The sequence below is a fragment of the Vanacampus margaritifer genome, chromosome 9 (genome assembly GCF_051991255.1).
Source record: "Vanacampus margaritifer isolate UIUO_Vmar chromosome 9, RoL_Vmar_1.0, whole genome shotgun sequence".
NCBI classification, from domain to species: Eukaryota; Metazoa; Chordata; class Actinopteri; order Syngnathiformes; family Syngnathidae; genus Vanacampus; species Vanacampus margaritifer.
Genome location: NC_135440.1, coordinates 6,333,628 through 6,405,716, shown reverse-complemented (window position 1 = coordinate 6,405,716; position 72,089 = coordinate 6,333,628). Strand labels below are relative to the sequence as shown.

At 41.2% G+C, this 72,089-nt stretch overlaps 2 protein-coding genes and 1 long non-coding RNA gene across 3 annotated transcripts; 2 read left to right on the top strand and 1 right to left on the bottom strand.

The window, feature by feature from the left end:
* Window positions 1-8,775: 8,775 nt before the first annotated feature.
* On the top strand, window positions 8,776-9,304 carry LOC144058069 (uncharacterized). Its single transcript, XR_013295377.1, has 3 exons — window positions 8,776-8,921; window positions 9,007-9,078; window positions 9,162-9,304. It is a non-coding gene; the product is annotated as an uncharacterized LOC144058069 (long non-coding RNA).
* Window positions 9,305-34,601: 25,297 nt separating this feature from the next.
* LOC144057863 (DEP domain-containing protein 1B-like) lies at window positions 34,602-47,290 on the top strand. Its single transcript, XM_077575831.1, has 11 exons — window positions 34,602-34,761; window positions 35,843-36,108; window positions 36,222-36,366; window positions 38,702-38,829; window positions 38,915-39,045; window positions 39,133-39,180; window positions 39,477-39,617; window positions 39,716-39,882; window positions 44,385-44,561; window positions 45,404-45,586; window positions 45,689-47,290. The coding sequence occupies exons 1-11, from the start codon at window positions 34,714-34,716 to the stop codon at window positions 45,851-45,853; spliced, it is 1,599 nt and encodes a 532-aa protein (XP_077431957.1). The 5' UTR covers window positions 34,602-34,713; the 3' UTR covers window positions 45,854-47,290.
* Window positions 47,291-58,486: 11,196 nt separating this feature from the next.
* galr1a (galanin receptor 1a) lies at window positions 58,487-66,323 on the bottom strand. The gene is made up of 3 exons (XM_077575929.1): window positions 65,411-66,323; window positions 65,251-65,316; window positions 58,487-60,976 (listed from the first exon to the last, which is right to left on the bottom strand). Exons 1-3 carry the CDS (start codon window positions 66,068-66,070, stop codon window positions 60,656-60,658), a joined length of 1,047 nt encoding a protein of 348 aa, XP_077432055.1. The 5' UTR covers window positions 66,071-66,323; the 3' UTR covers window positions 58,487-60,655.
* Between the last annotated feature and the right edge of the window lie 5,766 nt (window positions 66,324-72,089).

Below are 72,089 nucleotides of genomic sequence, written 5' to 3'. Positions count from 1 at the left end.
ATAATTGGATTGTGAAGGAAGGATCCAGTACTTAAAGGTGCCATGACATACCATGATAGGATGACTATATTGTTTTCAAGTGGAAATATTTTTTATTTGAGCAAAGTTCTATGCAGAGGTTTTCAAAGAATAAGAAGAATCCCTGTTTGTTTCCCTTCATTTATGTCTTTACTTTATTACAAATATCTCTGCTTGATCTACATCATTTTTCTCCCGTGTAGCTATCAAATGCCCCTACCCCCATGTGTATCGACCACCCTCCTCCTGGAGATCAATAGTGAGCCTTTGGAGGCTGGAACAAAAATTGTAATTACTCTCAATGCTACAAATTCCTTGACAATAACAACTTATTTCATTTACTACTGCAAGAATAAAGGTATAGACATGCACACAGAAGAAGAAAACTTGGATGTTTGCCGCAAAAACAAACAAACAATTTAATGATTTGAAGGTGTTATGCAAGTTTACTAAATGACTATAAAAACAGGCTCCATAGTATCTCAGCAGCAAAACAACTTTGTATGGTGTGTCCTTCATCTATATTTGTCCTTCTTATTTCACCTCACCTTCACCATCATTGCCGTCTATATGGAAAAATTAGACAAAGGGCACTCTGACAACTAAATCCAGTCTCAACCACAATTGGAAAAAATGAATTATTTTCTGGCATGAGACAAAAGGTGAGCAATAAAACCTCTCATGATACATAAGGGTGAGAAAGGATAACAAACAAGTGGGTGAGATTTGCTGCCTTTCAGCAACCCTCTTAAGTGGTAATGGGATAACCCTGGACACGTCAAGAGCCTATCAAACTGCCCCTCACATTCGACCCCTGGGTGAGACAGGAAGGGCCTGCTTTGTTTGTAGCAATTGGGTCCTGTGTGCAGGGCCGTAATGAAGTGACCTGAAATAATGGAAAGCCCTGGGCCCCACACAGATGATTTTTGCTGGGATAAGAGCAGGGATCCTGATTCAGAGTCACAGTTCATTTCATTTTTCCCCTCTGATGAGATCTCCTTTGTTATCTGATAAAATTGAACAGCCATTACCGGCAGGGGCTCAGGCCGGCCAAGCGGTAAGGCGCTGCCGACTTCTCCTAACAGAAATCCTATACACTCCACTTTGTCAGCAGTTTTGAATTTATTGGTGCTGGAGGTTGAGCCACAAGAAGGGAATAATCTTGGCCCAACCAAGATTGACACTTTATTTCAGAAATCAATATTTACAATTTACTTCTTTCAAAGTTCATTCTAGGAGAAGATTCCATATTATCCTTTCCAAATAAGCTGATCATATCGCTCGCTACTCCTGGAATGGCCTTTCCAAAATGCGAATTTTTTGGTTTGGGGAAAAAAAAAATCAATGTCACTATTGTTGGCTTTAATCTACCCTTTGATGACAGTAAATCTTTATCTTTTTATAGGCAAACGGCTGTGGGCCACTGACACCATTTCCTCCCAGAACAAAGCCCCTCGCCCCAAGTGAACGCTGGTAGATACATGGAGTCCTAATGTGGCTGGACACGCCACAGACGGGTCATTAATCAGACACTGTGACAGCCACCTCTTCCCCAATCCAACCCCAACTTCAGACCCCAGACAAGCCCACTCAACTCCTTCCCCACAGAGGCCACGCAGCGAGCAGCAGAGAGACAGGGGTAGAAGAGGATTGAATGGGCATTGGGAAGACAGGGTCGAAAGCGATGAGGAGGGACACTTCAAAGCTAGGGTGTCGAAGGAATCAGGAAGTATGGATGAGTAGGACTTAGTGGAGAGATATTAACGAATCAGTGATGCTGTAGAAGATACACTGTGGTGGCCTAAATCTTAGCAGGTCAGTTTGATGTCTACCAGATTATCATAAATTTAACATGGATGACATAGTCCAAACCATTGGTCCAACGAAGTTCATTTAGTTAGCAAAAGAGGCTCCAAAGGTAAATTAGTAAACATCTAGTAAAAACTCTTCAAACACCTGCTTTTTGCTTTACATTCAAACAGTGAAAAGAAAATACACTACTTTGGTGCATTAAAGCCTACAGTTACATAATTTACTACTTTCTAACAGTCACATGATTAAACATTTTAATTTTAGTGTCATAAATTTCATCATACTCAACATCTTCATTATTCATCCATTATCTGAACTGCTTTTACAGTACAGACCAAAAGTTTGGACAAACACACATCTCATTCAATGTGTTGGCTTATTCTCATTACTATTTACATTGTAAAGTCTCACTAACGCATCAAAACTAAGAATGAACACAAGGTGAAATAACTGAAAATATGTTTTAGATTCTAGTTTCTTCAAAATAGCCACCCTTTGCGCTGATTACTGCTTTGCACACTCTTGACATTCTCACCTCTGGGAACTCCTTCAATATTGTTGGAAAACCATTTCAGGTGACTATTCTTGAAGCTCATCGAGAGACTGCCAAGAGTGTGCAAAAAAGCATCAGAGCAAAGAGTGATTATTTTGAGGAAACTAGAATATAAAACATGTTTTCAATTATTTCACCTTTTAAAGTACATAACTCCACATGTTTTCATTCATAGATTTGATGCCTTCTGCGAGAATCTACATGAAAATAAAGAAAATGCATTGCATGAGGTGTGTCCAAACTTTTGGCCTGTACTGTATAGCATTCAATGTGAAAGGAACATTACTTTTCAACAATAATTGTGAAATTTAAATTTTGCCCAGATGACAACACTTAGGACACAATGAGGAGCTGATCTGGGCTCCATTTCACAAAGCAGGTTCTAGAGACTAATCTTGAACAGCGAGCTGACCTACCCTGAGATAGGAAACTCTGAGTTTTCAGTTCCAGGACTGCTGAGTTTGATCAACGCGGAGTAGTTTCACCTGGAGTTACCACCACACTAAAAAGACTGCATCAATGGAGCCCCGATCCGGATCTGGAAATGATCTGCCCTGATTTGGTGAAGATTCTCTCAGTAGGGACAGACATTGCTATAATGCACAAAAGTTTCCAGATTTTAGTCCTGTTCCTGCTGTACATATTTTCTTAACTACAATATTCCTTACCAGCATTCATGTTGTATCCTCCTTGCTCTTTTTCACCTTTTTTCCTGTACAGTATGTACTGTGTGATGTGTAATTGCTGGTCTGCCCTGTGCAATTAACAGCTGTTTGCTGCTTGTAGAAAGAGGCTGCAGGGGATGTGGGGAGAGCGGCAGTCGCGTGCAAAGCACAGTAGATGGCTAGGATGAACGGCCAGTTACGATGCCCGTTTGGGGGTTAGGGTCATCCATCTGCCGGACATACCCTAAAATAGTTTTGAGTTTTGAGGGTGTGGGGAAACAGACCTTTCTTAAAGTGGAATTTCTGCAGCTTCTATCCCAGAAGGACCCTTCAACATCCACATTAGCCGCATTTCCACCGCAGGAACTTTGGGTTAAATTTGTGGGGCCATACCCGTATGTGCAGGTCTCCACTGCAGGAGCCTTCCCAACCGGGCCACGTTTACAGGAACTTACGGAGACGAGCGGAGGTCCTACTCGAGGGTAGGTACTCCGCCGGCCCGATAAACTCCCGATCGAGCTTTCGTGCTGATTGGCTAAAAATTATTTAGTATAAAAAATGATCTTACCTTCATGCAGGATGATGATGCATTCTCCACTTAAGTCTCTTCCAAATAAAAAAACAATCATTTTCTAGCCTTTTCAAATTCTTCATCTAGACGCGGTCTCCTCTCACTCAAACCATTCATCCACGGCAAGTACATGATAAAAACAGCAACCGCCACAAGTTTTTCTCTTTCCTCGTTCTGATTTTTGCGGCGCCATGTTTGGATGACGTCACAGAAACCGTCGCAAGGCGATTACGTGTCGATCGAAACTCGTGACTTGCAAGTCAGCCTTTTCAAATTCTTCATCTAAACGCCATCTCCTCTAACTCAAATCATCCATCCACGCCAAGTACCTAAAATGAAAAGCAGAGAAAAACAGCAACCACCTAAAGTTTTTCTCTTTCCTTGTGATTTTCGTCACACGGTGTTTGGGTGACGTCACAAGAAAAACCGTCGCACGGCGTTTTTATTTGTGAGGAAGTGACTTGTGAAAATATAATTTAATAAACTTAACTGAATTGATTTGAACACACTAACCTGTCACATCAAACTGCTACTGCTAAACTTGTGTCTCAAATCAAGATACCAAACAAAGCATTCTGGACCATTTGATTGCAATTTACTCCCATATTGTGAAATGTTGGTTTTCTTGTCACTGTTTTATTGAGCCAGAGAAAAGCGATAAGAAGATACATTAACATTGATCATCACATGTGAACCCTCAGAGGTACAACCAGATGCAGTTAAAGGAGAAATAACCAATCACAACTTGGGCTTCACTGAAAACCTTAACATGATTTGCAGCTAAGTTAGAGCCCAGTGTGCATGTGTGTTATCCAATTTTCAGTGTTCTTTGGGATTGAAGTGATGTTCCAAATCATCTTATGGGCACAACTAATGCAGTTTCAATTGATCACAGGTTTGAAGAAGGACCATTTTCTCATTGTATGCTAGGTGCCTGAGGACAGCTTGGACTAAATGTAGAAATGTAGTATACATTTTATAGAATATGAGCATAAGAATGTTTTTTTGTAAATGCACATAGGAGATTGTACGTGTCTCTCCATTTACAGATAGCCCGTCTTCCGAGTATATAAACCCCGCTCCCCCATAAACCCCGGCGGATCAAATAAAATACTGCACTCTTCTGTATTGACTGAGTGAAATGAAATAATCTATGATGCATGAACAAGCTCTAAATGAAATAATAATGTCCTTTGCGGTGAAAAACGAATTGCCGGTACAGTAATTGAGCAGATTTATTTCCACCCTCTAGAAAATAGGAGGAGAATGGGGCAGCAGTAGACTGCTGAAAATTGCCCCGCTATTTTATTTAATCTCATATTGGAGGAATTATTGGCTGGTAATCTATTGTTAAACACCATTTAGAGTGATAGATTGAGCCAGTCCAGCTCCCCTCCGCACGTAATCAATTCATATCTCATTAGCACGTATTATTTATGATTCTCATAATATCCCAGCGGGGACAAGGCTCGGGAAAGCTGGCCCAACTGGAGGCCTCAGCTGTTGCTCAAATGAAATGTGGCCTACTGTAGCATATGACTCAACATATAATATATATCATTGGGATTCCGCTATTGGTTTATTTCTGGTCATTCCAAAAACTAATAGCAATGATTGAGGATCATTGTGTCCCTGTGCCCCTTTGGTCCTGAAAGAAAAGGAAAATAAACACAATCAGTGAGGCAAACACACAAAGAAATAGAAATCATTATATACAATAATGTGACATTTTCAGAGTCTGATATTATATGGATGTCGATACTAAGTGCAGTGTGTGCACTGTACGTGTTTCAGATGAAGAAAAAAAACATTCATCAGATGCCTATTAAGTAAAATGGTCATGATATGCTGACCCTTCAACCAAAAGTAACTCGTTGCATCAGTAAGACCTGTGTTGCACAATAGTGAGATTTCGTCACCCTCGTGGCCTCAGTCATATTTTGACAAAAAAAATTGCCTTAAACATAACCTCAGGATGTCGGGCCCTGCCGCTAAAATCGGCATCCTTAGTTAAATAGATAATTTGATTAAACGCCTGAAATGAAATTAGTAAGTAATATAATCAGCATTTGGGTATTTTTTTTCATTTTCGGAAAAAATGACTTAGGCCATAATTTTAGGAAGGGGATGATTTGTCACAAACATGTAAATTACAGTTACAAAAGCAACATAATTTTACAAGCATTAAATTGTAATATTGCTGTAAAAGCATACACATATAGGCGACAGGCACCTGCATTAAGATGAAGATGGCTTGGTCAAATTATGTTTTTATATCAAGTTCATAAACAATGAAATAATGGTTGGCCTGTTTCACATGCGGTAATTGGTCAAGCATCATGTCACCATTAACACAGTACAACTAACACTTTCTAGATGTTGACCTAGACCTACCATTAGGCAAACCTAAGCAGTTGCCTAGGGCTTCATGTTACTAGAGAGCCCCATAAAATTCCTCATACACTAATGGCCAATACAGTTTTTACTTATTTGCGCACAATAATGGGGTGGATGCCACGGACTTCCGACTTCCGGGTTTTACACATCAGTGCAGTTTCCGGCATTCCAACACTAGCACCCCCACCCCTGCGCCCCCCAACCACGCACTCCCGCTCATTGGTGGGAGGGCGTCTCGGCTATCTGAAATGCTTCGGACACTGAGACAGACACTACACACTCGACGGAATTGCGCAACCAAGGGGCACAAAGGAGGAAGCGCAAGTACTGGGACGTGGCCCACACGTCGCAAATCGGAAACGGAAACAAAGTTGATGGGTGAAAACCCTGAAATCTGAAGTCCCGCCGCCTCCGTGGCATATAGTCCATTATGTTTTTGTTTTAAATCATTTCGCTTAAGTGCCAGCAGAATGCTTTTTGTATCGTATGTTTTTTGAGACCCCCCCCATTTCAAGTCTGCAACTCTGTGCCAAGAGTGAAAAGGCACAAAGTGACTGCAGCTAGCGAGACTGAGAAGAAAGGAGAATGCAAAGATGAAAAGAAGTTATCCCAGCGTGGCCGGAAAGGAGAAGAAGGAGGAAAGCAAAACGTTTATTGCCAAGTTACCAAAAATGACAAATATTGTCATTGTTTCTTTGCCGACTAAGCCTGCAACAGCAACGTCGACGCCGGTTAGGGATGCAAAACTAGTGAGTAATTGTCCAGCTGGTGACATTTCGATTTCCCCTGTATTAAGTATTTCTTCATCTCATTGAACTTGGGAGCGCACCTTATCGTTCCAGCGTACCACCTGCATGACGGTTGCTATTTTTAGAACAAGCCGAGACAAGTACGTCACTACCCTGGCTACGTGACATTTTAGGCAGTTTAAGCAATTTTCATATATTTGTAGCATCACTAGTCTCTCCTGTGAGTTGCAGCCATCCTGTTTTGAGGATGGTCATGATGCATTTTTCAAATTGAAAAAAATGAGGTATTGAACATCCAGCCATCCATCCATTTTCTTAACCGCTTGTCCTCACAAGGGTCGCTGGAGCCTATCCCAGCTGGCTACGGGCAGTCGGCGGGGTACACCCTGAACTGGTTGCCAGCCAATCGCAGGGTATTAAATATTTCTATTTTAAATATATGTTTCTGTCTTCTCATTCCAAAGGCTTCCATGCCTACCTTTGCCTGGGGCCCCAAATTTCCTAAATCTGCCCCTGCAGCCACTTTCTAAACACATGCTTTACTTCCATCCATATGCTCTGAAATGTAGGCTTCTTTTTAGCTTTTCTTAAAATTTATGTTGATTTTTTTTTTCTTGGGAGAGTTCATTGTAATCATACCATTTCAACATGTCATCATCATTGCTCTCTTTTTGTGTGTGTGTGCGTGTGTGCGTGTGTGTGCATATGTGCGTGCGTGAGTTTGTGTGCATTAATTCACCTCAAACCTTTTAAAAATTTGAGTGTTGAGTTAAAAGTGCAATACTAGCTAACGTTGCATTAAAAGATATAACCTTCGCCTAATGTTGAAATAAGAAAAACAATAACCTTAGGTGAAAAAGGCTGGAAGAAATATATTACATATGTTGGTCATGGCTGCATTCTGACATTATGATAGCTCACACCACGAACAAAGTAGACATTGCGTACACATTGTGATATGTACTGCCTGTTAGCGAGAGCCACCACATCACGATAACTTACATTGATGTTTCTGTATTTGGCAATTTGTAACTAATGGTTGTGTTTTTATAGTCAGGAAACCAGTTGCTGCCAACAGGATCGAGCAGATTCACCTTATGTTTTGCACAATACACTTTTATAGACATATAGGGCACATAACACACTCTGGGGGGGGGGGGGGGTATGGTGGAAACACCGTCTTCGCCCTACAACTCCCCTCCAATTTTAACTCTTTCACTGCCACTGACGTTTAAAGACGTCAAGTAAAAACCTACGCTTCACTGCCAATGACGTCAAAAGACGTCATCCAATGATTTTTTTTTTTTTTTTGAAACGGGTAGAGGAAACCCTCCCGCATGTCTGGTCAAAGTTTCAAGTCTGTCTGTTGTGCCTAAGGACTATTTTTGGCCCCTAGAGGGCAGCGATGACTCTCTTTTGACAAGATCGGGTGGGGCGTCAGTAGTATAAAAGGCCAGGCAGGGCTAGAGCGTCGAGGAGTAGGCGAGAGTTGAGAAGAGACGAAAAATGGCGACCGACGGTAAGAAGCAGACCACGCTTGATCGATTTTTTGGAAAAGGAGAAGCATCAACCAGTGCTAAAGTGCACCATTATGATGACCGCGATGATGATGGTGATAAGGAGGTTGACGCCGAAGCTGCAGCGTTGACGCGGCGGCAGCTTCGTTCACGTCCTCAGGCCTCAGAGGCTAGCGGTGCTAGCGCCGGAAAACGTCATGTACGACCGAGCACTTCTGCACGCGAGGACGTTCAATCCGACGAAGGTGATGATGATGGCGACAATGAGGTTGATGCCGAAGTTGCAGCGTTGACGCGGCGGCAGCTTCGACCGCGTGTTAAGGCCTCGGAGGCTAGCGGTGCTAGCGCCGGAAAACGTGGTGCACGACCGAGCACTTCTCCGCACGAGGACGTTCAATCGGACGACGACGAAGAGTATCCTGAGTCCGATGGATATTCTTCGGAGGAGTGGGTACAGTCTGACCACGGAGAAAGTGATTCGGGCAGTATTTCATCCGCAGAAGACGTCGAAGGTAAGCACAAACTTGCTATGAGATACTTTTCTAGCACGCTGCTAGCACCTCGTGTAACGTGAATGTGCATTCATAGATCGTGGATCGTGCTCACAGCGACGTCCCACTGCAAAGACGACAAAGAGAGGTATAAAAAAAGTGTTTTCAATACACCGCAACAACAAAAGAAAACGCTCTTTCGATATTATTGTAATTGTATATATTTCTTTCAGCTGCAGCTCAGAGTGACGCTCCTCGGAGTGAGCAGAATAAAGGTCCATCAACCAGTGGATCCAAGAAAAAACGTAAATATATATATTTATATATATATATTGCATCACACTGATCTAAAATGAATATTATATGATATTGAAATGTATATTTGCAGATCCCCAAAAATCTGGCTGGCATGAAGCAGGCTGGCAGCCAAACTCCTTCCCCTTCACTGTGGAGCCAGGACCAAGAGGTGCCGCAGCAGAGCTGAATTCAACCCGGCCAGTTGACTTCCTGCAGCTCTTCATCACAGACGAACAGCACATTGCTGATCAGACAAACTTATTTGCACGTCAGTCAATGCAAAAACGGGCTGAAAGTCTGCCACACTGCAGGAGTCGTGCTTGGAAGCCGGTGTCTGTGTCTGAGCTCAAAACGTTTTTTGCACTCCAATTCCTTACTGGGTATATAAACAAGCCCAGTATCGAAATGTATTGGACTCAGGACGAAATAGAGACGACACCATTCTTCAGTCGCGCAATGCCTCGAAACCGCTTCCAGCTCATCTGGAGTTTCCTGCACTTCAACGACAACGAGACGGCACACAGTTCAGACGACAAACTATTTAAAATTCGTCCTGTGTTCAATCACGTTGTAAACAAGTTCAAGGAACTGTTTCAACCGGGCAAGAATATTTGTATTGATGAGGGAATGATGAGTTTCCAGGGACGTCTTTCGTTCAAAGTGTACAACCCCCAAAAGCCGGTCAAATATGGGATCAAATCATATATTTTGTGTGACTCCCAAACCGGCTATTGTTTCAATATGCAACCCTATGTTGGCATTAGTTGTTCTCTCCCCGATACAGTGTTCAACTTACTGGATCGTCTGCCAGGAAATGGGTACACACTATTCATGGACAATTTTTATAACTCTATTGCTTTGTGTGAACGTCTCCTGGCAGCGCGCACCAATGTTTGTGGAACGCTGAGGAAGAACAGGGGTGAACCCAGTGAGATAACGTGCCTAATGAAGACATTTAACATTTTCAATTTGATGTTTTACTGTTTTTGAATTTACTTATAGGCATATCAATGTGATATAATCATGAGTGTTTAAAAGAATACAGTGGGATGGTGATTTTGTGAACTTTATTTGATCTTTGTACCCTCAAATGCTGTTCGAGGGGCAATGTGCATGATGTGTCAGAGTCTCTTGTCATTTAGGGACTGAAGGTCTGGGGTCAGATTTTGATTACTTCTGTTCCCCCAATCAAGAAGGGGAACTGTATAAAGATGTCTGTTTACCATCAACCTTACACCTTTGTTCAATCTAGGAGATGACATGTCTGCCCTTTGTTCAATCAAGAGCCGGGGGGAGGAACCTTTTATCTTTTTTGTATAAATGAGTCGATGTTCTGTAAATTGTCACACACTTGGGATCATATCGTTGCATTCTGATGTGATGTCCTGACTGTGTCTTTAGAGGCCTCTAAATAAATTCTTGCAGGAAAACTTCTTCATCAGATCCTGAATACAATTATTTTGGACACGCAAAGATTACACTTAATATAGTAATTTAATATTCCTTCAAAATGGTGACGCCGACGTGGACTTATTGGGACGTTTTTCAACAGCTGTGATTGATCCTGAACACCGGATTTCTAAAGCGCAAAAATATTAACAAGGTGAGTGGACATTTTATCCACGTAGAGAAATTCTGGTTGTTTAGGATCAATACGGTTGCATTTCGTCTGTGCTAAGTTGTATTTGGGATCTGTGAACAAGTTAGGGGGGTTGTAGTACGGTGGGACGGAAAGTCCTCGATTTTGAAAATTACTACGACATTGAACCATGCATGGGAGTTTTTTCCGCGGTGGAATAGGTTGTGTTTTTATTTTTTCGTATGAATAAGCCGTCAGTATATAAGATACTGGGAGTGCGGAGTGGATTAGCCGCCTGTGTGTTAACAAGGTGTGTGCTGTGTGGAATTACTGAACCGAGGGACATAATTCCTCGGTGTGTGTATGTTGTGTTAAATAAGAAGCCGGGAAAATATTAAGTCGCGCATAGAAATGCCCCGTGTTTACGGAAGTGACGTCAAGTCGAAGCGCTTCGCCGTTTAAAACGGCATGAGACATTGAGTACCACGGAGGAATAGGCTGATTCTGTTGTTGTGGTGTTATAAGCAGCTAGTGGTGATCGCACTATGTGTTGCGGATGTGTGTTGTGAAATAAGCAGCTCGCGTTGATCACGCGTAGTGTTTGCTGAGCTAAACGCCCGTATGTCGCGTAGTTCGCTACGGTGCGTGGATTGATATATAAGGAAGCCTGCCGTTTTTTCGGTTCAGAGCTGTGTGATATAGCCGCCCGTGAAGATCCGGATATATTTGTTGAAGTCGCGCAAAAGGTATTTAATATCTGTTTCGTTTTCGTCTTGTTTGTGTTTGTCTGAAAAAATATATATATATATATATATTTTTTTTTTTTTTTGGGGGGGATTAATGAGAATATTTTTGATCTGTTATATCGTAGTATCATAAGTGAGACGTCACTGACTTTATAAATATTAAAAACGACTAATTACTACATATTATGGACGAAAAAATTGACCGTAACTAAGGAGGTTTGCATAGACTTCCGGTCGAGAGTCAGAATTGGTCGCTAAGCGAACAGTGAGTTCATGATGCTGGACGCATTTCCACCACGGCGTCAACGTAAGTATGAAACTCTTTTAAATGTATGAATGCGCACGAATTGTGATAGTGGTTGGTTCTCACCGTTGTAAAGTGTGGTGTGTTTGTGGAACTTGATTGTGTAAACAGCGCCAGACGCTGATTACCTCCGTGAAAAACACTTCTATAAGTTTCTTCGAATGGAAGAAAAGATAGACGGTGTGGGGTCGTGAGCCAAATGTTGGTTTGTGCTAGAATGTTAGCGTTGGATAGCTTTGTGAAAGTTGCGCGGAGGACGATGTTAAGTGATTTTGAGAATGAGGAAACTGATGCTAAGCTAGCGGCTCTGCCAGCGTACGAGTTTTGCGCAGGAGATGAGTTTTTGGTAAGATGCTACCGTGCGAATCTGTTTTTAAGGCTAAGGATGAGTTAGCTGCGGGCAGCCGCATCTGTTAAGAAATTGGAACATAAATTGGATGAAGTGTTGACTGTGAAAGATGACCCGCGGGGAAAATTTGAACCAAGCGAGAGCTCTTGGCTTAGAAATGAATTGTTGAGTGAACGCGTTTGTTTGTTTGTTAAGCTCCATGGTGTGTTGTGGCCACGCGGTTTTTCGTTGTTTGTCTTACAATGTGCGCGACGTGTCTGTGTCGCAGCCGTAACGTTGCGATGGATTGTGCGCGAATAAGTCGACATTTGAGCTATAAGTACGTGGTGAAGTTATTATTAGATGAATAAACGGTGTATTTTACAAATGAGTGCGCACTTCGGAGAGGTTTGTGTTCGTCTGTGGTTCAACAACTGAGACGCCACTGAATTAAATTTGAGGGAGAGGAAACTGAAGTTACAGTAAGTGAAAGAAGGACTGAGTTTGTTGGAAGGCAGGTATTTTGTGTCTCCAAAAATGAGCGAGATAAGATAGGATGTATATGAATGGCGTTTTGTAGGAAGAGGAAAAGAGTAGATTTCAATGGAAAAGAGGTGGAAAAAAAATTTTCCTCTCTCTCCAGTTTCTTTGTCCTCAAAAAAGGGTGAAAAAGAATGGTAGCAGGAAATCTGCATATTTTGAAAGGATGGGGGCCGTGAGCTGCTGTTTTAAGAAGGTGGTGATTTGTACTGTTGTCTGTTAAAATTAAATTAAACTAGATAAAAAAGGACAGGGGGGTGTGATAAGTTTAGTCCTCTCTTCCATTGTCTCCATTTGGGAGACTTGTAGTCTGTTGTGTGTGTGAATAGCAGGGGTCTTCTAATACTAATCTGGTAAAATCAAATTGTTAAAATCAGATCTGTGTTTTTTATAGTTGAATGAGTAATAAAACCAACTTTTAATATAGTTGAATAAGTAATAAAACCAAATTTTAATTGAAATAGACTTTTCATTTTTGATTTTTATATTTCCCCTGCATCTCTGATAACTTATTCATAGGTGTGAAAATGATTTAACCTTTGTCTTTATCTGAGTCCCATTCTAGAAGTCTGGAAAGGACTTCCATCCAAGTGGCCAGGGTGACTGACAGCTGTCACATTTTCTTAAATTTGAGGTAACACGTAATGAAGATGTCTATGGTAGACATATGCGTAAATATAGTACTACTACTTGCTATAGTGTAGTGATCAAATTCAAATAAAACCACAAAATAAATAAATGAATAAATTAAAAATAGTTTGAAAACCAAAAGATTTTGGGGGAATTTTTTATTTATTTTTATTGGAAATTGTATGACAACAAGCAGTGTTCTCTTGCTATGATCTCATCTCCCTCTGTCTGTTCCGAGTGTATAAAAGTTTCAGGCAGGTTCAATCTTTGACTGAAAGGTGTTTCACTTGGGTGACTCAACCAAAAAGTGCTGGAAATGGGATGAACAGCATTCTCCTGCTATGCTTGATGTTCAGAGTGGACGGCGAACTGAACAATGGTCACTTTCGGGGGGGAAGTGACCACACGGACTGCGAAAAGGATGGTACACTGTAAATCCGCTCGTCCTGTGACTGTTCAATGACTCTTATGCATTGTTTGAGCATAATGTCCAGCAACTTTTTGAGCAGACAGGATTATCATCGATTCTGCCATGATGAACTTTTCCTGAGAACTCCAGTACACAAAGCCCAGTGCCCGCTTTGAACTTTGCCCTGCATAAACTGCTATCGACAAGGACAGGAAGGAATATGAACTACAGTTGTGGACTCAAAGTTCTGGAATCATCTGAGTTTGGTGCCTGAGGTCGTATGTTGTATTCTGTTTGTAGACATTTGCACTCTGTACTATGTCAGAAAGGAGATGTGATCTATAGCAACGCAGTTTCGGAAATTGAGAACAGCTTATGTGAATTAGGGTAGTACAAAATTCATTCTAATCCTTAAATACTATATTTTCCGTTGTTCGATGCTTGTTGAATTTGGCCTTCTATTTTTTTCCCCATTTCTCTTTTATAACTTTGGCTTCTCAGAGTGGACTCAGATATGGAACACTTACGGTGAATTTGCTGGTTAAATTTTTAATTTTGATTAAGCTCAACAGCACTGATCTTTGGATTCCACGGGGAATGCACAAAGGCAAAGTTCCCTGCTGTGTTTTTACAAAGCCCCCACTACTCTGTAGAAGAGGTGAGGTTAGTTAGCATTTTAAGAATACTTTTTGGTTGGTGTAAAGTAGGGATTTTGTTTTGTTTTTCTGATTATAACTCATTTCTTTTATTAGTTGAGATGGCAGATATTTGGAAGATTCGTGACCTGCAATAGATTAATGGGGTTATTTTAAATCTTTTTCTCATCTCTTCCTGACCCTAAAAGTCCTCCGCTGCAGTATCTTAATTTACATCTGCTTAAGTTGGTTGTTTTTCTAATCTACAGGATTCAAATTTACATTACAAACTCTTGCCTCAAAGGCTTTTGTTTTATGGCTCATGGCTAGCTCAGCTGGAGATCTTTTTATAGTTCTGGTGTTGGCCAAATTGTCACAATTTGGTTGTTTTTCTAATCTACAGGACACAAGGTGTCTGTTTTTCCTCTTTGAAGCAGCAATTTGGAAGCGGCTGCAGTTTTCACATTCAGGTCTGAAATGATCAAAATTGATCTTTATCAGATGGGGGAATGATTGGTCTGTCTGAGTTTGTTGAAAAGGAAGTCTGATGTGAGAATGATTGGTCTGTCTGATGTGAGAATGACTGGTCTGTCTGTGTATCAAAAGGAAGTCTGATGTGAGAATGAAGTTTGGTGTGAGGAATTTACAGGCAGCGAATGGGGAGGATTTAACTTGGAGGAAAAGTAAGTTCCACAAAGATGACAAAAGACAACCCTTATAGCAGAAATACGGTAAGTATATTCAATTTCAGAAACAATTGAAAAGTATAATTTCTAGAGCCCATGGAATATGCCATTTAGGTGTGGAAGGAACATTGACACACCTGGGTGACATTTTTTCATGAGACAAGTTGTTAAAAATGAACTGCAGTGTTTATTTAAGGTATAAGTATAAATCTCTTCTCAGACTGTTCATGGCCCGGCCGGACATGAATAGTTCTGAGTTAAGATGATGTTGTTTTTAAATGATTTACACTGCTATAATAAGAAACCAGCATTAAAAATACAGAAATTTGATGTACGACAAAGAGCACATTTATGCTAAAATCTACAACAGTAAATATCATGGTAAAATATTTGATTAATCATTATCTACCATTATAAGGGTTTCCTAGGAAGATTGGATCAGACAAACCCACTTGAAAAAACAAAACTTCATAAGATATAGAAAAGGCATTGAGATTAAAACATATTTGATTTAGTATATTATCTCTGATCTCAAGGACATTAAAGAAAAATAGAAATATTAAACAATTGGCCTCATAAAGTTTCAATGGCAACAAGACTTTCATTATTATGCCATTGAATGTACAAATGTCATTAAACGGATTCTGTTTGAATGCCACAAATAACTTTTTCCGTGTCCAACAGCATGTTTCAGGACCTACAGAACTTAAACAATTAACATTTGCTAAAATTACCAGGTGCTCTTTTCAAAGTAAAGAATGAAGACTATGTATGTTATGAGTGACTAAATGAAAATGATTTTGCACACAGATTGGTTTGCTGATCATAATGGTGGGGGCCACATCCACCACATGTGAGCCAAGAGGTCCCAGGCTCATCAAATCACATCAATTGAAACCGACTGAGGGGGATGACTAAGCTGCTGATCTGCGTCCACACCAATTGGAGCCATCTAACGGATCCCACCACACCCGGTTCCAGTGTCTACCTGACAAGCTGCCCAAGGACACGGAGGAGGTCGCTGAAAGAAGATTCATTGGAGTGCCTTTTCCCTGGGCACGGATTGACACAGTTGGAAAAGCTGATCAAGTGTCAATCTGCTGTTTGAAAGGGGGAAATCACTCAAATCCCCTTTTCATCAATTCACAAGGAAAGAGTCACACTGGGAATGAAGTCCCGTGACCTTTCCTGCGATCTCTGGCAGTGAGCCAGGGTTCGGAAAAAGGCTGACAAACGCCTCTTTTTAAAAAAAATTTTGACCAACTGTCGAACGCACTTTTCATTCAACAAGACCTTCATCAGGAGATGGCTTCGAGGGACGGACACATCTGCTATTGCGTCGTGACACTTAACCACATCACATAGTGTTATGCCTCACATTTATTATGCCCCTTCCACTGATTTTTTTAATGAATCAAACTGAATTTTGACTGCTAAGCCCCTCTATCTATTTCTCTATCTTTCTCTCTCTCTCTCTCTCTCTCTCTCACCTGCTATTCTTATTTCTAAACTCCACACATAAACATTGCTTCATTTTTGCGACGATCAAGATTCGCGCTGGACTTTCTCTCTAGACTATTGTGGGATTAAATGTCCGGTTTTTGAACTTATAGAAGTTCAATGGTAGGACTGAAGACATTTAACATTTTCAATTTGATGTTTTACTGTTTTTGAATTTACTTATAGGCATATCAATGTGATATAATCATGAGTGTTTAAAAGAATACAGTGGGATGGTGATTTTGTGAACTTTATTTGATCTTTGTACCCTCAAATGCTGTTAGAGGGGCATGGTGCATGATGTGTCAGAGTCTCTTGTCATTTAGGGACTGAAGGTCTGGGGTCAGATTTTGATTACTTCTGTTCCCCCAATCAAGAAGGGGAACTGTATAAAGATGTCTGTTTACCATCAACCTTACACCTTTGTTCAATCTAGGAGATGACATGTCTGCCCTTTGTTCAATCAAGAGCCGGGGGGGGGGAACCTTTTATCTTTTTTGTATAAATGAGTCGATGTTCTGTAAATTGTCACACACTTGGGATCATATCGTTGCATTCTGATGTGATGTCCTGACTGTGTCTTTAGAGGCCTCTAAATAAATTCTTGCAGGAAAACTTCTTCATCAGATCCTGAATACAATTATTTTGGACACGCAAAGATTACACTTAATATAGTAATTTAATATTCCTTCACTAACCAACACTGGCCTTGGGGTGGGGGGGAAACTGGTAAGGCACAACACAAATGTTTTAATTGTGGCATGGCAGGACAAACGTTTGTTGAGGATGGTGACAACGTTTCACAAAGATGAAATGCGGACAGTGGAGGTGTGGCGGAAGGCACAAAAAAAAAAAGTGCCTTTCGAAAAACCAATTTGTGTTGTGGACTACAATCCCAAGATGAATGGAGTGGACAAGATGGATCAAAACATCTCGTACCACCCATTCACACGGAAAACGTTGAAGTGGCACAAAAAGTTTGTTGCGTATCTTTTCCAAATATGCATGTTCAATGCTTACATATTGTACAAAAAAAAAAATGGGACGAGTCAACCTTTTTTGGAGTTCATCCAGCAGGTGGTGAGAGGGTGGCTGTTGCCACAAGACCAGGAGGAAGTTGGGATGGAAGAGCATGAGGAAGCCAGACAAAGTACCAGGTCACCGTATTTTGATCCTGAAAGCCGACTTGATGGTAACATGGCCAAACACACGCTGGAACACATGCCTGCTACTTCCCGGAAAAAAAAGCCAGCAAGAAGGTGTCGGGTCTGCATGCGAAGGGGCATTCGCAGTGAGACAAGGCTGTGGTGCAAATCTTGCAGTGTCCCCTTGCACGCAGGCGAGTGTTACACTGTTTACCACACAAAAGTAAAATTTATGTAGTTCAAACATCCACACAATTGTAAATAATCACACATGCACTGTTGTACACCTTTGTAAATATTTTGTCAAATTGTTAGTTTTCTATGTAAATAAACTGTTTTTTTTGTTATAAAAAAATACTTTTTCATTGTTGGTGGTACTGTTTTATAGAAGTAAAGCACTATTTAGGTGTTTGTGGCATCATTCATGGACAAAAAGAAGTGTACAATTCACTGAAGTGCATGAAATAACATCGTTTCACAAAAAGCCGTTTTTCTCCACTTTTTGTTTCAAAACAGAGAATTTCGGTGAAAGTTACCATTTTCTATTGTTGATTACTGAAGAACGGAATAAGCTAGAAACAACACTTTTTTTTTCTGATGAAAGATGAGAGTCCAATCTTTCATTTGGTAGTATGTGTGTTTCCATAGTCCAAACACAACATTTTCTGTGGACCTTGAAAGATCACTCAAAATGCTTAAATCGGCTGGCAGTGGGGACAACCCGTTTCGGAAAACGTCTGGCAGTGAAAGAGTTAATGCACCATACAACTGTGTGTGTGTGGGGGGGGGGGGGGGGGGGGCGCCATCGGTTGGGGCGTACCGCAGTATATAGCAGTGCTGCGGTCCATATCCCCGCCGCGCCACGCATTTTTTAATGCACCACATACACTCACTGACATGCCTGGGAGGCGGGTGGATCGGACCAGGGGTGGATGGGGGGTCAGGGGGGTCGTGGGGGGAGTGGGGGCTGTGGACCGGTGGGGTTCCTGGCGTGCCTGCGGTGCCCCGTCCTGCTGCGTTGGGTTGGGGGCGCGGGCCGCGTCGGGGTGTGGGGCGCTCCTGCTCCTGGGTTTGCTCTCCGGCCAGTGGCCCCTGCGGGGCCCGGGGGTCGTCCTTTGGCGCTGCCGTGGCCTGGGGGGCCCTGAAGTGTTGCGCTTGCTCTGTCCTGGCGGGGGTCGACGGCTCCCCTCATTGGTGGAGATTTTCATGCACGCCAGATCCACCACACCAGCATCTATCGAAACTCAGACACAATCTTCCTCAGGTCATTGAATCGGTGGAGGCTGGTGTCTGTGGATCTCACTCTGCTTTGTCTGTCCTTCCTACCTTTCCTCAGTCTCTCCTTTGGTCTCTTGAGGTCTCCCTGATTTGTTGAAATTTAGATGTCTCTGGGGTTGGTGAAGGACTCTGGTTGGTGGCCTGGTGGGTGGTGTCTGGTCGGTGCTGGATTTCACTTTCCTTTCTTTTCTTTGGTCCTTCCTCGGGTTTCCTGACGGCCTCACGACTCTGGCTGGAAGTGTTCGGTTTAGGTGAACGGTATGGAATTTTCTTTTTTTTAATAGGTTTTAGGTGAACTAATGAATACACACACACTCACACGCACGCACATACCAAAAAAAAAACACACACAAAAAAAAAAAAGGAGAGCAATGATGACATGTCAAATCGGTAAAATTACCGAATGAAAAATACTGAGCTCTCCCAAAAAAAAAATACATTGTGATATGTATTTCCCAGAGGTGGATATTTTACAAAGATTTTCTGGTCTGTCATTTGTCAGCGCACTGGGCACCCTCCCGTCATCATCAGTCTGTCTTTTTTTTTTTAAACCATGCTTCCGTCATCACTTCATCACCACTATGTTAGGACCGACAAACAGAGATGGGCATTCAGGCAGCCCACCATTTGTCAACCGTCAGCGAGGGACTGAGAGGTCTGTCGGTACTTGACCCGGTTAGTGACGATTACACTGACAGATAAAAACGCACTTCTGTCACAACAGTACTCAGTACGTCTTTTTTTTTTTAAATGTATTTTAGTTTTACTGACGGAATGCCCTCCTCTGGTATTTCCTAACGTGGTCCGTCCTCAAGCTTGGCAGAAAACCCCTATCATTATACTTGTCAAAACACTGATTGAGATCCACAACATTTTCTTTTACCAGCTTCCATTGCATCAACTTACCACTGACAATTGACTATAGAACAGAATATGAAGGATTTGCAGTACAGTATATAAAAATTTAATTAATGGCTTCAGGGCTTTAAAAACACATGTGTACAAGGGTTGTGTTTTTATTTGTGTGATAACAGTTTTAAGGCCAAGGCTTAAAATGAGTCTTACAAGTAACATTAATGCAATCAAAAGCAAAAAGGGCTGCTAGAAAATGTGCTGATGATCTGCAAAAGCGTGATTGCACTGGATGTTCAGATGGCTGTGCATTGTCAATAAAGTATAACAGGAATTGAAAGAAAAAAACACAAAATATCAGATTAAATAGGAGGTCTATATAAATGTTGACATGTGCACCCACTAAAGTATGCATGAGTAACGCTGTGACGTTTTAAAAATGAAAAAAGGCGCAATAGATTTTTTCTTCTAACACACTTGAGAGGTCTTAGGACTGAGATCTGTGATCAATATCCTGGACAGGAGCATGCTGAGCTGCATGAGCTTTTCCTCTGTTCACTGAGCCAGCACTGAAAAGGAAAAGTGTCATATTGTGATCTTTATCCAGTAATCGTCCTGACACGGAGTCAAGTGATATATATGTCTGCTCGTTTGCTCCGAGGCTCGATGGCTGTCCACAGAGTGTGGCGCAGCTAACATCTCAGCTGCTGGGCCCTGGCAATGGCTGGCAAAAGAGAAAGCTCAGAGCAAGAGGAATAATGAGAAAAGCCAATTATAGACGAGTTGTGTTCAATTGTAACAAAGCAGTCAAGAAATGGATGGATAGTGATAATACATTTCAGGATCAGTCAATGTTTATTTCCTGCATCTAAACAAAACAAGCTGTTCAGATAAGTAGACACATGGCCTGTTTGAAAGAAGAAGAAAAAACAAGCCTTGCCCATTTACTGTATGGAAATGATTTAAAGTCAGGTCTTTATTTTTGATGTTATTAGCATGTATTCATTGGCTTGACTTCTTCAGCTTCGTCAGTCTTCATATGTAGCCACAATATTATGTCTATTTATATAATGATCAGTGAGTGGCAGAAGTGAAAAGCATTTCAAATGCAGGGTGAGGTTGAGCGCAAGCTAATTGTGTAAATCCCAATTCACTTCTTTGCAATCCAACTCCCCTTTCTCCCTTTGTGTGAGTATGTATGACCTTATAAAACGCACAGCCTGATGACGCAGTTGAGGGCCAACATCCACCAAAAGTGGTTTAAAGGGTAACATGAAACTAGCCTCAGTTTGCACAAGGGATTGCAACTACCTCAAGGAAAGTGAAAGTATTCTGTATTTAAAAAATAATATATATATATATATATATATATATATATATATATATATATATATATATGTATATATACAGTATATATATATATATATATGTATATATATATATATATATTTGTGTATATATATGTATATATATATATATATACAGTATATATATATTTATTTGTATATATATATATATATATATATATATATATACAGTATATATATATATATATATATATATATATATATATATATATATATATACACAGTATATATTTGCTTTGCCGTCAATGTATTACTGTATTTGGTGTATTTTGTGAAGTTAGGCTTAGCGTGTATACTCAGTTTAATATGTTTCAGCTTTGTTGACATCAGAATGGACTGTGAATGCCCACTTTGTTTTTGTTTTGTTTTTTCCCCTCCACCAACCATGATGATCCATTGCACCACTAAAAAAAAAAAATAAATATATATATATATATATATATATATATATATATATATATATATATATATATATATATATGTATATATATACGCGTTAATATCTCGTTAACTTAAAGTGCCTTTATTTTTTTAATGCTCGATTAATGACCGCCCCTTATTTCGAAAGCCTCAACTAAGGTAATTCCAGTCATGACGCCACAGAAAGTCCACGTCAAACCTAGCCAAGAGAAATGCTAAAACACACAATGTTAAAGGGGCAGAAAGCGTGGAGGAGCCATTTGGACTGTGTAGCACTTCCACCCGTTCCCTGTTTTGAAAGAACCCACTCGGTTAGCCGTTAGCAACGAGCTAATCTCTGCTCCAGGTCTCTCTCCAAGAGGTGTCCATGGACTCTCACCCCTGTGAGAGCCAAAAGCCGAATGGATGCCGTCTTGTCACTTGGAGTGACCCTAAACTACTTGATCTTTATATGTGAAGCATGTTTTACCCAGCAACTCCACAAAAGAGCTCGTAGGGTTAAAGTGAAAGTGTCTACAACAAAATAAAAGCATTCAACGTCATGAAAAGGAGTCACTATAACACAATTTAGCAGTAATAAATTAAATTATACAGCATATATTTGTGGGGACTGGCGTCAAGTTGTATTTTACAATTGTAAAATGTGGAGAAGTTCACTAGTTACTTAAAAATTTGATTGCTCTTAATATGGAAAGAACACGTCGATTGTTTCTGGTTCCTCATAGTAAAGTTGTGTCATTTATTTACAATGTGCATACATATTGAACTTAACAATATAAAAGCTTTCAACTTGGTGCAAAGGAGTATACTGTAACACAATTAAGCAGTAATAAATTTAATAACAATACATACAGCTGTGGAGACTGGGGTCAAGTTGTATTTTACAGTTTTAAAACTGTGTATAATTTTACATGTTATTTCATGTTAAAAAATTTGTCAGCTCTTAACATGAAAAGAAAAATGCACTGAGTTGTCTCCATTGTCTTACAAATGCAATTATGCTATGTAGTGACAGAAAAATGACCAACACAAATCAGTCACACCCTGATTATTATTTATTTTTTTACAGTACAGTAGTTTAAATGATAAATAAAGCTTCTACTTTTTTCACTTGCATTCGACCCTGCGGCTAATACAAAGGTGCGGCTTATCCATCAGATCACAAAAGTGCGCACTATAAAGAAAGCGCAAGAGCGTCAGGCAGAGCAAAACCAACCAAATGAGACCAAATACAGTAGGAGAGACAGAACGAGAGCGAGACAATTTGCGCCCTCATTATGGAAAAGAAAGTGGCAGGAACCCGGTGCGGTAACATTAAAAACACCTGCGGCTTACAGTCGGGTGTGGCTTATATGTGTAACAAACTTCAGGATTCCCCAAATTTAGCTCGCACGGCTAGTCAGGTGCGTCTTGTAGTCCAATAATTACAGTACATATTTTAATTATTTTTTTTTTCATTGAATTGTTATGAAATTATTGTATCAATGACTAAAAAATGAAACCATATTTAAATTAGGAAAAAAATATTCATTTTATTGTAAATTTTAATATAAATTTAGATAGAAAATGTGCGATTAATCGTCAGTTAATTATTGAAGTCATGCAATTAATTACGATAAAAAAAAAATAATCGACTGACACCTCTAATATATATATATTAGAGCTGGGACGAAATATCATTTGGCAATACATTGCGATACTGTCTGTCCCGATCCTCAGTATCGATCCATTAAGTGAGTATCGATACTTTTGGATACCTTAATGCAGCGCCTGCACCACCGGTTGCTTACAAGGAGCCTGTCATATCTTAATTTGCCAAGCCGATAGGTGGCAGTACTGCGCCACCGCAGCTTAGAGGCAACAAAAAAAAAACACGAACTAGAGTGTAGCCTACTAGCTAATATGCCTTGGGCTGCCAGAAATGTTTAAGGCCACAAGTGTATAGAAGTGCAGGCATGCAGCTCAGCGTCGTACGTGTGGCTTGCCGTGGCCACTTCGACAGCGGCAACTGTCGGCTAGAGCGTTCCACAACAGCATTCAAACAAAGCGTGCACCGTCGAAAAGTTGGACTTTTGAAATAATTCAGCACGCCAATCAGAATAGTTTATGCAGAGAATAGCTGGACATTGGAGCACCGGAACAGGGGAGCTCCAGCAAGGAGGCTTTCCAGCTTGGTGTGGACCAAAATGGATGAATGACTACTAGACGTGTTTAAAAAGTAAGTCCTAACTTTCATAAATTAAATGTAATATATAAAACCCTGCGAACAATTCAGTTTAAGAAAAACCTCTCGGAAAGCATTGATTGCGTTAATTTATATCTTGGGGATTTATTATAGAAAAGAAACATGTGGGCTGCTCTTTTCCTTAATTTTTTTTCTTTTCAATCAGATGTGGAGAAGCTAATGGTTTTGTGTTTGGTCAAAGTGGGCATATAAGGTGAAGATGGCCACGGTAATGTTGGTCCGGATTGAGACGTTTTTTGAAAATTCATGGCAATGTATGTACAGTATGGGCAATGATTTTGAATGGAAAACTTTTGTCTGTTCCCCACTTTTACTGATATTATTTACGGATTTACCAAAGCAGATGGCTGACATTGATAATGCATGATAATATTATTTTCCTGATTAAAAAAAACAAAACATGAGTGAGTGAAATATGGGCCATTCCGTCTGGATGATCCCTTTTTTTAATTTAAATACTCATGTTAAGGTTAATACTAGCAAAAAAAAAAGCCCAAAAATAAAACTTAAAAGTAGTATCGGAGTACGTATCGGATCGCCAAGTATCAGGATCCGTATTGGATCGCGACAGAAAATGGCTGCCTTTCATAGTTCCTGACTATTGTCAAGTGCTTAGGCACTTTTGCTCTATTTTCATGGAGAGTCTGTGAATAAAAATAGAAGTAAATTAGTTTTAATCTTCAAACCACCTACACACTTTCTCTATCTGAAGCTAATGTATTCATAGCAACACTTTATAGTCAAGAGGTTAACTTTTTGTGATGTGGGCCACTTGTTTCTAAGAGTTAAGTGTTCTGGAAGCAAATTACCACTTGACAAAATCCAATATATTTTTCAGAAGATTTTACAATATAAGTGCTCCAACAAAATGTTGTAATTATCACAACTAAAAGTGAAAATAAAACAACTTCACACCCTTTGTTTACACTCTTCCTCTTTATTAGTTACACCAAAATATGTCATTATCCACGCAATCTGTGAGTTTTCATTAGGTACCATTACATGCTTTTAACAATGATTTCAAAGTTTATTCTACCAAAAAGACTGGTGGGTCCAGTCTGAACAAGACATAAATGGCAGTATGAATATGACTGAAATAATGATTGTCTGTTATTTTCCCCTCAGTTGGCCAGTAACCAATTCAGAAAGTAAGTATGGATGGATATTCCGCAAGTATCTTGCAGTTCACAAGAAGATTGATGTGATGAGAATATTCATGCAACAATAATAAATCAAGTTGAATCAACACAAAACTCTGTATTTGGGCACTGATGTCAATTTTCAAATCTAGGTGCTAAAAACATGTTTGGCGTTGTAAAAAGTTTGTCTCATAATAGTCTTTACTAGGGTATTTTTTTTGTCTGGTCACCAGGTACAAATAGACTGTGAGGGCCGGTCGCAGTACCTACAACATTTCATAATACAAAGCTGACATCTACTGGCCAGATGTTGTACATGCAAAACACAAATGCATGCAAATACAAAGTAAAACTGGAAAAATATAAATTTTACACAAAAAATACAGTGAGTCTAAAAGCTAATATAGCATTTAAGCTTGTGCTCGATATTAGAATTAAAACAGGACGATTTTTCTATGGTACTGTAGTGTAGTTAATTTTATTTCATCTATTTATTTCAAGAATAACGCCAACGTTGTTATGCAAAAACATCAAGATGTATCCACTCTGTGAGTTGAGATATCTAAAGTTGCCGTGCTTTGTATTGTACTGTTGCTTTCCATTACTCTTACATTTGAGAGGCAGCTGCTGAGTTATTCATAAAGCCCCATTACTCCTTATGCATTTTTAATTAACTAGGCATTGCCTTTATGCCTTGACATAGAGCCATTTCAATGAATACCTACTGTCCAATTATTAATAGCATGGACCGTCAGTATAACGTCAAAAGATTCCACCACACTGTCACAATTAGTACATATTATCTTGCATTATACGTTGATATGTCTTATAGCTATCGTTGTCATCATCATTTTAGTGGCGGAGGGCGCCTCTCGTTAGTTAATAACAGCACATATTATGGGTGTTGAAAGTGAAACATCCACATCCCTCACAGGTGAAACTCTCCTGTATGTACTGTAAGTCACATATGGAGTTGTAAAACACCGAAATGATGAATAAAAGGGTTTGTCTGTACTCCACAGCACAATATAATGTTACCAGTGATGTACTGCGAGGCTCATGCCTGTTGAGGCACTGACATTAGTCAAGATTTAAAAGCCAAAATAACTGTTACTTGTTTGCCATTAAGCCTGATATTAAAGAGTAGCAAATATAAATACTATATATAAATAATAATAATAATATGTATAAGCTCCCCCCCCCCCAAAAAAAAAGGGCAGATCATTTTAAAGAAAGACCTATATATCCCAATTTAGCATTTTACCTTAAAATTGCATGAAACCAATGGCTAGTTGTATCACATTTTATACTTATATATTTCTTGGAATCAATGCATCATATATAAACAAAATGTATATCAGATGAAAGACCAAAGTCTTAGGTATATTTTTGGTATTCATGTCATTTTTATACTTCACATTTTTATACTTTGTGCAGAGCAGTTATGAGCCATCATATAGAGGTAGTGAACATGTGCTATTTTGCCCCACCAATGGGTAAGTTGTCACACTATATGGAGTAAGATGTCACACTGGATGTTGCAACTAATAAAGCAAGGACAAATTTATCCTTGTTCTCCTGGGGGGATTTTGTTTGGTTTTTAGAGCCAGAGAAATTGTTTATCATTGATTTTGAAAATTTACCATAGTCATTGAGCAAACGTTAACATAAAATTATGAAATGGATTCAAGTCCTTAGGAACTGCTAGCAAGTAGGTCATAGCTCTCAGCCACAAATGCCTGTTTTGCTTCCCTTAAACTGAAAATATGAGATTAAATTTAAGTAAAAATAAATAAAGAAAGAAAGCATTTCGTTTAATGGATGGATGGTTCATCATGAAAATTAAACCAGTCTTGACATGTGGGCATACTGTAGTTCCAACAACTGGAAAATCCATTTTTAAACAATGAAACAAAACCTGGTAAACTAATTTCCTTACTCTTCAGACTTATTATCTGAAGAACAATTCTGTTGCTAGAGGTGCATTTTTCATTGGCCCATTCTTTGCATATGTGACGACAAACCCCAAAATAATTGAGACAAGTTGCCCCAAACTACCATGTTGGCTAATACTTCTAGTTTAAAGTTAGCTTAAAACAGAGCAGTAACTGAGGCATGACTCGATGCCTGAATCTCTCCTATAACGAGTCCACATGATTTGCTGCTAGAATTTGTCTATGTATAACACCTTTTTAAAAATGTATGAAGTTCAATTTTTTTTATTTGGGTTGTGCAAAACAAATAACTGGAACTCATCTCAGCTCACAATGTGCTATTCTTTTTTCAGACAGTACACAACCCCTGGCCATTTATACAAAGAAAACTAGCATTCCACTTTTTTGTTGCGCCCTGTGGTAGACAAGAAAATTGCAATGTGACAACTTACCCATGATACAACTAGCCCCGGTCTCTAATAATAGAAATATTACTACTTAGAACGAATAGAAATATGGCTGCATCTTTTAGTCATTGATACAGTAATTTCATAATAATTCATAAAATTGAGTTCAAATTAGAAAGATGTACTGTACTGTAAAGAAAAAAGAAATTCTGCCACTAGATGAGATAATTGCATTTGTAAATGTTGGTGACAGCTTAGTGCATTTTTCTTTTCATATTAAGAGGTATGTAATCTTTAACATGAAGTAACTTGTGAAATTCTGCACATTTTTTACCCCAATCTTCACAAATATATGCATTGCTATTGCATTTATTACTGCAAAATTTTGACATGGACATTTCTGCTGCATTGCTACTGGAATTCTCCCATTACAGGCTTTCCAAGTAAGTCATTAATCGCGCATTAAAAAAAATTGTGGCGTTATAGGAACTTAGGAACTTTAAATTAACTTTAAATTAACACTAATTTTGACACCCTTGACATCTAAATTCTAAGATGTGTTTAATCGGATTAAAAAAATGTAATCATTTGACAGTTCAGTTCTAATGTCTATATATATATATTTTATTATTATTATTATTATTATTATATATATATTTTTTATTATTATTGTTTTTTTAGCTGTAGTTATTTTGTTAACTATAATAACACACACGCCAGTCCATCCCACAGAGAAAGCTCCACCACTGTCGGTCACTAAAGTGCATTCGATCAATGCTCATATTCAGATAAGATTTAGTAATATTCATTATTACTCATATAAAACATTGCTCCGCTTAAACTTAAGGCATTTGATGTCTTATGATGTCTCTTATTTGCATTCAAATATTTTTGACAGAGCTTCCTTGATGGCCTATCTGGTTGGAAGCCTCATTTCCAAAAGACACCTGTCTCTTATCTCCTTCTTCTCTGTCAGGATCGAAGCATGCAGACTCTTGAATTACCTGCCTATACAATGTCATTTATTTGTCCCCTAAGATAGTGTAACCCAACCTTGAAATCAGAGCCACCTAAGCTGAATAAATGAAACCCTAATCAAAAATGCTGCTCTCTTTTGGATGGGCGTCAAAGAGGAAGGATGAGCCATCCTGATTTGATTTTCTTTCCAAACCACATGATGCATTCAGACAATTAAAATTTCAGCAAGTCTTTCGCTGATAGCCTGTGAGTGAGTGCCGTTGGGCCAAGACGTGGTTTTAGATTTCTTGCGGTTCCGCTGACACTGAGGGCAGGTTATTTATTTTGGCTTGCTTCCATGTCAGAGAAAACTCTGTTTTAACTAAGCATCTGTCTGGAGTCAGAGAGCAAGGTCAAAGGCTTAAAGGACCAGTAAAGAGAACCCCTTTTGGCAACAATATTTGGTGCACCTGCGCTACACTAATCAGGGCCAATACCCAAATTAGAAACATAGAACAAAAAGTAAGGAAATGTATGTTTTGTATTGTTGTAACAATGCTTCATGACAATACATTTCTAAAAAGCCAGTTTATTTCCCTTTAAATGCTTCTATATTTATAAGTAACATATATTTGTCAGATAAGCAGCAAAGCTGAGTATGTGGGTTGTGGCCGTGAAAATTTTGCAAAATCTTTGATATATTTTTTACCATTATTATTTAGTTTTGCATATTTGCTTCTATCTTGTTTGATGTTTGGAGAAGTATTGACCAGTAAGTGTACTCAGTAACGTTTTAGTTAGCCATCTATGGTCTTTGTATGAGAAATCCAGTTTTACATGTAAAATATTACAGTTTTCGCTCTTAAAGAGTATAATGTTCCCTCTCTACTTCACAGATACCAGTAGGTTATTGTTTGGAAGTGAAGGGACACTCCTCAACCTCATTTCATTGAGAAGTCGATCGAAGATGACGCCGCATCATCGCCGTTCGTGATAAACCGTCTGCGGGGCTGAATTTCTATGATCACCACACGTCAACTTCATCCTTCATGTTTCAAGTGTGATTAAATCAAAGACAAATAAAAAGTTAACACTGTTACTCAAAACAGGTTTGTATATATTCACAGAAGTATCAGTAGTCTCCCTTCCAAGCACTCTCTCTCGCTTACGCAGGGTGCATATCAGGCTTTTGATGACGTATAATGACGTATGAATCGGATGCGTGCGGATGAGCGTTCACAGTGCAGACGATTTATATCCAAAAGAGGCCCAGGACTGGTCTGAAAAAGTCAAAATTGAACTGCAGTGTGAATGCAGCCTTAGGAGTTTGGTTCCTGTGTCTTGTCTACATATGCAAATTCGGCTGTGCCAACCCCCGCTCTTGATTGGTGGACTAGTTTCACGCTCGTTCCTGCTAGGTTGCTGTCCTCGACTTCCTCCAGCGTCAGTTTTGAATGTTGTTTACAAACAGCAACGGAAATCCCTCGGAAAGTACCTTTAAAATGGCTTACCTTAACCAGAAACTCACGTCACATTGTAGCCAAAGGTACAATCCTGGTGGATTAATGCACCTTGTAAATTGTTGTGCAAATTGAAAGTTAGTTGCCATGACTACCGCTCTACTTCTGTACTTCCGGCTTCTTTAAAAGAAGAAAAAGAAGATGAATGAAGAACCAGTGGTAGTCATGGGAGCTAACTTTCGAGCATGCTGCGCTCATATTAAATTAGGAATGCAACCTATAATTAGCATCTCTGTAAAATAAAATAAAATAATTTATTAGGTTTAACAATTGTTTGAAGGGTGGGGAGTTCTTACAGTTTTTTATGATTGCTTTAAACCACACTGTGTAAAAAGTGACCACTAGATGTAACTATAGGATAGAATACAGCCAAAATGCATGCATTCAGAAGCACGCAGATTACGGTGGCTCAGAGAGACCACACTCAGCAAGCCTACCACAAATTCTTATTTTGCGTAAGCGAACGAGCATCTCAGCGAGCGACGGTGACTTGGCAGCCGGTGTGAAGCCCAGCGAGCGATACTGAAAGACTGAGAGAGCCGGATTTAGCCAGAGCAGCTAACGAGCGGCTAGCGGGAGTTAGTAGGAGCCATAGGTTGGAGTGGCTAACAAGAGCGCCTAGTTGGAGAAGCTAGTAAAAAAATAAATAAAGATTTTTAAAAAAGCTAGTAAAAGCTTGCGAAAGCAGAAGGTGACAAGCGACGGGAGCCCGAATCACAGGACTCAGCGACGACCACCAGCAGGCCCCAGCTGGACATCCGTAGCAGGAAGATGGTGGCGAAACGTGGCAGCCTTTTGTAAGGTGAGACTACAGCCATGTAAATAATTAGTGATTACTAAATCTACGATAAATGAAAATTACATTTATGCGATACAACACATTTTTTTGAATAATTTTTACATAAATAGTCTGTCAGGATGGGGGGGGGGGATTAATGAATTACTAGTTCACCACCAGATGGTGCTAGGGATCACTGACTGTCCCTTAAAGCACGAACTAAAAAATAGGGCTTGGATTTTAAAAACACTACACGACATTAGCACACGAAATGCAGAGCATCCTGTGCAAAAGAATCACTCTTGTAAAAATTATAAACACATGTACGCAAACCATCTTATATGTTACCTTATGAAATACACACGTTTCATAATGTTTAACTGTTTGAACCAGTTACACAATGCTATGTTTAACATACATTTTTAATTTCTCGTCTTATAACCAAAATTAGTCAATATAGTCAATCACAACAAAACATGTCCCAGTGATTTTCATCATGAGTGTGTGCGTGCGCGTGTATGTATGTGCGCATGTGTGTGCGTGTATGTATGTGTCAGTTGGAGTGTGCCCCTGCATGTCAATGACTGCTGAAAGAGACTTGTGTGCATTCACTTGTGGAAGTTTTCACTGCCAGATGTGGAATTGCTGTCTACAAATAAAAGAAAATAAAGTAAAATGTGATTAAGATGAAGTCATCAAGTATAATCTGCTGCACAGCAACATTGCAGAGGGGCTACTGCTGTCTTGGCCAATGGACAACCAGATAGGAAAGTGCAGCAGTCCATGACACCCTTTTACCCACAGGGGTCCATCCACAATAAGAGTGACAACAACGATGAGGTCATCAAAATAGGCCTTGGCATGATGTGCTTGAGAGCAATGCCCAGCTGGGGGAGAATTGCCGATTTAGTGAGCAGTGAAGCTTGACAACTCCACTACAGGCAGTGCATAATTCCCAGCACACAGAGAAAAGACATGAGTTGGAAAAAAGTAAATGTATGGTTCCACCATAAATAATGAAACACAAATGACATTCTATACCTTCTGGCTTACTTTGCAGGGCTATTTTGTTTTTCTTATTACACTCCATTGGTTTTGTTTCTCATTGAATTTTAATCTTAGAGAAACAAAGCCCGCTCTTCAAAAGGAAGTCAACAAGAAATAACTAAATAAGCACTCTTCAAGGATTAAAGACTACTTTCTTTAAAGTATTTTTGCTAGCGCTGTAAAAAACAGTCGCGTTCACCTGAGTTCACAGCAAGAGAATTCTTGGGTCGAGGGAGAAACTTATCATGCTGTTGACTGTTATTGTGCACATTAATGTCTGAATTGTCATGACTGCAGTTCTGTATTTATTTTTACTTATTTTCTTTTGTTTTTCATCACAATTTTTCAATACATTGGCCACCTGAATCAAAGATCTTGTCTTTATTTACTGCCTCTGCCCTCCAGTAGCCAAATCTGGAATTATCTGCTATAGGCCAGTTACGTTGCATACAATAACCTAGCATTGCTTAAACACTTGCTACAAAAGTGTTGTGTGTTCAGCTCCAACTCAGTGAGTGAATGTGAGAGGGAATGGTTGTCTGACGTTACATGTGCCCTACAACTGACTGGTGACCCGTCCACAGGGTGGAGTCTGCCTTTTGTTGCAATATATTGTTTTTTTTTCCCCTCCATCCTTAAACGTAGAATATACAGTATTGTCATAGTGTATGTTAAAACTGTATATGACCTGACAATACATATTATTAAAATGATCTTTTGACCATCCCTCTCTGACCCAATTTTATGCCTCCAATTTAATTTTATATTACTGTATGATTTTAGAAGTTGTCATGAGTTTTTTAAGACTGTAAACTGTTCCTTTCAGTCAGCAGTTTCATGAAGTCCTCAATAAAAACATGTTCCACATACACAAACTATTCACTTACATATGCAGTATAACTTTTTTTTTTTTTTACGTTTTGCAAATAGTCTTAAAATGTCATGAATTCTCTTTTTTTTATTCTGCACCCTTATTTAGGTAGATAATATTTAGTAAACATTGATGAGACACTATGATATATTTTGAAAGCTATCCATTTGAAAACGGACTAAAATGTAATCCCAAATAGCAGTGTCAGTTTGCCGCCTCAGTTATTGAACATTTTGTTACAATGCTGCCATCCAGTGGGTGCTTCTAGACACTACAATTTATTGAAATATCTGAACTACTGCACATGGTTGTTTGAAGTTCAAAATGAATCGTTTTTACACTTAAGGATTGTACACTGCTGCTGTCTCAGGTTTAATAAATGGGACTGTATGCATTGAGATAAAAAAAAAATATCTTATGCAAATATTTACCTTTTCTGAAGCCTCAATGACCAACACAAAGTAAAAATAGATATTACACACACACACATGCCAAATCTGCATTTGCATATTCGTTTACCATTTAACCACCGAATTCCAAATCAATTTAATGGGTTACTAATTGTGTTTTTTGCCAAAAAACACGTCATAATATATATATATATATATATATATATATGATTTGATCCTAATGCAAAATGGGGTGCACTTATTTAGCGCATGGCATCATATTCACTTTTTCAACAATTTTTTTTTAATCATCTGTTGTCTGAGTTTAGTCATGTAACATTTGTAAAATGAGCCTTGATTGGTCGTTACCTGAGCCCTGGCCAACTGTGATGTCATTTTGAGTTGACAGCAAGTGACAAAATGGCCACCCCCTGAAATGGATAAAACCTGGTGGGTTTTGTTGCTGAATTCATATTCCACAAACACAATATTAATCACAATACCGCGTTAAGACTAATGGGGCTGCATAGAAAGTATTTTAAAGATTTGTGGGGGTTTGCCTTCCTTTTTATAATGGCTTTTTTTTTGTCATATAGGCTAGCTGGTAAGGGTGTATGAGCAAGGCAAGACAGTGACCTTGAGCAAATAAATACTCCACCATTTTAGTAACCAAGGTTTCAATTTCTTCCATCACTCTTTGTTTTACTGGATTGTTAAAAAGTTACTGTTTTTTGTGTGTCTCACCCTGTGTATATATACATATAGCACCATAAAATAAAGAATGGTGTACATTTTAAAACTACAGGAAAGATGGATTAATGGAGTTCAGTGACCTGCAGAGGTCAGTAAAATACGGTTTCAAATCCCTTGAAAGTGGCCACTCAAACAGCAGAGATCACATTTCTCTGATGTGAAACTGTTCAACAAAACTGTGCTGTGTTGTTCATAGAGTAAGCGATTAAAAAAAACTACAGTATACACTGTCCTGCTGTGTTTAAAGATAAAACAGTTCCATTGAACAGAAATAATTCTAGTGACTGTCACGTCGCCAACTCTTTGTGGAAATGCCAAGCAGGGACACTTGCAATTTTGTCATCAATATTTTGTAAAAACAGACTATTTATTTCAAAATGTTTTTTGTTTTGTTTGTTGAAGCCATCGAAGGCACACTTTTAACGAAATATTGTATTTGTTATCATATAATGTACGTATTTTTTGCTGTTTTGGTGCACCCTTCATATACTCAGGCATCTGAAGGAAAACATCAACAAAACCATTCACCAGAAAAGCTGATTTAATTATCTGCTTTTGATATATGTTAGTTGCTTGATCGTCAAGGTTGAGGGACTATTGAAAACAGCCATTTTGCCCAAAGAGCTATTTGGTATTTAAAATAACTTTGCTGTGGGGTGTGGAAGGCACTTTTATTACAGCTGCTGTTGCATTTTGTCTGTATTTAGATTTTAGTAGAAGTTTTAGCTGCAATCCTGCCGTTTGTATTGGCTTGCTTGCCTGACTTCCGTCCAGGAAGCACTTTAGTTTCAGTTCCCTCTCCGTGACGATGTGAAACTGAATAAGTTTCCACTCTAATGTAGTGTGTATTATTCTATTTTTATATTTTATATTAAAATTTTCCATACGTCATTTAGGATAGACGGCAAGCTACCGCGCGACCCTGAACAATATAAAAGGACAGAAGGCTACGTAAATACTTCTGGTTGCTTGTTGTCACAGCAACATCGACATCGCGTCTGGTGGTCACGTGCTCAGTTCCCTATCCAATCACGTTCTTCATGTTACGTGACGTACGAGATTCAAAGTATGCAGCAACTGCAACGTTTCTGTCCGGAGTCCTGGGTCTGGTCCGTCTTGTTCATCATAAAAGCCATTTAACTTTCAATGTTTTTGGACCATTAAATATTATATATTTTACGGGGATGGAGGGAAGAGTTATCGGACCAGGGCCGTACAGGGCGACAAAGCTGGTGAGTGTGTTAAGAAATCTAAACAAAAGAAATAGCTTGTCTATTTACTTGAGTTTTAATAACTTTGGAGTAGGAGCTAATTGTTTATGATATGGATATTTAACCACGAGATAACGCAGTTTCTACGTAAATGTAATTTATAGACATTTTTTTTTACGTTTTTAGTCACAAATCTAACGCTATGAAGGAGCTGCTACTCGTTTTGGTTGTGCTAGCCAATGTCAAGGGGGTGGAATGCGCTGTTTTTCCCGAACCCAAATCCAACTAAAAGTCGCTTAATAATTACGAGACAAACGAGTTGCCTCATATTTGCATCCGGCTGCATAAATAATAGGAAGCTGCAAAGTTTGTTCCTTGGTAGTGGATATTTTTCCGTGACCGGCAACTCTCCTGTTCACGCTATTTTGCCGTGAACATACTGATTGGTCAATCGCTGGAGCAACTGACTGGAACACCCCCTTCTGTGAATTCATTTTAGTTTTGCCACCGATAGGCTGCTATCGGCATTACTAGCCTAACCCTATGCAGATGCCTGGTGGGCTGGTGACTTTTGGGGCTGATGCATCGCGCTTTGTTATTTTGTGGGAGCGGCCATTAATCTAGTGACAACATGGACTGTAAACTGAACCAATCAACATCAGTGGCAGAGTTACGTTGTAGCAAGGAGTCATGCGGGGCTTAAGGTCAAAATGCCAGCCCCCTGACCCTAATCATAACCATCAGAGCAACCGTTATTGACATTACCTGCCTTAGTGTTACCCTCTTTTTTTCTTTAAATGTCAACCCAAAAGGATGTAGAAAGTGGATTCATTTTCATTAGAACGTACTGGGAGTCATCAACATTAACAAATTCAGCAATATATTGTGTGTTTTAACTGCATCGCAGTGTGTGTGTTGAATTTCCCTTTAATGGTAACAAGAATGGGATCTATCACACCTGAAAGACTTTTAAACAGTAGTCAGGTTCAGGTGTAACAAGTAAGTTGGTTCATTTGGAAAATATAAAAGGTTGTGCACGTTTGGCCTTTATGTATTTCAAATGAAGAATTCCCTTATTTGTGTGGTACTTCCTGTTTTACAGTGGAATGAAACAATTCAACTCTTCCGTGGAGGCATGCCATTAAGAAGACACTGGATGCACTTCCGCTACTATGATTGCACTTTCTCAGGAGCTGAGGCTGTGGAGTATCTTCATCAGCTTCTCCGGCACAACTGCAACTTTGGGCCAGAGGTGACTCGCTACCAGACCTTACAGCTGCTCAGGAAGTTCCTCAAAGCCCATGTCATTGAAGACATTAAGGGACGCCATGGAACAGAAGACTTTGAAGATAACAGTCATTTGTACAGGTAGATGTTTGTTTTTTTTAAAAAAATACAAGTGTGTGAGCATGGACTAGTTACTGGAGAGACGCTGGTTCATACTACTTCACTGAGCTCAGTGATGTCTCTTTTTGTTTTAGATTCCCCAGTTTGTCTCCCCTTAAGTGTTTTCCATCGAGATCTCTGTCTAGAAACGGCACTGATCTACCGAGACTCATCCGCTGGGATGACTATGAAGAATTACCGCAGCAGGAGAATGCGGCACCTGTGAAGTCGACTGGCATGGTGAGACACACTCAGTTGTGCATGCTCAATTATGGTCATTTATGGATTTGCGTGATGTCCTGCAGTTCTTCCAATTTGGTTTAAAACGCTGCATAACACAAATTCAGCTTTATTAAGAGTTCGTAATAGCAGCTTTCTGGCAAATGGCTCAGAAGACTATACTGTATGTGTGTCTTGTCTTGCTGGATCTATCTGCGATATTTCATACTCTACCTGACCACAATATCTCAGAGCCTTGGTTTTAGCACCTTGTTGGCATCAGTGGTAGTCTTCTGGATTGGTTTAGTTCATGGGTTGCCAACCTTTTTGAATTTGAGAACTATTACATACATACTGATTAATGTGATGTGAAGGGTTACTTAATACAAAGGTTCTACTGTAGATACAATAATTAGGCAACATATAAATGGTTATTTTATTTATCAAGGGGGAAAAAACTATTCAAAGCTGCCAAGCCCTGAGTGGAAAATTACTTGCCCCCTAAATCTAATAATTGGTTGTGCCATCCAGCAGCAACAACTTAAATCAAGTGCTTTTTTATATCTGGCAATTAGTCTTTCACTGTAGTGGGGTTTCCATCCACCCATCCTAATTAAAAAATTCAAGAAATGCGAACATAAAACTGAATGGAAACACTAGAAATTCGAAAAAAGGCCCAAAATGCACACAAAAAAGTTTTTACGCTTGGAGGGGGTGGAGTTTGAAGGGTATTGAAAAAAGGAAAATGCTAATTTTGGCTATGGAAACCGCTTTTGCAAATAAACGCTGACAAGACGGGATACACGTCGCACGTTTCGACCAGATATTACATCACACGTACGTTTATAGTCACAAAGCAATGGCGGACGATAAAGTAAAAGGTATGTTTGGGGGGACGACGAAACAGAAATCTTTTTGGAATTAATTAAAGAAGCGAATATTAATGCAATGTTAGATGGAAAACAGCAAAAAAAAAAAAAAGAATTACAAAAGCAAACTGATACGCCGAGGATTTTCTGGTGAAGAGCAGAATTTTTAGTTCAGTCTGTCATAGGGAGTCATCCAGGGTCTGCCTCAGAACATGATACCACCATTGATTTTTTTTGTCTTTCCTAAGATGCTTCAAAGAGAAAAAGAAGTTCAGTTCAGCAAGGTTCAAGTTCACCAAGTTCAGCCAAATTGTATTTATTCCCGTGTTTAACCTTAAGATGGCGCCAAACAGGCGTTTTGTTCTCCCCGCCCCCCAGATTCAAGCTTTCAACAAACATCCACTAAAATTCCAAAATAATGACCAGGACATGCAGACCGCATTAGTAGACACCAGTTTATACAGTTAATCATCAAAAAAAAGAAGAAGGTTGATTTAGTGTTGGGTAACCCTTAAGCTGAGACGACGAGGGAGTCGTTCATGAGAAGATGTTCTGGTTCTTTTGTGACCTTCTTGATGAGTCGTCGTTGTTCTCTTTGGATAATTTTTGTTGGCTGACTGTTCACCACTGTTCCATGTTTTCTTCCTTTTGTCCTAAAGCTTTAGACTGACTTAATTTATTTCCCATTTGTTCTCTAATCAAATTTGATCATGTCTTTTTGTTAAAGCTTTTTTGAGATCTTTGGGCTGATTTCATTGTGTCTGACACGATCGATTTAAGTGATTTCTTGATTGAACAAGTCTGAATCTAATCAGGCTTGGGTGTAGAAAGAGAAAATGACCTCAACTTTCCCCCCCAAAAAAGAATGTATTTTTTTCACACAAGGCCAGTAGCTTTGAATATATATTTGTTCCTTAATAAAATCACAATTTAATAACTCCATTAATTGAATGTTTACTTGGGTCATTTTTTTCCCCAGAGGGGGCAAGATGGACGACTCGTGAGCACAGTTCTGAGGTCATGGGTTTACTTACCTCAAATATGTCCAGTCCAGTCCAGTCACTGATTGACCATTTTTAAAACTCATCTTAAAACCCAATTCCATTCCTTGGAATCAGCATGAGACTATAACCCCTTGTTATTTACATACTTATTTACAACACTTTGTTTTTTTGATGGATTTTTGGGGGCAGGACATTTTTCTTTCGAATATTTTTAGCATTATTTCAATAAATAAATAAATAAGTTACAATAATCTAAGTAAGAAAAGAAGAATCAAAAGAGAACAGTCAATAGAAAAAAAACAATGAATATTCGAAAAGGATTTAGAAGAAGTAAAACTTAACTTGCTTCATTTGCTGTTGTTTTTTTTTTTAATGGGCTCCATAAATAAATGAATATCCATTCATCCATATTCCTTACAGTAAGTATATGCACCAAAATGTTTGAACCTGAAAAAGGTTTTCCATATCTGTCCTTTTTATCAGACTTCGGATTTTTGGACCAAAAGGCACAGTGTAGCGATTGGAGATGTGCATGAATGCAAACTAATCCGCAGAAAAGATATTACTCCCAAGCAAGTGGACCACATCTGGAAGTCAATGACAGCTGCACAGTATGTACCAAATCTCTCCAACGTTGCTTACTGTCATCTTCCATGTTGTTATTTCTCTTGATGTATGATATGATTTGACTTTCAGTTTACAGCGAGTGCTCGGTTTAACGACATTGGATGGTGTGTTAAATCCAGCACACGTGAAAGGCAAATTCATAGTTCACAACGTCTTCAACATCAATAAGTCGGGCATAGTTGTGTTGGATAACAATGATGGTAATGCCACAATACTTACCGATACTTTTAACTGGTTTGTTTCTGTTGCAATATCTGACTTGCATCACTCCGATTCCTTCTTCCCAGATGACATGCCCCACTGGGTGGTATCAGCAATGAAATGCTTGGCCAACTGTAAGGACACTTTTGTATGCAAAGTTTTACTGTAAAACAGCAACAACAACAACAACAAAATGGCATTACATTGACACCTGTATTTTTTTTTAACTATAGAAGATACATTTGCGTGAGTGATGTATAAAAACAACACTATATAGAGAAACAGACATTTGTATGTAGTTGTATACTAAATGATATATACAGTACATATTGCATAGTCTGTTCCTACAGTACAATTGTGCAGCACTCCATTTTGCATTTGGTCTATTCAGTGTGTAGATAACTAAAAATGTAATTGTCTTCTTTTTAAGGGCCTAATGGCAATGACAGCAAACAACCATTGTATCCAGGATTTGAGAGAGATGTTCTGAAAACAGTAGCCGACTACTATCAGCGACTCAAAGAACCTCTGCTGACTTTCCATCTTTATGAAGTCTTTGTCAACATTCTCAGTGAGCTTTTCTAGATGAGCCATTTTATTATGTGTACCTCCATGATTCAAAAACTTTAATACATTTCATCCTTCTTGCCTGCTGTATTTCATCTCCAGGTCTGCTGCAGGAGCAAGACTTGGCCACTGAGGCTCTTCAAGTCAGCACTCTTTTGCTGCCGCCGCCCAATCGAAGGCATCTTCAGCTATTGTTGAGACTCATGGCGCGGGTCTCCAGCAACTTCCATCTGCCATCACTCAATGACACTATTGCCACCCGCACACTGGTATGAATTCCTAACAGTTATTTGTGTCATGTGTTTGAATCATCAGTGTATGTATTAGTGCTGTCAAAGTTAAAGCGTTAACTCATTGATTAATCACCAAAAAATGATCACATTAATCATGTATTAACGCAGATTAATCACACTATTAATTTTGACCACAAACTAGTGGTGTAGTCTAGGGTATACGCGGATATTCGGCGCATACCCACTTCTTTTTCAGTCAGTTTTGCATCTAACCACTTCTAAATCCTCCTTGATGCGCATCATTCAGTAATATGTGAGGATGGTCAAGCCACGGCCCACCCTCCTCTGCCTCTTGATTGGCTGGCAGGCGATGCCTTCGCTGATTAGATTTGCTAATTTTACGCATGAGGACTGATGAGCCAACTTTAGGCAGAGAAGGGCGGGTCATAAACAGGTTGAATGATCCTTCAAATGTTGTCCTGAACACAGGGTTTTAGCTTAACCCGGAGCGCATCGCACATGTACTCCAGACACTACTTGTGGTGTGGTTTCGAACCCCGGAGTGGATGCTGCCGGTTATGCACTTACCAACATGAACGAGTTTCGTTTCATTAGCTAGGCTGGTAGGTCATTTTAAGTAAGTTAAAACACAAGAATGGAGACATACTTAAAAATTTGGCCTAAAACAATATTGAAATCATAAGTGACTGTTGTTCACAATTTTTGTTGATTGTTCACTAAATAATGTTTTACAATATTATTTATACTGTATATTTGTCTCATGACAAACTCATTTTACATTAATTCAAGTCGCCTGTGTTACAATTGCTACAAACTGCTGAAGTCAATAAAGTCCTGATAATTTTATTATTGTGAGCAAGTAAAAATTACGGATTTTTCTTACATGTCATTGTATCTTAAACAGGACGGTTTTCTGGACTACTTCAAACAAACAAAAAAGTGGAATTTTTTAGTATACCCACTTCTTCAAGGACCACTACACCACTGCTGCAGATGATTATTTAGCTTGACAGCGGGTGGTTATGTTTAATGTAGTGCAGGTTGTGTTTAAGCAATAAACATAACTAAATGCTTTAAAGTAAAGCATTTAATAAATGCTTGTGTATGACATTCAGAATGTTTGTTCTAGCTAAAATAATGGGGCCACTTTTTTTTTTTCATTTTAAATTTTGAAAGTAATTAACTGATTAGAAAAAGAGGAAGATGAGAGTGCAGTGAATCAAAAAGTTACTTCAAATTTGGTAGGATTTTTTTTTGGGATAAAAAGCATAGTGATTAATCATGGTTAATCAATATTTAAGATGGGATTAATCAGATTTTTTTTTATATATATATATAGTTTGACATCTTTAGTATATATATGCATTAGAGGTGCACTGAAAAGAAAATGATTGGCCCGAAACCAAACATGAGGAAACGGATGCCCAAACACTGAAAGAAATTATAATACTGAACCTTTAAAAACCTTGAAAAATAATGAAAAGAAAAAAGAACAAGCAAATCCTCGGCGAGATAAAAAAATTTTTTTTGCACTTTTCCAGGCTATGTTCATACTGCAGGTCAATTCCAATATTTTGCCCAATGTGTTATGTATCTACTCAAATTTTTACATGTGAACAGTTGAATTCCGTTATTTTTCTTCTTCTTCTTTCAAATCCGATCCAGTCCTCTTTCTTATGTAGATATTAATCGGATATGATGCAAAGGCAAATGGGCATGTACCAGCTGGATCGTAAATGGCACTGCTATTGATGTAAAATTATATTTAGATTCATGGATAAGTTGTAATATTTTCTTTCTTCTATAATACAATTCTTCTGTAAAATACAGTTGTTGAACAAAGCAATCAAAACGGACTCAGCGTTATATTTGTTATACTTTATTCTCATAGGACCAGTTCTCTCCACTTAAACTTCTCACTTACAGGTTTAGTTATCCGCCCACAAGCACCACACTCCACCAGCATTAATTTATTAAAATCCCTTAAAATTAAAGGCCTTACAGATGATTTGATTTTAGCCACGTGAGAGGACGCCGTCTTATATGTTCCATGTTAGCAGCACATAAAAAAAAAACAATTTCCATTTTTTAAATCGGTAATACTCACCAATACTCTCATTATTTGAGAGCGAATGACTATGCAGTATTTATTAAGTTAACTTTCACCATAGCGATCCAGCTGTTTCTCTGCAACATCATGAGAAGCTTACAACCATAGGTTATCTGGCGTCAACCCTACAAGGAGCCTCACCTGCTTGTTGGATCCTTTTCTAAAATCTACACTTTCCACAATGCTGTTCACTGTCCAGCTGGCTGGCTACCATCTCGTTTCTGAATTTGTTTTATTTGTATTATGTTATATTTAAAGCTGCTCTGTGTAACAATTTGGCCAAAAATATCTTTACTATAGACTTTTTATTTGACCATTTATGACTGAAACATCTAATTACAAACCCAATTCCAAAAAAGTTGGGACACTATACAAATTGTGAATAAAAACTGAATGCAATTATGTGGAAGTGCCCAATTTTAATATTTTATTCAGAATAGAACATAGCAAACAGGTCAAAAGTTTAAACTGAGAAAATGTATCATTTTAAGGGTAAACTATGTTGATTTGCAATTCCATGGTGTCAACAAATCTAAAAAAAAAAAGTTATGACAAGGCAATTTTCACCACTGTGAGGCATCTCCTCTTCTTACAACAGTCTGCAAACGTCTAGGGATCGAGGAGACAAGTTTCTCAAGTTTAGAAATAGGAATGCTGTCCCATTCTTGTCTAACACGCGTCTCTCTAACAGTTCAACTGTCTTGGGCTTTCTTTGTTGCACCTTCCCCTTTATGATGCGCCAAATGTACTCTAGAAGTGAAAGAAGTGGACTGCAGGCTGGTCATTTCAATACCCGGATCCTTTTCCTACGCAGCCATGATGTTGTAATTGGTGCTGCAAATGGTCTGGCATTATCGTGTTGAGAAATGCAAGATCTTCTCTGAAAGTGATGATGCCTGGATGGGAGCATATGTTGTTCTCTAATCTGAATATACCTTTCTGCATAGACGATGCCTTTCCAGATGTGGAAGCTGCCCATGCCACACACACTTATGCAACCCTATACCATCCCAGATGCAGGCTTATAAACTGACTTGGGTTGTCCTTGTCCTCTTTAGTCGGTATGATATAGCGGCCCAGTTTTCCACAAAACTTTAAATCGTGATTTGTCTGACCACAACACAGGTTTCCACTTTGCCACACTCCATTTTAAATCACCCCTGGCCCAGAGAAATGCCTGCGCTTCTTGGTCTGCTTTAGGAATGGCTTCTTCTTTGTACTGTCGAGTTTCATCTGGCAACGGCGGCTGGCACGGTGGATTGTTTTCACCCACAATGTTTTTTGGAAGTATTGCTGAGTCCTTTCTGTGATTTCCCTTACAGTAAACATTCCTGTTTGCGGTGCAGTGCTGTTTAAGGGCCCGAAGATCATGGGCGTCCAATATGATTGTTCGGCCTTGACCCTTACACACAGAGATTGTTCCAGATTCTCTGAATCTTTGGATGATGTTATGCACTGTAGATGATGAATGATTTTTTTCAACCTTTTTTTAGATTTGTTGGCACCATGACATTTACAATCAACATATTTTTCCCTTTAAATGACACATTTTCTCAGTTTAAACTTTTGACCTGTCATCTATGCTCTATTTTGAACAAAATATTGAAATCTGGCACTTCCACATAATTGCATTTAGGTTTTTTTCACAATTTGTATAGTGTCCCAAGTTTTGGGGAATTGGGTTTGTAGTAGATTAACACCTTAGCTGTTCACAATGGGTACTCCTGCAAGCCTCTGGCCAATAGCTTTCAGACTGGATTCAGGTTCGAATTTCTCTCCCTCCGTCTGCAGATGTGAAGTCATGTGCGCATTGTGTACGTGAAGAAGGATGTGTGCAGTTTCATTTTACATCAACAAGTGACGGTAGCAATTCAGAATTTAATTGTCTTTTTTTAGAGAGAGCGAGCTCAGTATTATTCATTCGGCATATCATCATCATTGCTCTCTTCTTTTTTTTTTTTTTTGTGCGTGTGTGTGCGTTTGTGTTCTTTAATTCACCTGAAATCTGTTAAAAATCCTAAACCCTTCACCTTAAATGGATACTTCAAAGTCCCGCCAGAGTCGTGAAGTTGTCAGGAGACCAGAGGAAGGATCAAAATAAATCAATATGAAACAAAGTGAAATCCAGCACCAGACACCATCCATATGCCACCCACAGAGTTACAAACCAGAATCTTTCACCAACCCCAGAAACATCTCAATTCCAATAGATTGGGGAGACCAGAGGAAAAAAACTAAAGGAAGGAAGGCTAGATGAAGCAGAGTGAGATCCTCAAATGCATCCACTGATCAAAATGGAATTTTCTGCTTCAGTAGCTTTTACTCCACGAGCCGTCGTAGATGCAATGCAAGCACTCAGTGCAGCTGACACAACTGTAGTTTATTTCCTGTGCTCGCCCCTGTCTAGATGGTGCAAATGTTCTCCCCCTGTGTTTTGGGCTCCTCGGATGAGATGGACTTGGATGAGCTGCTTGCCTCAAAACTGGTCACTTTCATGATGGAGCACCACAACACCGTCTTCCAAGTGCCTGACAAGCTGCGCCGCCAAGTTGAGGAGCACCTTTCCCACTTCCGAAGAGTTCAGGTCTGTGCCATTTAGGAATGCAGACCCAGTGACATGCTTTAGTTTAGCCAAGCACACTTTCAGTGTTTACACATAACCATAACCTTGATATTATTTCAATTAACTCATTTACTCCCAGCCATTTCCAGTGAAGCAACCCCCTTCGTTCCCCGCTGTTTTACTGGATTTTGACTGATTTTGCAAGGACCACAGAATATTGTGTTCTATTGATATAAAAACATGGAACCTACCAAAAAAAAGATTAAAGTCTCTTCCTTCATCAGAAAAAAAAGTATATTTCTATCTGTTTCTGTTTTGCAGCAATTAGCAATAGAATATAGCTAAGTTTAATCCTTATTGACAAATCTGTTTGGTAAATGAGCTTTTTACAACATTGCCCTGGTTGATCTCTTATATTCTGCTGCCACCTGCTGGCCATTTTTTGTAATAACTACCATTGCCACTACCATTCACTTCAGTTCAGAGGCTGCATTAAAACCTTCAGTATGCTCTAGCATAAAAAAAATATATCATAAAAAACATATAGATACTTCTTTGGAAGCATGGTAATATTTAAAATGGAATGTATTTATGTTTTTGGGATGCGCTTATGTCCATTTAAAAATATATATATTTTCTTTTCTTTTACAAATTGTATGTTTTTGGGATTAAACTGAATGCAGACATCCCAAAAATGTAATAATAAAAAAATGAAAGGCAAAAAAATGGATATAAGTGTTTTTCACATAGCAGCAACAATTTTATGAGATCATGCTTGCATGCGATTTTTGAGGTGAAGTTGATTTTAGTGCTGAAGGCAAATATTTCTTTGACGTTTTTTTTTTATTTTTATTCCCCACCAGATTAAATATGCAGGTTCTGATACAGACTTCAGCACATCTCCAGCATTTTATAAACAGATAAGCAGAGTTGAGTCAGAGGAGCCAAAGGTGATTGGTACCCAGACACCTCTGCAACAGCTACTGGAAGGCTTGATCTCTGACAAAGAACTTCCCGCCAAGGACAAAAGGAAACGACTAAAACAGGTATGCCTTCATGTGAACAAATAAGCATCTAATATGCCAGTTTTGATCATGCAACATCCTTCCATTTGACTTTGCTAAGTAATACACCTACTTTTATTTCAGTTCCAAAAGTCTTATCCCGAAGTCTACCGCAATCGATTCCCCTCTGAGGAAAGTAGAGCCGCTGTCATACCAGAGAAGAACCCTCGCCTCAAACCTCACCTCATGTTTTTCAGCATCAAGAAACCATCGAACCCTTTTCAAAGGAGCTGGAGTTTTAGAGCATAAACTACCAACACGGACTCTGGTTTAGTTAAAGCTTGGTGCGTATGTCAAACTCCTGACACATCAGAATGCTTGATAAACAAAATAGTTTCAAACCTTCAAAAAAAAAGGTTGACAAAAAGATTGGAAAGATAGACACTTTGCGAAAAAGTGTCGACTGTTGTCAATTAAATTCATTATGGGCCAGTAAGATCAACAAATAAGCATATGCTGTTACTATAGATTCAAAGATGTTGTGCTAGCTTGACTAGCAGCTTGTTGCATACTTGAAAAATTAATTCAGTGTGAAGTCATAACGTCCCAAGATACTGTTCAACTATAGTTAGAAAATAACCAAAAAAAGCTAGATGAAACCACTAACCAGACTGAAAATTGCAAATAAGAAATTGTTTTCCAAGTTTACAGTTCACAAGCACTAACAAAGAAAACACTGCTGTTTGTTGCAATGAATTCAAATGGTTGAGTACTTAAGATGTACAGTAATAAAAATAAAATTGTACTCGTTCACTCAAGTGAAACATATGCATTTCAAAAAAATATGAAAGTGTTACTGGTTCTAAACATTATTGCATGTCATAATCAAAATGTTTATGATAAATGACTGCTGCATTCAGTAAGTAAACTATACTGTAGTGTACTATACACATTTTTGTACGAAATTGGCGAGTTGTTGTTGTTTTTTTTGTTGCTTCTTTTTTAAAAGTTATTTCATGTAATGCAATTACTTTTATATTTTAGTTTTCCTGGTAAGGGTGTCTTTCGGCTGATAAGTGTACAAATAATGACTGTTTTGCTTTTTATAAATTCCAGTTAAATATCAGCAATTTACACCCTTTCTGCTTGGACAAACTTTAGATCTTATTTAATGTGCACTCTAAAAACGTGTTTCTTCCAGGCCACACTGTATTTTTAACACTGCTGTATTGTCACTTAAACTTTGTTCTAAGAGATGTTTTATTTTTATAGATGCTAATATTGTTGATTAATACACTCAAATCAATGTAATAATAATACTGGATCAACTGTTACACTTGAACTTGACTTTGCTGGAAAGTGAAACATTTAATGTTTATTTGATGTCCCAGATTTGAGATTGAGGCATTATTTCTCACTGTAGAATCACAGCATAATTATGATCTCATTTCTTTAAAAATATAACAATACTGCAAGATAAAAATGAATACTGTCCCTGTGTATGTATTTGCACCTTGTTAAGAATAGAAAATATTTTTCTGTCAAACATACTCAAATTGTTTAACCCCTTCTCAAGGTTTCTTATTTTTCCCCTAATGATTTTTTTTGTTGTTGTTGTTTTGTTTTTCCTTGACCTCTTGAGGTTAGATCAGGGGACGTTGTTAATTTGTCAACTGTGGGTGTTTGATGCCCTTTGAGACTCTTTTGGGATTAAGGCCTAGATAAATAAACTTGACTTGACTTGTATCGGTCTGCCTTCTATGTATAAGCTCCCTAAGACCTATGAAGATAAATCATGGTATCTGGCACCAAAATTGTTTCAAGACGCTCAAGGTCACTGTACAACATAATAAAAAAATAATTAAAAATTGTGATCATAATGCTTTAGGTTGTGTGTAATCCGTTCTTTTACATTCGAGCCACCGTGCCGAAGAACAGTGGGTGTTCTATTCTTACTGATTATGGGCAGTTATCTGCTGAAGCAGTACATCATCCACTAACTTTGTGGCCACAACAGAAAAACCTAACCTGAGTGTAAAACAGCCAAACGGTCGTATTAGCGAATACCTCAGTCCCTCTTCACAAACACTTGACGTACATACTCTACTGGAGTTGTAGCTGTGTTTCATGGAAGCTCCTGCTACTGGATGATTTCCTATGAACGTTTAGGGTGCTCTCACATAATCACCCTCCAAGTCATCAGGTGTGATGAACAAAAATATCAAATTTCGCAACAATGGTCATAAATGTATTTTTTTGTTACAAATAATGTCCCAGATAGCAAAATATGTTAAATCAATGTTGAGAAGGTTGATTTAACATTGATTCAACACTGATCCAGCTTTGTTCAACAAAAGTGGGAACAAATACCTAATAGATAACTATTTTTAGGGTGCAGAATCCAAAACTGATTTTAGTTTTTCTTTATTACGTCAGGTTTTTGAGCTCCAGGATCCGTCCGTCCGTCCCGTCCGTCCGTCCGTCCGTCTTCTTCCGCTTATCCGGGGTCGGGTCGCGGGGGCAGCAGCTTTAGCAGGGAAGCCCAGACTTCCCTCTCCCCAGCCACTTCAGCCAGCTCATCCGACGGGACCCCAAGGCGTTCCCAGGACAGCCGAGAGACATAGTCTCTCCAGCGTGTCCTGGGTCGTCCCCGGGGCCTCCTGCCGGTAGGACATGCCCGGAACACCTCCCCAGGGAGGCGTCCAGGAGGCATCCGAACCAGATGCCCGAGCCACCTCAACTGGTTCCTCTCAACGTGGAGGAGCAGCGACTCGACGCTGAGTCCCTCTCGGATGACCGAGCTTCTCACCCTGTCTCTAAGGGAGAGCCCGGCTACCCTGCGGAGGAAACTCATTTCGGCCGCTTGTATCCGGGATCTTATTCTTTCGGTCACGACCCACAGCTCGTGACCATAGGTGAGGGTAGGAACGTAGATCGACCGGTAAATCGAGAGCTTTGCCTTTCGGCTCAGCTCCTTCTTCACCACAACGGACCGATACAGCGTCCGCATCACTGCAGACGCTGCACCGATCCGCCTGTCGATCTTCCGCTCTAACCTACCCTCACTCGTGAACAAGACCCCAAGATACTTGAACTCCTCCACTTGGGGCAGGACCTCCTCCCCGACCCGGAGAGGGCACTCCACCCTTTTCCGACTGAGGACCATGGTCTCGGATTTGGAGGTGCTGATCCTCATCCCAACCGCTTCACACTCGGCTGCGAACCGCTCCAGTGAGAGCTGGAGGTCACGGCTTGAAGAAGCCAACAGCACCACATCATCTGCAAAAAGCAGAGATGCAATGCTGAGGCCACCAAACCGGACCCCCTCAACGCCTCGGCTACGCCTAGAAATTCTGTCCATAAAAGTTATGAACAGAATCGGTGACAAAGGACAACCTTGGCGGAGTCCAACCCTCACCGGAAACAAATTCGACTTACTGCCGGCAATGCGGACCAGACTCTGACATCGGTCGTACAGGGACCGAATGGCCCGTATCAGGGGGCTCGGTAACCCATACTCCCGAAGCACCCCCCACAGAACTCCCCGAGGTACACGGTCAAACGCCTTCTCCAAGTCCACAAAGCACATGTGGACTGGTTGGGCGAATTCCCACGCACCCTCGAGGATCCTGCTGAGGGTGTAGAGCTGGTCCACTGTTCCACGGCCGGGACGAAAACCACACTGCTCCTCCTGGATCCGAGATTCGACCTCCCGACGGACCCTCCTCTCCAGCACCCTTGAATAGACCTTACCTGGGAGGCTGAGGAGTGTGATCCCTCTAAAGTTGGAACACACCCTCCGGTCCCCCTTCTTAAAAAGGGGAACCACCACCCCGGTCTGCCAATCCAGAGGCACCGTCCCCGATGTCCATGCGATGCTGCAGAGACGTGTCAACCACGACAGCCCCACAACATCCAGAGCCTTCAGGAACTCCGGGCGGATCTCATCCACCCCCGAGGCCCTGCCACCGAGAAGCTTTCCAACCACCTCGGCGACTTCGACCCCAGAGATAGGGGAGCCCACCTCAGAGTCCCCAGACCCTGCTTCCTCAAAGGAAGGCGTGTTGGTGGAATTGAGGAGGTCTTCGAAGTACTCTCCCCACCGGTTCACGACGTCCCGAGTTGAGGTCAACAGCACTCCGTCTCCACTATACACAGTGTTAACGGTGCACTGCTTTCCTCTCCTGAGACGCCGGATGGTGGACCAGAATTTCCTCGAAGCCGTCCGGAAGTCGTTTTCCATGGCCTCACCGAACTCCTCCCATGCCCGAGTTTTTGCCTCAGCGACCGCCGAAAGCTGCATTCCGCTTGGCCAGCCGGTACCTGTCAGCAGCCTCCGGAGTCCCACAGGCCAAAAAGGCCCGATAGGACTCCTTCTTCAACTTGACGGCATCCCTTACCGCTGGTGTCCACCAGCGGGTTCGAGGATTGCCGCCACGACAGGCACCAACCACCTTACGGCCACAGCTCCGATCGGCCGCCTCAACAATTGAAGCGCGGAACATGGTCCACTCGGACTCAATGTCCCCCGCCTCCCCCGGGACAATGGAGAAGCTCTGCCGGAGATGGGTGTTGAAACTCTTTCTGACAGGGGATTCTGCCAGACGTTCCCAGCAGACCCTCACAGTACGTTTGGGCCTGCCTGGTCGGACCGGCATCTTACCCCGCCATCGGAGCCAACACACCACCAGGTGGTGATCAGTTGACAGCTCCGCCCCTCTCTTAACCCGAGTGTCCAACACATACGGCCGCAAGTCCGATGACACGACTACAAAGTCGATCATCGAACTACGGCCTGGGGTGTCCTGGTGCCAGGTGCACATATGGACACTCTTGTGCTTGAACATGGTGTTCGTTATGGACAGTCCGTGGCGAACACAGAAGTCCAATAACAAAACACCACTCGGGTTTCGATCGGGGGGGCCATTCCTCCCAATCACGCCCCTCCAGGTCTCACTGTCATTACCCACGTGAGCGTTGAAGTCCCCCAGTAGAACGAGGGAGTCTCCAGGGGGTGCGCTCTCCAGCACACCCTCCAAGGACTCCAGAAAGGGTGGGTACTCTGAGCTGCTGTTCGGTGCATAAGCACAAACAACAGTCATGACCCGTCCCCCCACCCGAAGGCGGAGGGAGGCTACCCTCTCATTCACCGGGGTAAACCCCAACGTACAGGCGGCTAGCTGGGGGGCAATGAGTATGCCCACACCTGCTCTGCGCCTCTCACCGTGGGCAACTCCAGAGTGGAAGAGGGTCCAGCCCCTCTCGAGAGGATTGGTACCAGAACCCAAGCCGTGTGTGGAGGTGAGTCCGACTATATCTAGTCGGAACTTCTCAGCCTCGCACACCAGCTCGAGCTCCTTCCCTGTCAGAGAGGTGACATTCCATGTCCCCAGAGCTAGCTTCAGTAGCCGGGGGTCAGACCGCCAAGGCCCCCGCCTTTGGCTGCCACCCAACTCACTGCACACCCGACCCCTTTGGCCCCTTCCACCGGTGGTGAGCCCATGGGAAGGGGGACCCACGTTGCCTTTTCGGGCTGTGCCCTGCCGGTCCCCATGGGTATAGGCCCGGCCATCAGACGCTCGCCTAGCTCCAGGATCCCCGTTTTCTTTAAAAAAAAGAAATTATAATAAAAAAACGGAGGGGAGGGGGGTGGGTGGGTGTTGCCTTGGTTCAGAGATGGTGTTGGCAGAAGTGGCAGTAAAAGAAGCTGCTCACCCTATTTTTATTACCCGAGATAAATGTATATGTACAGTATGTAAATAAAACACTAACATGGAATAGTTAACTTCTCAATTATGACTGCACAAACAAGTTGCCATGTAGCCTTAAATGAGTTTAATCATGCCTATTTTAGTTGTAATCAGCATACAAATCTAACACAATGGAATGTGTTTTTCCCAAATTGTTCCCCAGTGCAACTTATGCAAGTGATATATTGTGACGGGCAGAACAGTGAAATGCTCTTCCACTACTGTAGATGGTAGAAGGTAACTTACATTACATAGTTATTAAATTGTTTTCACTTTTTGTGACATTTTTGATCGTTGGTGTGCCATGAGATTTTTTAAATATGAAATATGTCAAATCAATCAATCAATCAAACTTTATTTATACAGGACATTTCATACATTAAAACGCAACTCAAGGTGCTGAACAATTAAAACATCCATAGTACAATAAAAAGATAGAATAATATTAGGAATAAAACTAAGCTCAGAGACAAAAATGACGCCCACGTTCTTGACACATTGTGAGGGTTTAAAATCTTGGTAAAAGTTTCTCTCTCTGACCTTCAGGACCGATGACTAAAACCTCTGTTTTGTCCTGGTAGAGCTGCAGTAAACTTTCTGCCATCCATGACTTAATATCTAAAATACAATTTAAAAGGGTATCAATAGGCCCCATGTCATCAGGAGACAGGGCGATGTACAGCTGTGTATCGTCAGTGGAACTGTGGAAGTTGACGCCATGTCTCTGATGACTTCCCCAAGGGGAAGCATGTAAAGATTAAAAAGAAATGGGCCTAAAATTGAACCTTGGGGAACCCCACATTTAATTCCATGGGTTCCAAAGGAACATATATCCATACATACAAAGAAATATTGATCTGTGAGATAAGAATTAAAACCGTTTAAAAGCAAATATGTACCTTGTGAAACAATGAAGTCAGATGTGAACACAAGAAAGTTCAATCCGTGTATCATTCGTTCATTTGTTGTTTTAAGTTCCCCTATTCAGACTGACGCTTCACAATTTCTGAACAACATCGTATTATTTATTTTATTTTAAGTTTTAGATAAGTTAATCGATTTTATCACGTATGTATTTATTTATTGTATCATTCCAGCACCCTGTAGCACATTTTCTCAGGCTGGTTTCAGTCAACAAATGCAGTATTAATTGTCAGAAGAACAATTATTTTTTAGAATGTGATGAAAGGCAATTACGTTCACCTATTAGCTCTGAGATTGAGGCATTCACTATTTGTTCATTACATTGTGTGTTATGTGTTTTCGAGCAAGACACTGTTTACTGACCTGTACAGCTGAAGGTCCACACTGTTTGTCCATAATAGGCTTCTGGGAATAGACTTGCAGCTGTGGTTTTTCAAAGGTTTGCAGTGCCCACCATGTATTACATAAATCACATTGACCTTTAAGCAAACCAAAAGAAACTGGCTCTTCTACCCACAAAGCACTGCGGGTGATTGAGTCAATAAAATGAGTGACAGAACACAAATTTTCAAGACATTTGTCAATGTTTATCTCAAGCAGTATGTTGTAGGAACAAAATATAAGCTTTAGCTCCTTGCATGCCAGTTCCTAGAGAAGAATGAATTCATCGATTTAGGGTTAAAGATAAAAACGCAAAAGAACAGACAACTTCTCTCACACATTTTTAGTTCAGAGTTATGCGGCCCCTAAAGAGGTACAAAGTGATGACAGAGACAATGTGCTGATCATGATAGGCCAGTGTACTGTTAGGTACCATCAATGTAAATATAGTTCACATAGCCTCTCATTCCCTTTCTAAAATAACTGAGCCAGGTTGTCCTGGTTGGGTGTTACAATTTATGCCTTTATGTAAGGGATTACATGTAGTGATGTGAAGCTGTGGATGCCGTCGCTAAAAAGTTACCATAAATTATGTAGCCCATTGTCTGATTGTGAAAATGATCTGGACCAGCTGTGGCCCCTGCTTATGATGTTGAGCCAAAAATGCACAGTTGTTGAATTGTGGAAAGACATCTTTCAATTTATTGCCTGCTAATGTTTGTGAAAAATCGACTTTTTGGAGCTTTTAGCCAAGCTAAAATGCTAATTCCTCACCAAAAACATCACCGAAGTGGCGTTTTCCTCCAGTCACCCCTTCATGATAAATTCTAGGTCATTCTGCTTTCCAAGCACTAGCCCCTCCCAACCCGAGAAAACGAGCGGGTACTCACTCCATGACGTCATCAGGTGCGGACCCACCCCCGCACAGCCTCTGTGGACTAAACACACGCCCACTTTATTTGGGACCTCCACGTTCGCAGAATTGTTATAAAAGTAGCCTTTATCAGTAAACGTTCTGTCCAAATGAATTTAAAGCAATCAATTATCCTTCGTTTTCCATGGCCTCACCGAACTCCTCCCATGTCCGAGTTTTTGCCTCAGCGACCGCCGAAAGCTGCATTCCGCTTGGCCAGCCGGTACCTGTCAGCAGCCTCCGGAGTCCCACAGGCCAAAAAGGCCCAATAGGACTCCTTCTTCAGCTTGACGGCAACCCTCACCGCTGGTGTCCACCAGCGGGTTCGAGGATTGCCGCCACGACAGGCACCATCGGCCACAGCTCCGATCGGCCGCCTCAACAATGGAAGCGCGGAACATGGTCCACTCAGACTCAATGTCCCCCGCCTCCCCCAGGACGATGGAGAAGCTCTGCCGGAGATGGGCATTGAAACTCTTTCTGACAGGGGATTCTGCCAGACGTTCCCAGCAGACCCTCACAATACGTTTGTGGGCCTGCCTGGTCGGACCGGCATCTGACCCCGCCATCGGAGCCAACACACCACCAGGTGGTGATCAGTTGACAGCTCCGCCCCTCTCTTAACCTGAGTGTCCAGCACATACGGCCGCAAATCCGATGACACGACTACAAAGTCGATCATCGAACTGCGGCCTAGGGTGTCCTGGTGCCAAGTGCACATATGGACACTCTTGTGCTTGAACATGGTGTTCGTTATGGTCAGTCCGTGGCGAGCACAGAAGTCCAATAACAAAACACCGCTCGGGTTTCGATCGGGGGGGCCATTCCTCCCAATCACGCCCCTCCAGGTCTCACTGTCATTACCCACGTGAGCGTTGAAGTCCCCCAGCAGAACGAGGGAGTCCCCAGGGGGTGCGCTCTCCAGCACACCCTCCAAGGACTCCAGGAAGGGTGGGTACTCTGAGCTGCTGTTCGGTGCATAAGCACAAACAACAGTCATGACCCGTCCCCCCACCCGAAGGCGGAGGGAGGCTACCCTCTCATTCACCGGGGTAAACCCCAACGTACAGGCGGCTAGCTGGGGGGCAATGAGTATGCCCACACCTGCCCTGCGCCTCTCACCGTGGGCAACTTCAGAGTGGAAGAGGGTCCAGCCCCTCTCGAGAGGATTGGTACCAGAACCCAAGCCGTGTGTGGAGGCGAGTCGGAACTTCTCAGCCTCGCACACCAGCTCGAGCTCCTTCCCTGTCAGAGAGGTGACATTCCATGTCCCCAGAGCTAGCTTCAGTAGCCGGGGGTCGGACCGCCAAGGCCCCCGCCTTTGGCTGCCACCCAACTCATTTCGCACCCAACCCCTTTGGCCCCTTCCACCGGTGGTGAGCCCATGGGAAAGGGGGCCCACGTTGCCTTTTCGGGCTGTGCCCGGCCGGGCCCCATCGGCAATAGGCCTGGCCAACAGACGCTCGCCTTCGAGTCCCACCTCCAGGCCTAGCTCCAGAGGGGGGCCCCAGTGATCTGCGTCCGGGCAAGGGAAACGAGGATCCAAAGTTTGTGTTCATCATTGGGGTCGTTTGAGCCATGCTTTGTCTGGTCTCTCACCTAGGACCTGTTTGCCATGGGTGGCCCTACCAGGGGGATGAAGCCCCGGACAACATAGCTCCCAGGCTCATTGGGACACGCAAACCCCTCCACCACGATAAGGTGATCACTCACGGAGGGGCAGAAGGGGCATCCTTCCTCGGATTCAGGAGGAGCAGTGGGGTTTTCGTCCCGGCCGTGGAACAGTGGACCAGCTCTACACCCTCAGCAGGGTCCTCGAGGGTTCGTGGGAGTTCGCCCAACCAGTCCACATGTTCTTTGTGGACTTGGAGAAGGCATTTGACCTTGTCCCTCGGGGAGTCCTGTGGGGGGTGCTTCGGGAGTATGGGGTACCGAGCCCCCTGATACGGGCTATTCTGTCCCTGTACGACCGACGTCAGAGTTTGGTCCGCATTGCCGGCAGTAAGTCGAATTTGTTTCCTGTGAGGGTTGGACTCCGCCAAGGTTGCCCTTTGTCACCGATTCTGTTCATAACTTTTAGGGGCAGAATTTCTAGGCGTAGCCGAGGCGTTGAGGGGGTCCGGTTTGGTGGCCTCAGCATTGCATCTCTGCTTTTTACAAATGATGTGGTGCTGTTGGCTTCTTCAAGCCGTGATCTCCAGCTCTCACTGGAGCGGTTCACAGCCGAGTGTGAAGCGGTTGGGATGAGGATCAGCACCTCCAAATCCGAGACCATGGTCCTCAGTCGGAAAAGGGTGGAGTGCCTTCTCCGGGTCAGGGATGAGATCCTGCCCCAAGTGGAGGAGTTCAAGTATCTTGGGGTCTTGTTCACGAGTGAGGGTAGGTTGGAGCGGGAGTCGACAGGCGGATCGGTGCAGTGTCTGCAGTGATGCAGACGCTGTATCGGTCCGTTGTAGTGAAGAAGGAGCTGAGCCGAAAGGCAAAGCTCTCGATTTACCGGTCGATCTACGTTCCTGCCCTCACCTATGGTCACGAGCTGTGGGTCGTGACCGAAAGAACAAGATCCCGGATACAAGCAGCCGAAATGAGTTTCCTCCGCACGGTAGCCGGGCTCTCCCTTAGAGATAGGGTGAGAAGCTCGGTCATCCGGGAGGGACTCAGCGTCGAGCCGCTACTCCTCCACGTTGAGAGGAACCAGTTGAGGTGGCTCGGGCATCTGGTTCGGATGCCTCCTGGACGCCTCCGTGGGGAGGTGTTCCGGGCATATCCTGCCGGCGGGAGGCCCCGGGGACGACCCAGGACACGCTGGAGAGACTATGTCTCTCGGCTGTCCTGGGAACGCCTTGGGGTCCCGTCTGAGGAGCTGGCTGAAGTGGCTGGGGAGAGGGAAGTCTGGGCTTCCCTGCTAAAGCTGCTGCCCCCGCGACCCGACCCCGGATAAGCGGAAGAAGACGGACGGACGGACAATTATCCTTCACATTTGCAATGATAATGGGCCGTCTTACGTTCTCAGTTTGTGGCTGACACTTGTGTAAACTACAAGTAAAATTTCTGCGCTGTTGAACCTAACTGAATGAGTGGTGTAGTAGTTAGTGTGCTCACCCTGTAAGCAGAATGGCCGGATTTCGTGTCCCAATCTGGGTTTTTACCCCTCTGTCTTTCTCTTCTTGCCTCTCCTCCCCTCCTCCTCCAATACGACTTCTTGCGGCAAGGAGCCGTTTTGTTTCAAATGTTTATTGAAGAATTGAAAGAATTGTATTACCAAATACTTCCTATTTAGATGTATAACCAAAAAAATAAGTTATTTAGCTATAAATAAAATATGTGCAAAATATGTGATTTTAATATATTTTATTTTTCATATTCCATTTTTCAATGCATCATAAAAAAAGAAAAGAAAGAAAGAAAAATAACTACTTATCTCTTGGGGTTGTAGACAGAGGTTATACAGTATATATATTGTAAATAAGTGCATAACAATAATATAATCATAACGTATGCAGATGAAATGGTTTTGTTAAAAAAGACATAGATAATCCACAGACTTGATCAAAAAATGCTGGATTGCTTTATTTACCCAAGTATGATTATTAAAAGATTTACTCATTTTGGGTTATTTTTTTAGCTGTCAAAATCTCTCAATCCAAGATAAGTAATTTATGAATACGTTTAGAGGAATTTGAAGTAGTCTTTCCTTTTTAAATTTCTGTAGGTGGAGTGGCCATTTGACCTGACTCTCAATAGTATGTGTATGTATGTGTCTGTATTGTACTTCTTTAATACAGCTATCTATCACTATGTGGGTCACCATTGTCACAGAGCCCACCAGGATATGTTGTGTGCGTGCGTGTGCGTGCGTGTGCGTGGGTGCACATTTTTTCCTTTCTGAAATGTTCACACAATTCAATCTAATAGGCCTTGCATAATATTTCCCGGGATCAGGTCAAGACCTCATATTACTATGATGTCAGCAAATGCCCTCCACTGTTGTGTGATCAACAAAACAAACTATTGGTGGAATCCCACTGATGGGAACCTTCGCTGTTATTTTCCTTCAACTCATTGTGGGAGCAAAGGAAGTCTAAATCATCACTTGGTGCATTCACTGGGAATGAAGACAAGGCTCCTTTTATGGAAATAAAGTTAAATGGAATGAGCAAACAAAATTTCGATTGAAAGTAAACACAAGGGAATTTTAAACATGAAAACCAGATTGAAATTGTAATAACAAAATATGTATTTGTGGAAATGCCACAGAGTTTAATACATACACTGCATAAAGACACAATTAATCGTTGATATTACTATAACAACATCAGATTTAGACCACTGCAAGAGAATTGTGTTTCTCTTTCTTGCAGCACACACAGCAGCAAAAGACAAGAATGTCTTTTTTTGTTTTGTATTTTTTCATTGATGCTGCCAATGGCAAAGAACATTGTGCAAATTACATATACATTATCTCTTAGACATGTACAGCTATAGTAAAACTACATCAAACATAAAAGTCTACCACAGCACCTTTGTTTTGTGCCCTAAAATCAGCAGTATGCTTTTGTATATTCTCAGCAAAGACCAACATACTTTCTCTATTTACATATGATAGTGTTTACAGAATAGGGGCACTTACTATCACAAAAAAATCGAATGTGTACTTGAACATTTCATGTCTTTCAAGATAAGATAATGTAAAATCATTTTTGCAGTCATCATTAAAAAAAAAAACCTTCAGACCCATAAATGGTTGCAGTGGACATGACATATTCACGTGTCTAAACCAATAAAATGCATAATTTGGATGATGTCAACACTTCTGGTTTATGAATGGATCTTAACTAATCAATCACAATGGCAAGTTTATTTGCATGATGTTCATGTTAAAAATGTTGCATATAAACTCGGTAAGTTTACAACACGTTACAGCCCCCCCCCCCCCCCCCATTAAAAAAAAATAAAAATAATCAATGTTTTTCTTATGTGGGAAAATAATCTAAATCAGCAACAACAACAAAATGAAATTTTGCCCAGCAGAAAGAATGCGGGTCTGAAGGGTCTACTTTGGGAAAAAGAGCCGCAAAGAAGACTTCTGAGCAGTTATCTGAGGCTTTACATGTCCAATAGCTTCTTAGCTCAGTGGAGAAGTTCAAACTAATGTGAGACTTTTATACAGATTATGTGAACATATTCGTCAGTCTTTAATATTTACAGTTGACCCTATTTAAAAGTCAAACATTTTCTACATGAACAGTTGTACTTTTTTAGATGCAGTCAGAAGAAGAAAGGGGGGGGGGGTGAGGAACGCCTCAATTTTCTATACATTCTTTTTTGTAAATTCGACAATCAAATACATTTATTGTCTCCATGGATAACAGCTACACACTCAAACCTCAAACCCTGCGGTAACATCTCACAAGACTTTAGCAGGAAATAGCACACAATGTTAAGCAATACAGTATACTGCATTCCAGTGCTCATGCTGTTGGAATATGCATGCTACAGCAGCAAATTGTTCTGTGGCAGCCCCCCATCCACAAACATTTTGTTATCATGAAATTCAAACAATTCTAAAAAGACATCTCGTATACCAAGAACATGAGCCAAAACTCAAATCTTACAGTACACTGTATTGTGGACGATAGTGGCAGAGCATTCTTTAAAAAAAAAAACTTTATTCTGTATTTAACAGATAGGTCCCTCAAGATTCCGACATATCTAGCACTAACACTACTAGTCACCGTGGTAAGAACGATTTCCCCTATGTGTTTGTCAATATCAGGTGATTAGCATATGACAATACAAGTACTTGGACAGTTTTATCCATCCGTCTATGTATTTTCTATACAGTTTGTCTCCAACCTGACCTGGTTGCCAGCCAATCGTGGAGCACATATAGAGACAAACATCATTCACACACACATTTACACCTATGGGCAATTTAGTGCAGGGGTCACCAATATCATGCCTGGGGGTACCTGGACGTCTCCATGGACCACATGATCCGCCCACAGGCCTGTTCTGAAAATAGCTCAGCAGTCATGGATCATTATGATTTCCTAGGAATGTTGCAGAAATGATCATTTGAAATTTAATTTAATTTAAATTCTTAGATTCTTAGAAATAAAGCAGGGATGCCAGTACAGCGGGGCTAGGGGGTGCTATAGCCCCATCAGACATCTGTGTAGCCACAGTTAAACCCCTCCATTTTATTTGACATTGTAAAATATATACATTATTTTCTCCCCCCTCGCCCTATAGAATATTCTAGAGTCGTGCCTGCAATAAAGTTTCATATTGACATTTATCCGTATCCTTCAGAAGTGTGTATCAAACTGATGGCCTTTTGCATTAATCAGTAACCAAGAGGCAGCTCTCAGTTTGAAGAAGTTTGTTGCCCCTTCAATAAAACTAACTTGCATGTTTTTAGAATATGGGGAAAACCGTGAACCTTGAAACTTACCACCAAAGGTAAAATGTTCATGTTAAAGGGTTTTCTACATCATGCATACATGCGTACAAAGAACCTTGACTTTTTAACTGCGACTGAGCCTTGTATCTTCCATTTAGTGTGGAGTGTTCGGGGCGAATGCTCCACAATTTCTTGGTGGTGGGGAGGGTGATGTCATGCTCATCCCCGCCAACATTTAGTGCCAGCGTAGGACACGATTGGAATGGAAAATTAAAAAACAAGAAGCCGGCTTCTAGCAAAGCCCAAACTCCAGCTCAGACTCCAAGAAAACTGAAAAAAACCCGAAGTGTTTACTCAAGCGCACGTACTGGCATGCGCACCATGCACGAGCTTGACACAGAGGCTGCGGTTACGCTTTCTGCCGGAGGTGGCTGTCATGAGTAAAAAAGTGACAAACTCCACAATGTATCTTTAAATAATGTATCTTTTCAATATCCTATCAGTTCTTCATAGAGGAAGAACATTCCATTACATTATGTTGATTTTTAAGGGTGCATACGTCAAGTTAAGCAAGAACAGATTACATTTGAAAGCATTATGTATTAAATTGACAAGATTGTGTAAATAATTTAAACTTTACAGCGCTTATGTGGATCTACAATTTTGGCCTGTCGCTGTATCCTTCAATTCACTTTTAGTTTGTAAAAGTTTGAGTTCACTTGTGAACACACCTCAAATCAAACATTAGTGCAGTTCGTTGAAGGCGGTGCATCTGCCTTGCTGCGGCTCTCCTTGATCTCATTAAACGGCATATCTTCAGTGCCGATCTGGCATTTGAACACCTGCTTATAAGCCTTCCTGAAGTTTTCTGATAGGAAGGCATAGATGACTGGGTTAACAGATGAGTTGCTGTACGCCAGGCAGTGAGCGGCAATCCGCAGAAAAAAGGAAGCCTGGTTCAGCGGGAAGGTCCCGAACTCGACCCAGAGGTGAATCACGTGATGAGGGAGCCATGACAGACAGAACACCACCACCACAACCAGCACTGTCTGAGCTGTCTGAGAGCCGCCACATGAGAAGAAAAGAACACAGAGTATTGTTAGTGCATCGTGCCCTCCGGTTCAAAGCGAACAGAGTGTGAGGCAAATTTGCCTGATAAATTGAGATTGTTGTTTAATGTTTTCTCTTGTCATCAAAATTGTGTATTAAACACTTCTGTACCGGAGAATCAATTCCATCATAGATCAGTTTCAATCAATTTGTATCTGAATGAGGCGCTTAAATACTAAGTCATGCAAACCCAAAAACGTATAAACAAGTTTTTTAATACTTTGTCCTGCACTCCTAAAAAACATGTGCATACAGAAGGCTTTGATACAGCTTCTGATATGAAGAGGTCGGTTAAAGCAATGGTAGTTGTTAGGAAAAAAATGGCCAGCAGGTGGCAGCAGAGTATAACAGTTCAGCCAGGGCCATGTTGCAAAAAGCTCTTTTTTCCAGTGTTTTCAACAAGTTTGTGAATAATGATTAAACTTAGCTATATTCTAATGCTGATTGCTTCAAAACTGAAACAGATAGAAATATATTTTTTCCTGATGAAAGAAGAGACTCTAATCTTTCTTTTGGTAGGTTTCATGTTTTTATAGCAAGAGAACAGAATATTCTGCGGACCTTGCAAAATCAGTCAAAATCCAGTAAACCAGCTGGGAGCGAAGGGGGTTGCTTGAGTGAAAATGGCTGGGAGTGAATGAGCTAAGAACTATATAACAAAATGACAAACATATTCCGTAATTAGGATGACACCGTCAGCAAAAATTATGTTATTCAAAGTTCAGAAATCCCAGGCTTGGTCAAATTCAAAGGGAATGTTAAAGGTGTACAAGAGAAGAAGAGAAAGGTTACATGTTTTGCCTTGCAGTCGGCTCCCAATTACGTTTTATTTGAAAAGGTTTGGCTAAAGTTCAAAATTGGTTAAACTAGTTTAAAATGTGAAAGTGGGCAGAGTAAACCATCAATGTCAAAGAGAATAACCTGACATCATACTGTGGCCATCAGACAATGATCTTTGTGGTTGCACTATTTCAAAGTGTCTAATGACAATTTAACAGTAATGAGAGGAATGCAAGACTGTTAGTCAGGCAGATGGATTGTGTCAGCAATTGAAAAAAAAACATATAATAATAGTAATTACATGCATTCCCATCTGAAGCAGCCTCTAGTCTTATTCCAGAACTAATTAGTCTCCATTGTGGCAAACAGAACACGATTAACGAGCCGGGGGAAAATGTGGCACTTTTCCTTCAGTTTTGTTGGAGAGAGGCTATGAATTGCTGCCAAATCATATCAAAAAAGGAATTCAAATGAATCAATAGTTTACACTATGTCTTTGGTCTGGAAAAAAAACACACACACAAAGTGAACAAGTTTTGGTACACCAGATAACATCTAGATCTACAAAAATGAATACGAAAGGAAATATAAGAACATGTATGTGGTTCAAGTTCCTGCCATGGGGTTAAGGTCAGGGCTTTAAATTATTTTCCAAGTTCCATCCAAGAATGCTCCATAAACGTTTGTGCACTGGGGGCAGAACTGCCTTAACCTAGTTACAAGCATACAGTAGAATTCACTAACATTTATAACCCTATCCTAGATTGAGTACATAGTTAAGAGGTGTGTCCAAAAACAGATTTCCAGATTGTGTTGAGACATTGAGTCAATATTGTCCGAAGGTTCTTCTCTAGCCTCGTCACACAAACACATCAGTTATGGTTCCCACACATTTGAGAAGTTACATGCAGTGCTTTGTGTAGGTAGCCTCCATAAAATTTTCAAGGCTTGACCATCCCTAACAGATAACCACAGACACGTCTCATCTCTTCTCACCTGTCATTGTCTGACTACAATTTGTCGTAAGCAACTTGAGAGGGAAAATGCTCACATTTGATGGCGTTTGGCACCTTTGAGAGGTGTTCTATTCACGGATGAATTCCTAGATGGCAGACACCATTTATGGTGTCATTTGGATGAGTGGTTTCCTGATGTCATCGTTGTGGATCCAGTGACCTATGGTGGTGGTGTATGGAGGACCAAAACTGCCAAAATTAAAAATAAATAAATGACTAAAAGTGAAAATAAAAACAGATATAAAAAATATAATAAAAAATAATAATAACAAAATAATAATATAAATGGAAATATATATATAAGTAAAAATTAAAATAAATAAAAATAAAATAAATAAAAAGTGGGATTAAAAAAAATATATATATAAAAATAAATATATATAAATATAATTAATTGTCAGGCAATAAATAAAACGCTCTGTCTCACATTTGTTTATTTCATGGTGCAGACGCTCTGCCAGGAAATGCGTTTCGTGGGTTGGACTCTGCCGTTACAAACTGCCTTTCATTGGTCGAATGAGCGGGTCGACGAACAAGGAAGTCTCGCTGGCTTGCATTGGAGAGCTCCATCAATGGACGACTATCTGCTCCACTGTCACCACAACCTGTGACTTGAGTGTTTATTGTGGTCAGTCGAAGGCACCCCTGTGCACTAATCATGGTGTCTAATCAAAATCTTGATATGGCACACCTGGGCACACCAAGGAGGTGGGCTAGATTATCTTGGCAAAGGAGAATTGCTCATTTTTAGACTGGTTTGTGAAAAATATTTGAGAGAAAGGGTGATATTGTGTAAGTGAAAGAAGTTTTACATCTTTGAGTTCATCTCAGAAAATGGGAGCAAAAACAAAAGTGTTGCGTTTATATTTTTGTTGAGAGTAATATGGGCCGGCATATGAGCGGTGAACACAGGTGCATTTGATTGCTGCCATTTTGAATGCTGAGATATTGTGAGGAGATCCTGTTGTATAACACAAAATTGCATCTCATAGGGTGAGAAAATTATCTGTCGTCTCTGCAGCTTTCACTGCTTCTGTTCTGTTAACAGAATGTTTAAGAATGTGGACACACTCTCAATTTGATAATTTTCTATCTGTGCAACTCTGAAACTGGAAACTGATGCCAAAAATCCATTTCAAAAACATTATTGCTTGCCAAGTAAAACAAGGCCATACTCATTAACCAGTGACCTTAATAAATTTTTACAAAAAAAAACACAATTTTTTTTCATAACTAGCGAAATATTGTTATATTACAAGAATGATTGAAGAAATGTTTCTTTTGAGTTTGAGTAGGCTTTTGAGAGCACTTGATATTCCGCTAAGCGTCTTTGTATGCTACATGAATTCGCTAAGCAAGCAGCCTTTTGCAACAACAGTGGGAGTCACCTTGCTCTATCCTGCTGTTACTACCAAGTCAACAAATGCATATTTAAGATTTATCTGAGTGTAAGATTGGGAGCATGCAAATACCATTAAAACAAAAAAAAAACAGTTGATCATTGTCAGGTTTACCTGTTAGACATTAAACACTACACAAAAAGGAGAGAAGACACTCAGTTTTTGATAGACAGCTCGCAAGGAGATTCAAAAGTCTTTTTAGCTTTTGACTATGAAATTGTCACTTATTTACTTATACCATCACTAACACTATTTTAGCTTCAAAATATTTCACAGTTGACAATGTGATGACTTGAGGAGTCTTGGAGTTACTACTACGACGGGCACACTTGTGGTTTGTTGATGCCCAGACTCTGAATATGTAAGCCAGGGGTCACCAGGTTGCCTCAAAGGACCACATTACTAGCCAGGGACTTTTCTAAAAATAGCTCACCAATGATGGGGCATTGTGATTTCCATTGTGTTATAGAAGTGATTATCGGAAAATGTCACCATTATGGATAGAATAAAAGTGTTGCATGTGGTTGAATGTGTTTGCTTTCAAATGTAGTTGTTGCTCATACCTCTGTTTTTATCGCAAAGTAGTTATCAGGTTGCGCTGCTAAACTGACCAAAGGACACAAGCAGACAACACACATACACACTATGCTTGTGTCCAAATTCACAAGGCTGGGTCCTCCGTAGGCTGAATTTGTCGGCTGCATGAAGTCAGTTCACAAAAATCACATGACCAAAGAGTAGGTGAGATGGATGAAAATGGTTGGATTTTGCTGCTTAAATGATATCCTACAATCGCAATATTAACCAGAAAGCTGTTTTTAGACTAGTGGAGGTGAATAGAACATATTATTGTAAAGAAAATTCTTGGGTTGACATTCCCTTTAAATGTGCATTTAATTGCGGTATACAGTACACCTTATGAGTATATAATCTTATTATTCTAAATAAAATATACTGTATGCTTGACAGTAAATTATTGATCAGCCCATCTTGTATGAGGGAATTGTAAATGCCTCTTAAACATACCTTTTTCTTTGATGCTTCAGACTTTTTGGACATATTTCTCAGCTTTTTGTGCAAATGTTTTAAAACCTGCAAACAACGACATAAAGGTAAAAGAAGTAAGATAAATTGTTCAGTAATGCCCATAAAGAGCAAATAGCCAATCAATCATCAATGTGCTTACCTTTGAATAGCAAAATGAGATGAGCAGAAGTGGCAAAACGTAGCCAAAAACAAACGTACAAACCACATAGACTTTTTTCTGGTTTTGGTCTGGCCACACTTCCCAGCAAAAGGTTAGGTTTTCTCCCCCGTGAAAGATGTTCTGGTAATACATAATTGGCGCTGCCATGGCCAGAGAGAGAATCCAAATGACCACCACGCCGATGAAGGCATGTTTGGTCACCCTGATGGCGGAGGACTTTCTGGAGTGTACGATAGCCACGTATCTGTCCACTGACATGGCTGAGAGAGTGAAGATGCTGACCAGCATGGACACCGTGAAGAAATAGTGGATGAATTTACATATGAATGCGCCCAGGATCCAAGTGGGCATCATGTAGATGGTTGACTGGAAGGGAACGCAAAAGAGCAGGTAGGACAGGTCGGCGATGCTCAGGTTGAGGATAAAGATGTTCGTGGTGCTGCGCGGTTTTCCCGGCTTGCTCCGAGCCAGGACGGTGATGACCAGAGTGTTACCCAGCACGCCGAGCACGAAAATGAGGCAAAAAACCACCAGCGTGATGAGATTGTCCGTGCCGATCCCGAATAAAAGTTTATCTTCCTCTGTTCGGTTCAGGCTCCACGGCTCTTCCATGAGCCACAGCGACTCTGTAAGATTCATGATTTACTTCAGAACTTGCAAGGTTGCCAGACGAATCGTTGTGAGCTCTTTCTTCGCCTCTGCTCCTCCGTTTGTCACGGGAGCTCCCGTACGAACATACTCAGAAGTCGTGACGATTGATTAGTTTTTAGGAATCCTACGGTGTACTCCTTTAGTTGCACCACAATATGCATTACATTTAAACATTTGGAAATTAATCACACGTCTAAATGTGAGTCTCCAAGTGCACACCACACCTGATGCTTGCGCACCAAACGCGCGCAACCTTTCTGAGGTTTTTCTTTTCAGCGCCTGCACTTTTCCCACCCTCGGATTATTTCAGGGGCTGGTCTGAGCAACAACGTCATCAAATTAGCACCCCAAATGCATTGCTGTTTTTTTTCACTTTCTTTTTAAAATACAATTCGATCGGACTTCATTACGTGTTCAAAAATGTCAAATAAAAATTTTATTGTCTTATTTAATTCCGTCTGTTCAGAAAGATGAGCCCTCTGGGTTTGATTCTCTTCAAATAAGGGAGTCCTTTGGGATCATGCATTCATCGTGAGATGACACAAGTATTCTCAAATAAACACCTGTATCAGTTTTGACCCCAACATGCAGTCTAGTTATCTTATCCATCATAAAATTGTCTCCACATGTTTGCCTTTAAAATGATAAAAATGGTCAGATGGACTAGTCGACAGGAAAGCAGATACCAGATATGATGTGCTCATAGTTTAGTGTGTCGTGGCCCGTGCCTTGAACCCCATGTAAACATGCAAGGCCGATTTTATCATTGTCCCTGTCATTTAGTGAAATAAGTCAACCAAAATACCAAAATAGGATGTAAGATGTTTGGCAACGTTGAGGACCCAATTACATGGAAACAGAGAGGTGAGACAGATATGTGCTAACAAACAAACAAACAAAACAAACAAACAAAAACTATTTAACTCTTTTACTGCCAAAAAACGTTAAATGAAGTTTAGTAAAAACCTACGGAGGAGCGCCAAAGACGTTAAAAGACGTTCACCAAGTTTTTTTTTTTTGGGGGAAACGGGTGTAGGAAAGCCTTGGCCAGCTGTGGTGAAAGTATCAAGCAGATCTAGTTAGTATAATGCCTATTTTTGGCCCCTAGATGGTAGCGATGACTCTCTTTGGACAAGATTGGGTAGGCGTCAGTAGAAGACGTGAGGCGGAACTAGAGTGTTGAGGGGACAATGGCTGAGGAAGCCATAATGGCGACCGGCTGCAAGCAGCTCACGCTTGAGCATTTTTTTCAAAGACGAAAAGCATCGACCAATGCTAAAGAGCACATTGATGACGACGATGATGATGATGGTGACTCCGAGGTTGACGCCGAAGTTGGAAGCGTTGACGCGGCGGCTATGATCACGTCAAAAAGCCTCACCGGCTAGCGATTCTAACGCCGGAAAACGCGGAGCACAACCAAGCACGCTCAGGCGGACGTTCAATCGGACGACGAAGAGTGCCCCGAGTCCAATGCATATTCATCGGAGGAGTGGGTACAGTCTGATCACGGAGAAGACACTGGTTATAGACTACGATGCCACCATGAATGGAGCAGATAAGATGGATCAACCACCCGGTATAGGAACTGAAGGACAATGAGGAAGCCAGACGTAACACCACCATAACATCACCGTATCATGATCCTGAGTAGACTTGATGGCAACATGGCCAAACACACACTGCAGTATATACTTGCTATATACCGGGAAAAAAAGCCAGCAAAGAAAGTGTAGCGTCTGCACGCTAAGGGGCCATCGCAGTAAAACTAATCTGTTGTGCAAATCCTGCTGCGTCCACTTGCATGCAGGGGAGTGTTACAAAAAGAAAAACTGTATTTGAAACATCCACACAATTGTAAATAGTACCATGGTTGCACACATTTGAAAATAGTTTGCCAAATTGTTTTGTCAAATTGTTACACTGTTGAATGTAAATAAACGTATTTTGCTATCAAAAAACACTTTTTCATTGTTGGTGGTAGTAATTTACAGAAGTAAAGCACTGTTTAGGTGTTTGTGGCATCATTCATGGGAAAAAAAGGTCTCAAATTCACTAGAGTGCATGAAATAATATCGTTTCACAAAAAGCTTGATTTCTCTGTTTTTTGTTTCAAAACAGAGCATTTGGGTGAAACTAACCATTTTCTATTGTTGATTACTGAAAAACGGAAGAAGGTAGAAACAAACTTTTTTTTCTGATGAAAGATCTTTGACACAACGAGGCTGTTTTGGACTCAGAGGAAGAGGTGGAGGGTAAAGCAGCTTTTAATTAACAAAACAAAAGGCTCTTCAATGAGAGAGGAAAAATAAAGACTATACAAACATTAACTGAAAGCGCTCCAAAAGGGAGGAAGTTCACAACTACATTCACAAACAAAAATCACTCTATGACTAAACAAAACTAAGCTATACAAAATTACAAACAAAGGTACTCTCACGAGACAAGGCAAATAAAGGCAACAAGGCAATTGGATATCAAGGCTGTGGTCTATGGCAGGCTTCAGTGGCTCAAACGAAAACACTTCGGCACAAGACAGGGAAGACGCAGACTATTTAACACATGAGGGTAATGGGGAACAGGTGGAAACAATCAGGGATCAGGGTTGACACAGACACCACACGAAGAAGGGCAAGTGACCTGAAACGAGAGGAGTCAGACTTTTCACAATAAAACAGGAAATGACAAGACACCCTCACCGCGGTGTGACAGTACCCCTCCCCCTAGGGCCGACTCCTGACGGCCCAGGCTGGTCAGGATGATCCCTAAAAAAGTCTTCAATTAGAGAGTCATCCATGATGAAGCGGGAAGGTATCCACTGTCTTTCCTCGGGCCCATACCCCTCCCAGTCCACCAAGAACTGCCTGCCCCGGCCCCGCTTGCGGACGGCCAGCAATCGCTTGACTTTGTAGACGGGCCCCCCATACACAATCACAGGAGGCGGCGGGGGCGTAGGAGCCGGAACCAGAGAACTCTCCTTGACTGGCTTGACTTGGCTTACGTGGAACGTTGGTTGAACACGCAAGGACCGAGGCAGGCGAAGACGGACCGCGGCCGGGTTGATCACCTTGGAGATGGGGTATGGGCCCACAAACCGAAGCGCCAACTTTTGGCATGGCACCTTTAAGTGCAGATGTTTGGCTGACAACCACACTTTGTTCCCTGGCTGGTATACTGGAGCAGGTCTCCTTTTCCGATCCGCTGCTCGCTTGCCTCTGTCCCTCTGGCGCTCCAGAACCTGCCGAGCGGCTGCCCAGACGCGATGGCAACGACGGACCAAGGCATGGGCTGAGGGAACAGAGGCCTCAGACTCTAGGTTAGGAAAAAAAGGAGGGTCGTATCCAAAAACGCACTTGAAGGGGGTGAGTCCAGTAGCAGAGGTGGGCAGGGAGTTATGGGCAAACTCAACCCAAACCAGGTGTTTGCTCCACGATGCCGGGTTCTGAGATACAAGGCACCGTAAACCGGTTTCCAGCTGCTGGTTGAGACGTTCCGACTGACCGTTAGCCTCAGGGTGGTACCCTGAGGTTAGGCTGGCTTTGGCGCCTATTAGGCGGCAAAATTCCTTCCAAAAGCGTGACACAAACTGGGGCCCCCGATCCGACACAATGTCTCTAGGGAACCCGTAAACTCGAAAAACGTGTTTAATCATGACCTCAGCCGTTTCCTTGGCTGAGGGAAGCTTTGACAAGGCTAAGAATCGGACCATCTTAGAAAATCGGTCAACTACTGTGAGAACGGTGGTCTTTCCTTTGGAGAGAGGAAGTCCCGTGACAAAATCCAGGGAAATTTCAGCCCATGGTCGAGAAGGAATGGGAAGAGGCTGTAGCAGACCCATGCGCGATCTGGTGGATGTCTTGTTTCGAGCACATACCGAGCAGGCCTCGATGTACTCCCGGACCTCCGGCTCCATGGAAGGCCACCAGAAACGCCGGGAGATGGCGTAAATTGTCCGTCGAACTCCCGGATGACAGGATAGAAGCGAGGTGTGACCCCAATGGATCACCTGTGGGCGCAGCTGCTCTGGGACAAATAGCCTATTCGCCGGGCACTCTTTTGGTGGGGTTGCCTCCCCGTTGGCTTGTTTCACTTCTCTCTCGATTGGCCATGTCACGGCTCCAATCACACAGTCCGGCGAAAGGATGGTCTCTGGTTCCTTAGTTACAGGCTCAGGATCGTAGAGACGGGACAGGGCGTCGGGTTTGACGTTTTGGGACCCTGGCCTGTAAGTGAGAGAGAAGGAAAACCGATTGAAGAACAGTGCCCATCTGGCCTGGCGCGAGTTGAGTCTCTTGGCTTTGCGTATATATTCCAGGTTCTTGTGATCGGTCCAGACCACGAATGGATGCTTTGCCCCCTCAAGCCAGTGCCTCCACTCTTCCAGAGCAAGCTTGACGGCCATAAGCTCTTTGTCCCCAACGTCATAGTTCCGCTCGGCCTTGGATAATCGTCGTGAAAAGAATGCGCAGGGGTGCATCTTTCCATCCTTCTCTGCGCGTTGAGACAGGACAGCTCCGATCCCCTCATTGGATGCATCCACTTCCACCATGAATTGCCGCTGTGGATCTGGTACTATGAGGATCGGAGCTGTGACAAATCGTTTCTTGAGTTCTTCAAAAGCGGCTTCAGCCGCCGGTGACCAACTGAACCTCACCAGAGTGGAGGTGAGGGCATGCAGAGGGGCAGCTATTGCACTGAACCCTCTGATGAAGCGTCTGTAGAAGTTTGCGAACCCGAGGAACTGCTGAACCTTCTTGCGGCTAACAGGAGTGGGCCACTCCGTCACAGCCCTAGTTTTAGCCGGGTCCATCTGAACCCTCCCCGGAGCTATGACGAAACCCAAAAAAGAGACGGTTCCAGCATGAAAGACGCATTTCTCGGCCTTAACATACAGTTTGTGCTCCAACAGTCTTTGAAGAACCTTGGAAACATGGATCTGATGAGTGGCTAGATCCGTCGAGTATATGAGTATGTCGTCTAAATAAACATATACAAACTGGTCCAGAAAGTCTCTCAACACGTCATTGATCATGGCCTGGAACACTGCAGGAGCGTTAGTGAGTCCGAAGGGCATGACCAGGTATTCATAATGGCCACTAGGTGTATTGAACCCTGTCTTCCACTCATCCCCCTCTCGGATCCTAATGAGGTGGTAGGCGTTGCGCAAGTCCAATTTAGTAAAGATCGTGGCTTGTTGGAGATTTTCAAAGACGGAGGACATGAGAGGAAGAGGGTAGCGGTTCTTTATCGTAATGTCATTAAGGGGGCTATAGTCTATACATGGCCGTAAGGACCCATCTTTCTTCCCCACAAAAAAGAAACCTGCTCCCGCTGGTGATGAGGAAGGACGAATCAGTCCAACCTTCAGAGAAGTTTCGATGTAATCCCTAAGAGCCGCCTTCTCTGGTCCTGAAACAGAATATAGGCGTCCCTTGGGAATGGTGGAACCAGGAATCAGTTCTATGGCACAGTCATAGGCACGATGGGGTGGGAGCGACATGGCCTTGGTCTTGCTGAAGATCTCCTGGAGGTGATGGTAGCATGGAGGCACGGTACTCAAATTCGGGTATTCTGCGTCTGTGAAGGATTTGACAGAAATGTGATCAACCGTGGTGATGTCTACTTCTCGGTTTGGTGAACCAATCCCATGGCTCACACAATTCTTTCCCCATCCCAGAACTTCGCCAGTTACCCAGTCTACATGGGGATTGTGTTCACACAACCAAGGGTGTCCTAGGACCAGGGTCCGTGAAGGAGACTGAAAAACTAGGTGCTCCTTATGTTTGCCGACTTGGAGCTGGATGGGTTCTGTGATGTGCGTAATAATAAATAGTTCACTTCCATTCAGGGCTCTAGCCTTAATGGGCTTGATTAACGGCTCAGTCTTGGCTCCTAAATGTCTCACCAGCCCCCAGTCAATTAGGCTCTCGTCGGCCCCAGAATCTATCAGGGCATAGAGGTCTGTGGGAGTGGTGTGATGGTTGATCCTCACTGACGTGAGTCTGCG

What these genes read in the sequence shown, in the direction of transcription:
- LOC144057863 (XM_077575831.1), top strand. Translation starts at nt 34,714, where the DNA reads ATGGAGGGAAGAGTTATCGGACCAGGGCCGTACAGGGCGACAAAGCTG. An exon ending in TGTGTTGGATAACAATGATG is followed by an intron (nt 39,046 to 39,132) that starts GTAATGCCACAA and finishes CCTTCTTCCCAG; the next exon opens with ATGACATGCCCCACTGGGTG. An exon ending in AATGAAATGCTTGGCCAACT is followed by an intron (nt 39,181 to 39,476) that starts GTAAGGACACTT and finishes CTTCTTTTTAAG; the next exon opens with GGCCTAATGGCAATGACAGC.
- galr1a (XM_077575929.1), bottom strand. Translation starts at nt 66,070, where the DNA reads ATGAATCTTACAGAGTCGCTGTGGCTCATGGAAGAGCCGTGGAGCCTG. An exon ending in TCTCATTTTGCTATTCAAAG is followed by an intron (nt 65,317 to 65,410) that starts GTAAGCACATTG and finishes CGTTGTTTGCAG; the next exon opens with GTTTTAAAACATTTGCACAA. An exon ending in CTGAAGCATCAAAGAAAAAG is followed by an intron (nt 60,977 to 65,250) that starts GTATGTTTAAGA and finishes GGCGGCTCTCAG; the next exon opens with ACAGCTCAGACAGTGCTGGT.